This window comes from Dermacentor albipictus, unplaced genomic scaffold (assembly GCF_038994185.2).
Source record: "Dermacentor albipictus isolate Rhodes 1998 colony unplaced genomic scaffold, USDA_Dalb.pri_finalv2 scaffold_77, whole genome shotgun sequence".
In the NCBI taxonomy this organism is placed as follows: Eukaryota; Metazoa; Arthropoda; class Arachnida; order Ixodida; family Ixodidae; genus Dermacentor; species Dermacentor albipictus.
In genome coordinates this window covers 995-73083 of record NW_027225631.1, presented here as the reverse complement: position 1 = coordinate 73083, position 72089 = coordinate 995, and positions in this window count along the sequence as shown.

Below are 72089 nucleotides of genomic sequence, written 5' to 3'. Positions count from 1 at the left end.
ATAGGTGTCAGACAGTGGAACCAAAATCAGCAATAGGATACGCACGGGGGTTTCAGGTACACAAGAGCTGATTTGCCGAAAACGCAGGGTAATGCTATTTATTTCATTCACAGCGAAAGGCTCTTAGCAGAACCTTTTACCAAGCAAACACGCGACAAATAACTATCCCGCGAAAGATCTCGTCTGATCATATACAGGTGCTAGACATTGGAACCAAAATTAGCAATAGGATACGCACCGGGGTTTCAGGAACACAACTGATTTGCCGAAAACGCAGGGTAATGCTATTTATTTCATTCACAACGAAAGGCTCATAGCAGAACCTTTTACTAAGCAAACACGCGACAAATAACTATCCCGTGAAGGATCTCGTCTCATCATATACAGGTGCTAGACAGTGGAACAAAAATTACCAATAGGATGTGCACCGGGTTTCAGGAACACAACAGCTGATTTGCCGAAAACGCAGGGTAATTCTATTTATTTCATTCCCAATGAAAGACTCATAACAGAACCTTTTACTAAGCAAACCCGCGACAAATAACTATCCCGCGAAAGATCTCGTGTCATCCTATATAGGTGTCAGACAGTGGAACCAAAATCAGCAATAGGATACGCACCGGGGTTTCAGGTACACAAGAGCTGATTTGCCGAAAACGCAGGGTAATTCTATTTATTTCATTCCCAACGAAAGACTCATAACAGAACCTTTTACTAAGCAAACCCGCGACAAATAACTATCCCGCGAAAGATCTCGTGTCATCCTATATAGGTGTCAGACAGTGGAACCAAAATCAGCAATAGGATACGCACCGGGGTTTCAGGTACACAAGAGCTGATTTGCCGAAAACGCAGGGTAATGCTATTTATTTCATTCACAGCGAAAGGCTCTTAGCAGAACCTTTTACCAAGCAAACACGCGACAAATAACTATCCCGCGAAAGATCTCGTCTCATCATATACAGGTGCTAGACATTGGAACCAAAATTAGCAATAGGATACGCACCGGGGTTTCAGGAACACAACTGATTTGCCGAAAACGCAGGGTAATGCTATTTATTTCATTCACAACGAAAGGCTCATAGCAGAACCTTTTACTAAGCAAACACGCGACAAATAACTATCCCGTGAAGGATCTCGTCTCATCATATACAGGTGCTAGACAGTGGAACAAAAATTACCAATAGGATGTGCACCGGGTTTCAGGAACACAACAGCTGATTTGCCGAAAACGCAGGGTAATTCTATTTATTTCATTCCCAACGTAAGACTCATAACAGAACCTTTTACTAAGAAAACACGCGACAAATAACCATCCCGCGAAAGATCTCGTCTCATTCTGTATAGGTGCTACACAGTTAAACCAAAATTAGCAATAGGATACGCACGGGGGCTTTAGGAACACAAGAGCTGATTTAACGAAAACGCCAGGAATTGCTATTTATTTAATTCACAACGAAACTCTTATAGCAGAACCTTTTATTAGGAAAACACGCGACAAATAACTATTCCGCGAAAGATCTCGTCTGATCCTATATAAGTGCGAGACAATGGAACAAAAGTGAGCGATAAAATACGCACCGGGGTTTCAGGTACACAAGAGCTGATTTGCCGAAAACGCAGGGCAATGCTATTTATTTCATTCACCACGAAAGACTCATAGCAGAACCTTTTACGAAAACACGTGACAAATAACTATCCCGCGAAAGATCTCGTCTCATCCTATGTAGGTGCTAGACAGTGGAACCAAAATTAGCATTAGGATACGCACCGGGGTTTCAGGAACACAAAAGCTGACTTGCCGAAAACGCCAGGAATTGCTATTTATTTCATTCACAACGAAACTCTTATAGCAGAACCTTTTACTAAGCAAACACGCGACAAATAACTACACCGCGAAAGATATCGTGTCATCCTACATAGGTGCGATACAGCGGAACCAAAATTAGCAATAGGATATGCACCGGGTTTCAGGAACACAACAGCTGATTTGCCGAAAACGCAGGGTAATTCTATTTATTTCATTCCCAACGAAAGACTCATAACAGAACCTTTTACTAAGCAAACCCGCGACAAATAACTATCCCGCGAAAGATCTCGTGTCATCCTATATAGGTGCCAGACAGTGGAACCAAAATCAGCAATAGGATACGCACCGGGGTTTCAGGTACACAAGAGCTGATTTGCCGAAAACGTAGGGTAATGCTATTTATTTCATTCACAGCGAAAGGCTCTTAGCAGAACCTTTTACCAAGCAAACACGCGACAAATAACTATCCCGCGAAAGATCTCGTCTCATCATATACAGGTGCTAGACAGTGGAACCAAAATTAGCAATAGGATACGCACCGGGGTTTCAAGAACACAACAACTGATTTGCCGAAAACGCAGGGTAATGCTATTTATTTCATTCACAACGAAAGGCTCATAGCAGAACCTTTTACTAAGCAAACACGCGACAAATAACTATCCCGTGAAGGATCTCGTCTCATCCTATGTAGGTGCTAGACAGTGGAGCCAAAGTTAGCAATAAGATATGCACCGGGGTTTCAGGAACACAACAGCTGATTTGCCGAAAACGCAGGGTAATGCTATTTATTTCAATCACAACGGAAGACTCATAGCAGAACCTTTTATTAAGCAAACATGCGACGAATAACTATCCAGCGAAAGATCTCATCTTATCCTGTATAGGTGCTAGACAGTGGAACAAAAATTAGCAATAGGATACGCACCAGTGTTTCACGAACACAACAGCTGATTTGCCGAAAAAGCAGGGTAATTCTATTTATTTCATTCCCAACGAAAGACTCATAACAGAACCGTTTACTAAGCAAACCCGCGACAAATAACTATCCCGCGAAAGATCTCGTGTCATCCTATATAGGTGTCAGACAGTGGAACCAAAATCAGCAATAGGATACGCACCGGGGTTTCAGGTACACAAGAGCTGATTTGCCAAAAACGCAGGGTAATGCTATTTATTTCATTCACAGCGAAAGGCTCTTAGCAGAACCTTTTACCAAGCAAACACGCGACAAATAACTATCCCGTGAAGGATCTCGTCTCATCATATACAGGTGCTAGACAGTGGTACAAAAATTACCAATAGGATGTGCACCGGGTTTCAGGAACACAACAGCTGATTTGCCGAAAACGCAGGGTAATTCTATTTATTTCATTCCCAACGAAAGACTCATAACAGAACCTTTTACTAAGCAAACCCGCGACAAATAACCATCCCGCGAAAGATCTCGTGTCATCCTATATAGGTGTCAGACAGTGGAACCAAAATCAGCAATAGGATACGCACCGGGGTTTCAGGTACACAAGAGCTGATTTGCCGAAAACGCAGGGTAATGCTATTTATTTCATTCACAGCGAAAGGCTCTTAGCAGAACCTTTTACCAAGCAAACACGCGACAAATAACTATCCCGCGAAAGATCTCGTCTCATCATATACAGGTGCTAGACATTGGAACCAAAATTAGCAATAGGATACGCACCGGGGTTTCAGGAACACAACTGATTTGCCGAAAACGCAGGGTAATGCTATTTATTTCATTCACAACGAAAGGCTCATAGCAGAACCTTTTACTAAGCAAACACGCGACAAATAACTATCCCGTGAAGGATCTCGTCTCATCATATACAGGTGCTAGACAGTGGAACAAAAATTACCAATAGGATGTGCACCGGGTTTCAGGAACACAACAGCTGATTTGCCGAAAACGCATGGTAATTCTATTTATTTCATTCCCAACGAAAGACTCATAACAGAACCTTTTACTAAGCAAACCCGCGACAAATAACTATCCCGCGAAAGATCTCGTGTCATCCTATATAGGTGTCAGACAGTGGAACCAAAATCAGCAATAGGATACGCACCGGGGTTTCAGGTACACAAGAGCTGATTTGCCGAAAACGCAGGGTAATTCTATTTATTTCATTCCCAACGAAAGACTCATAACAGAACCTTTTACTAAGCAAACCCGCGACAAATAACTATTCCGCGAAAGATCTCGTCTCATCCTATATAAGTGCGAGACAGTGAAACAAAAGTTAGCGATAGAATACGCACCGGGGTTTTAGGTACACAAGAGCTGATTTGCCGAAAACGTAGCGTAATGCTATTTATTTCAATCACAACGAAAGACTCATAGCAGAACGTTTACCTAAGCAAACACGCGACAAATAACTATTCCGCGAAAGATCTCGTCTCATCCTATATAAGTGCGAGACAGTGAAACAAAAGTTAGCAATAGGATATGCACCGGGTTTCAGGAACACAACAGCTGATTTGCCGAAAACGCAGGGTAATTCTAATTATTTCATTCCCAACGAAAGACTTAACAGAACCTTTTACGAAGCAAACACGCGACAAATAGCTATCCCGCGAAAGATCTCGTCTCATCCTGTATAGGTGCTAGACAGTAGAACAAAAATTAGCAATAGGATACGCACCGGGGTTTCGGGTGCACAACAACTCATTTGACGAAAACGCAGGGTAATGCTATTTATTTCATTCACACGAAATACTTATAGCAGAACCTTTTACTAATCAAACACGTGAAAAATACCTATCCCGCGAAAGATCTCATCTTATCCTGTATAGGTGCTAGACAGTGGAACAAAAATTAGCAATAGGATACGCACCGGGGTTTCAGGGACACAAGAGCTGCTTTGACGAAAGTGCAGGGTAATGCTATTTGTTTCATTCACAATGAAAGACTCATAGCAGAACCTTTTATTAAGCAAACATGCGACAAATAACTATCCCGCGAAAGATCTCATCTTATCCTGTATAGGTGCTAGACAGTAGAACAAAAATTAGCAATAGGATACGCACCGGGGTTTCAGGGACACAAGAGCTGCTTTGACGAAAGTGCAGGGTAATGCTATTTGTTTCATTCACAATGAAAGACTCATAGCAGAACCTTTTATTAAGCAAACATGCGACAAATAACAATCCCGCGAAAGATCTCATCTTATCCTGTATAGGTGCTAGACAGTGGAACAAAAATTAGCAATAGGATACGCACCGGGGTTTCAGGGACACAAGAGCTGCTTTGACGAAAACGCAGGGTAATGCTATATATTTCATTCACAACGAAAGACTCATAGCAGAACCTTTTATTAAGCAAACATGCGACGAATAACTATCCCGCGAAAGATCTCATCTTATCCTGTATAGGTGCTAGACAGTGGAACAAAAATTAGCAATAGGATACGCACCGGGGTTTCAGGGACACAAGAGCTGCTTTGACGAAAGTGCAGGGTAATGCTATTTGTTTCATTCACAATGAAAGACTCATAGCAGAACCTTTTATTAAGCAAACATGCGACAAATAACTATCCCGCGAAAGATCTCATCTTATCCTGTATAGGTGCTAGACAGTAGAACAAAAATTAGCAATAGGATACGCACCGGGGTTTCAGGGACACAAGAGCTGCTTTGACGAAAGTGCAGGGTAATGCTATTTGTTTCATTCACAATGAAAGACTCATAGCAGAACCTTTTATTAAGCAAACATGCGACAAATAACTATCCCGCGAAAGATCTCATCTTATCCTGTATAGGTGCTAGACAGTGGAACAAAAATTAGCAATAGGATACGCACCGGGGTTTCAGGGACACAAGAGCTGCTTTGACGAAAGTGCAGGGTAATGCTATTTGTTTCATTCACAATGAAAGACTCATAGCAGAACCTTTTATTAAGCAAACATGCGACAAATAACTATCCCGCGAAAGATCTCATCTTATCCTGTATAGGTGCTAGACAGTAGAACAAAAATTAGCAATAGGATACGCACCGGGGTTTCAGGGACACAAGAGCTGCTTTGACGAAAGTGCAGGGTAATGCTATTTGTTTCATTCACAATGAAAGACTCATAGCAGAACCTTTTATTAAGCAAACATGCGACAAATAACTATCCCGCGAAAGATCTCATCTTATCCTGTATAGGTGCTAGACAGTGGAACAAAAATTAGCAATAGGATACGCACCGGGGTTTCAGGGACACAAGAGCTGCTTTGACGAAAGCGCAGGGTAATGCTATTTGTTTCATTCACAATGAAAGACTCATAGCAGAACCTTTTATTAAGCAAACATGCGACAAATAACTATCCCGCGAAAGATCTCATCTTATCCTGTATAGGTGCTAGACAGTGGAACAAAAATTAGCAATAGGATACGCACCGGGGTTTCAGGGACACAAGAGCTGCTTTGACGAAAGCGCAGGGTAATGCTATTTGTTTCATTCACAACGAAAGACTCATAGCAGAACCTTTTATTAAGCAAACATGCGACAAATAACTATCCCGCGAAAGATCTCATCTTATCCTGTATAGGTGCTAGACAGTGGAACCAAAATTAGCATTAGGATACGCACCGGGGTTTCAGGAACACAAAAGCTGACTTGCCGAAAACGCCAGGAATTGCTATTTATTTCATTCACAACGAAACTCTTATAGCAGAACCTTTTACTAAGCAAACACGCGACAAATAACTACACCGCGAAAGATATCGTGTCATCCTACATAGGTGCGATACAGCGGAACCAAAATTAGCAATAGGATATGCACCGAGTTTCAGGAACACAACAGCTGATTTCCCGAAAACGCAGGGTAATTCTATTTATTTCATTCCCAACGAAAGACTCATAACAGAACCTTTTACTAAGCAAACCCGCGACAAATAACTATCCCGCGAAAGATCTCGTGTCATCCTATATAGGTGCCAGACAGTGGAACCAAAATCAGAAATAGGATACGCACCGGGGTTTCAGGTACACAAGAGCTGATTTGCCGAAAACGTAGGGTAATGCTATTTATTTCATTCACAGCGAAAGGCTCTTAGCAGAACCTTTTACCAAGCAAACACGCGACAAATAACTATCCCGCGAAAGATCTCGTCTCATCATATACAGGTGCTAGACAGTGGAACCAAAATTAGCAATAGGATACGCACCGGGGTTTCAGGAACACAACAACTGATTTGCCGAAAACGCAGGGTAATGCTATTTATTTCATTCACAACGAAAGGCTCATAGCAGAACCTTTTACTAAGCAAACACGCGACAAATAACTATCCCGTGAAGGATCTCGTCTCATCCTATGTAGGTGCTAGACAGTGGAGCCAAAGTTAGCAATAAGATATGCACCGGGGTTTCAGGAACACAACAGCTGATTTGCCGAAAACGCAGGGTAATGCTATTTATTTCAATCACAACGGAAGACTCATAGCAGAACCTTTTATTAAGCAAACATGCGACGAATAACTATCCAGCGAAAGATCTCATCTTATCCTGTATAGGTGCTAGACAGTGGAACAAAAATTAGCAATAGGATACGCACCAGTGTTTCACGAACACAACAGCTGATTTGCCGAAAAAGCAGGGTAATTCTATTTATTTCATTCCCAACGAAAGACTCATAACAGAACCGTTTACTAAGCAAACCCGCGACAAATAACTATCCCGCGAAAGATCTCGTGTCATCCTATATAGGTGTCAGACAGTGGAACCAAAATCAGCAATAGGATACGCACCGGGGTTTCAGGTACACAAGAGCTGATTTGCCAAAAACGCAGGGTAATGCTATTTATTTCATTCACAGCGAAAGGCTCTTAGCAGAACCTTTTACCAAGCAAACACGCGACAAATAACTATCCCGTGAAAGATCTCGTCTCATCATATACAGGTGCTAGACAGTGGTACAAAAATTACCAATAGGATGTGCACCGGGTTTCAGGAACACAACAGCTGATTTGCCGAAAACGCAGGGTAATTCTATTTATTTCATTCCCAACGAAAGAATCATAACAGAACCTTTTACTAAGCAAACCCGCGACAAATAACTATCCCGCGAAAGATCTCGTGTCATCCTATATAGGTGTCAGAGAGTGGAACCAAAATCAGCAATAGGATACGCACCGGGGTTTCAGGTACACAAGAGCTGATTTGCCGAAAACGCAGGGTAATGCTATTTATTTCATTCACAGCGAAAGGCTCTTAGCAGAACCTTTTACCAAGCAAACACGCGACAAATAACTATCCCGCGAAAGATCTCGTCTCATCATATACAGGTGCTAGACATTGGAACCAAAATTAGCAATAGGATACGCACCGGGGTTTCAGGAACACAACTGATTTGCCGAAAACGCAGGGTAATGCTATTTATTTCATTCACAACGAAAGGCTCATAGCAGAACCTTTTACTAAGCAAACACGCGACAAATAACTATCCCGTGAAGGATCTCGTCTCATCATATACAGGTGCTAGACAGTGGAACAAAAATTACCAATAGGATGTGCACCGGGTTTCAGGAACACAACAGCTGATTTGCCGAAAACGCATGGTAATTCTATTTATTTCATTCCCAACGAAAGACTCATAACAGAACCTTTTACTAAGCAAACCCGCGACAAATAACTATCCCGCGAAAGATCTCGTGTCATCCTATATAGGTGTCAGACAGTGGAACCAAAATCAGGAATAGGATACGCACCGGGGTTTCAGGTACACAAGAGCTGATTTGCCGAAAACGCAGGGTAATTCTATTTATTTCATTCCCAACGAAAGACTCATAACAGAACCTTTTACTAAGCAAACCCGCGACAAATAACTATTCCGCGAAAGATCTCGTCTCATCCTATATAAGTGCGAGACAGTGAAACAAAAGTTAGCGATAGAATACGCACCGGGGTTTTAGGTACACAAGAGCTGATTTGCCGAAAACGTAGCGTAATGCTATTTATTTCAATCACAACGAAAGACTCATAGCAGAACGTTTACCTAAGCAAACACGCGACAAATAACTATTCCGCGAAAGATCTCGTCTCATCCTATATAAGTGCGAGACAGTGAAACAAAAGTTAGCAATAGGATATGCACCGGGTTTCAGGAACACAACAGCTGATTTGCCGAAAACGCAGGGTAATTCTAATTATTTCATTCCCAACGAAAGACTTAACAGAACCTTTTACGAAGCAAACACGCGACAAATAGCTATCCCGCGAAAGATCTCGTCTCATCCTGTATAGGTGCTAGACAGTAGAACAAAAATTAGCAATAGGATACGCACCGGGGTTTCCGGTTCACAACAACTCATTTGACGAAAACGCAGGGTAATGCTATTTATTTCATTCACACGAAATACTTATAGCAGAACCTTTTACTAATCAAACACGTGAAAAATACCTATCCCGCGAAAGATCTCATCTTATCCTGTATAGGTGCTAGACAGTGGAACAAAAATTAGCAATAGGATACGCACCGGGGTTTCAGGGACACAAGAGCTGCTTTGACGAAAGTGCAGGGTAATGCTATTTGTTTCATTCACAATGAAAGACTCATAGCAGAACCTTTTATTAAGCAAACATGCGACAAATAACTATCCCACGAAAGATCTCATCTTATCCTGTATAGGTGCTAGACAGTAGAACAAAAATTAGCAATAGGATACGCACCGGGGTTTCAGGGACACAAGAGCTGCTTTGACGAAAGTGCAGGGTAATGCTATTTGTTTCATTCACAATGAAAGACTCATAGCAGAACCTTTTATTAAGCAAACATGCGACAAATAGCAATCCCGCGAAAGATCTCATCTTATCCTGTATAGGTGCTAGACAGTGGAACAAAAATTAGCAATAGGATACGCACCGGGGTTTCAGGGACACAAGAGCTGCTTTGACGAAAACGCAGGGTAATGCTATATATTTCATTCACAACGAAAGACTCATAGCAGAACCTTTTATTAAGCAAACATGCGACGAATAACTATCCCGCGAAAGATCTCATCTTATCCTGTATAGGTGCTAGACAGTGGAACAAAAATTAGCAATAGGATACGCACCGGGGTTTCAGGGACACAAGAGCTGCTTTGACGAAAGTGCAGGGTAATGCTATTTGTTTCATTCACAATGAAAGACTCATAGCAGAACCTTTTATTAAGCAAACATGCGACAAATAACTATCCCGCGAAAGATCTCATCTTATCCTGTATAGGTGCTAGACAGTAGAACAAAAATTAGCAATAGGATACGCACCGGGGTTTCAGGGACACAAGAGCTGCTTTGACGAAAGTGCAGGGTAATGCTATTTGTTTCATTCACAATGAAAGACTCATAGCAGAACCTTTTATTAAGCAAACATGCGACAAATAACTATCCCGCGAAAGATCTCATCTTATCCTGTATAGGTGCTAGACAGTGGAACAAAAATTAGCAATAGGATACGCACCGGGGTTTCAGGGACACAAGAGCTGCTTTGACGAAAGTGCAGGGTAATGCTATTTGTTTCATTCACAATGAAAGACTCATAGCAGAACCTTTTATTAAGCAAACATGCGACAAATAACTATCCCGCGAAAGATCTCATCTTATCCTGTATAGGTGCTAGACAGTAGAACAAAAATTAGCAATAGGATACGCACCGGGGTTTCAGGGACACAAGAGCTGCTTTGACGAAAGTGCAGGGTAATGCTATTTGTTTCATTCACAATGAAAGACTCATAGCAGAACCTTTTATTAAGCAAACATGCGACAAATAACTATCCCGCGAAAGATCTCATCTTATCCTGTATAGGTGCTAGACAGTGGAACAAAAATTAGCAATAGGATACGCACCGGGGTTTCAGGGACACAAGAGCTGCTTTGACGAAAGCGCAGGGTAATGCTATTTGTTTCATTCACAATGAAAGACTCATAGCAGAACCTTTTATTAAGCAAACATGCGACAAATAACTATCCCGCGAAAGATCTCATCTTATCCTGTATAGGTGCTAGACAGTGGAACAAAAATTAGCAATAGGATACGCACCGGGGTTTCAGGGACACAAGAGCTGCTTTGACGAAAGCGCAGGGTAATGCTATTTGTTTCATTCACAACGAAAGACTCATAGCAGAACCTTTTATTAAGCAAACATGCGACAAATAACTATCCCGCGAAAGATCTCATCTTATCCTGTATAGGTGCTAAACAGTAGAACAAAAATTAGCAATAGGATGCGCACCGGGGTTTCATGTACAGAAGAGCTGGTTTGACGAAAGTGCAGGGTAATGTTATTTGTTTCATTCACAATGAAAGACTCATAGCAGAACCTTTTATTAAGCAAACATGCGACAAATAACTATCCCGCGAAAGATCTCATCTTATCCTGTATAGGTGCTAGACAGTGGAACAAAAATTAGCAATAGGATACGCACCGGGGTTTCAGGGACACAAGAGCTGCTTTGACGAAAGTGCAGGGTAATGCTATTTGTTTAATTCACAATGAAAGACTCATAGCAGAACCTTTTATTAAGCAAACATGCGACAAATAACTATCCCGCGAAAGATCTCATCTTATCCTGTATAGGTGCTAGACAGTGGAACAAAAATTAGCAATAGGATACGCACCGGGGTTTCAGGGACACAAGAGCTGCTTTGACGAAAGCGCAGGGTAATGCTATTTGTTTCATTCACAACGAAAGACTCATAGCAGAACCTTTTATTAAGCAAACATGCGACAAATAACTATCCCGCGAAAGATCTCATCTTATCCTGTATAGGTGCTAGACAGTAGAACAAAAATTAGCAATAGGATACGCACCGGGGTTTCAGGGACACAAGAGCTACTTTGACGAAAGTGCAGGGTAATGCTATTTGTTTCATTCACAATGAAAGACTCATAGCAGAACCTTTTATTAAGCAAACATGCGACAAATAACAATCCCGCGAAAGATCTCATCTTATCCTGTATAGGTGCTAGACAGTGGAACAAATATTAGCAATAGGATACGCACCGGGGTTTCAGGGACACAAGAGCTGCTTTGACGAAAACGCAGGGTAATGCTATATATTTCATTCACAACGAAAGACTCATAGCAGAACCTTTTATTAAGCAAACATGCGACGAATAACTATCCCGCGAAAGATCTCATCTTATCCTGTATAGGTGCTAGACAGTGGAACAAAAATTAGCAATAGGATACGCACCGGGGTTTCAGGGACACAAGAGCTGCTTTGACGAAAGTGCAGGGTAATGCTATTTGTTTCATTCACAATGAAAGACTCATAGCAGAACCTTTTATTAAGCAAACATGCGACAAATAACTATCCCGCGAAAGATCTCATCTTATCCTGTATAGGTGCTACACAGTAGAACAAAAATTAGCAATAGGATACGCACCGGGGTTTCAGGGACACAAGAGCTGCTTTGACGAAAGTGCAGGGTAATGCTATTTGTTTCATTCACAATGAAAGACTCATAGCAGAACCTTTTATTAAGCAAACATGCGACAAATAACTATCCCGCGAAAGATCTCATCTTATCCTGTATAGGTGCTAGACAGTGGAACAAAAATTAGCAATAGGATACGCACCGGGGTTTCAGGGACACAAGAGCTGCTTTGACGAAAGTGCAGGGTAATGCTATTTGTTTCATTCACAATGAAAGACTCATAGCAGAACCTTTTATTAAGCAAACATGCGACAAATAACTATCCCGCGAAAGATCTCATCTTATCCTGTATAGGTGCTAGACAGTAGAACAAAAATTAGCAATAGGATACGCACCGGGGTTTCAGGGACACAAGAGCTGCTTTGACGAAAGTGCAGGGTAATGCTATTTGTTTCATTCACAATGAAAGACTCATAGCAGAACCTTTTATTAAGCAAACATGCGACAAATAACTATCCCGCGAAAGATCTCATCTTATCCTGTATAGGTGCTAGACAGTGGAACAAAAATTAGCAATAGGATACGCACCGGGGTTTCAGGGACACAAGAGCTGCTTTGACGAAAGCGCAGGGTAATGCTATTTGTTTCATTCACAATGAAAGACTCATAGCAGAACCTTTTATTAAGCAAACATGCGACAAATAACTATCCCGCGAAAGATCTCATCTTATCCTGTATAGGTGCTAGACAGTGGAACAAAAATTAGCAATAGGATACGCACCGGGGTTTCAGGGACACAAGAGCTGCTTTGACGAAAGCGCAGGGTAATGCTATTTGTTTCATTCACAACGAAAGACTCATAGCAGAACCTTTTATTAAGCAAACATGCGACAAATAACTATCCCGCGAAAGATCTCATCTTATCCTGTATAGGTGCTAGACAGTAGAACAAAAATTAGCAATAGGATGCGCACCGGGGTTTCATGTACAGAAGAGCTGGTTTGACGAAAGTGCAGGGTAATGCTATTTGTTTCATTCACAATGAAAGACTCATAGCAGAACCTTTTATTAAGCAAACATGCGACAAATAACTATCCCGCGAAAGATCTCATCTTATCCTGTATAGGTGCTAGACAGTGGAACAAAAATTAGCAATAGGATACGCACCGGGGTTTCAGGGACACAAGAGCTGCTTTGACGAAAGTGCAGGGTAATGCTATTTGTTTCATTCACAATGAAAGACTCATAGCAGAACCTTTTATTAAGCAAACATGCGACAAATAACTATCCCGCGAAAGATCTCATCTTATCCTGTATAGGTGCTAGACAGTGGAACAAAAATTAGCAATAGGATACGCACCGGGGTTTCAGGGACACAAGAGCTGCTTTGACGAAAGCGCAGGGTAATGCTATTTGTTTCATTCACAACGAAAGACTCATAGCAGAACCTTTTATTAAGCAAACATGCGACAAATAACTATCCCGCGAAAGATCTCATCTTATCCTGTATAGGTGCTAGACAGTAGAACAAAAATTAGCAATAGGATACGCACCGGGGTTTCAGGGACACAAGAGCTGCTTTGACGAAAGTGCAGGGTAATGCTATTATTTCATTCACAATGAAAGACTCATAGCAGAACCTTTTATTAAGCAAACATGCGACAAATAACTATCCCGCGAAACATCTCATCTTATCCTGTATAGGTGCTAGACAGTAGAACAAAAATTAGCAATAGGATACGCACCGGGGTTTCAGGGACACAAGAGCTGCTTTGACGAAAGTGCAGGGTAATGCTATTTGTTTCATTCACAATGAAAGACTCATAGCAGAACCTTTTATTAAGCAAACATGCGACAAATAACTATCCCGCGAAAGATCTCATCTTATCCTGTATAGGTGCTAGACAGTGGAACAAAAATTAGCAATAGGATACGCACCGGGGTTTCAGGGACACAAGAGCTGCTTTGACGAAAGCGCAGGGTAATGCTATTTGTTTCATTCACAATGAAAGACTCATAGCAGAACCTTTTATTAAGCAAACATGCGACAAATAACTATCCCGCGAAAGATCTCATCTTATCCTGTATAGGTGCTAGACAGTGGAACAAAAATTAGCAATAGGATACGCACCGGGGTTTCAGGGACACAAGAGCTGCTTTGACGAAAGCGCAGGGTAATGCTATTTGTTTCATTCACAACGAAAGACTCATAGCAGAACCTTTTATTAAGCAAACATGCGACAAATAACTATCCCGCGAAAGATCTCATCTTATCCTGTATAGGTGCTAGACAGTAGAACAAAAATTAGCAATAGGATGCGCACCGGGGTTTCATGTACAGAAGAGCTGGTTTGACGAAAACGCAGGGTAATGCTATTTGTTTCATTCACAACGAAAGACTCATAGCAGAACCTTTTATTAAGCAAACACGCGACAAATAACTATCCCGCGAAAGATCTCGTCTCATTCTGTATAGGTGCGAGAGAGTGGAACAAATATTAGCAATAGGATACGTACCAGGGTTTCAGGTGCACAAAAGCTGATTTGACGAAAACGCGGGGTAATGGTATTTATTTCATTGACAACGAAAGAGTCATAGCAGAACCTTTTACTGAGCAAACACGCGACAAATAACTATCCCGCGAAAGATCTCGTCTAAATCTGTATAGTTGCTGGGCAGCGGAACAAAAATTAGCAAAAGGACACGCACCGGGGTTTCAGGTACACAAGAGCTGATTTGACGAAAACACAGGGTAATGCTATTTATTTCATTCAGAACGAAAGACTCATCGCACAACCTTTAACTAAGCAAACACGCGAGAAATAACTATCCCGCGAAAGATCTCGTCTCATTCTGTACAGCTGCGAGACAGTGGTACAAATGTTAGAAATAGGATACGCACAGGGGTTTCAGGTACACAAGAGCTGGTTTGACGAAACGATAGACCATGCTAGGGCCAGCACACTTAGGATGGTTTTTGAGGCGAGAGCGCCGACTAACTACGGTTGTAAGCGAAAGTGATACTTTGAAAATTATGTCGCCACGGGTCTGGCTCCGCAGACTTTCTCCGCGTTACAAGGCAACGCATTTGAAGCGAAGAACGACGCCCGTGGCAGCGGAAACCTAGGCGTTATACTTTCTACGTGCATCCGAGCCTTTTACGGCATGCGCCACTAAGCCACTAATCGTTACCACGCCCCACGCAAACACGAATGGTCCGGCAACAATGTGGTCTTATTCCTACCCAAAAGACACCACGCACAAGGCCCGGTGAGCGGGAGGGGCGGTTTCAGAGCAGGATGCCTTGCCGAGGCTTGCAGAATCACGTGACTCTCCCTCGTAGTTTTTTTTTTATTTTCCTCCCTTCATGCCCGCGGTCCCATAAATCCATAGGGCCTCACGGGCTGCTTAGGCGGCGCTGCGAAAACGCCGGTGAACACAGCCCTCTATGCCGTGCTTATATGTTTCAGGTAGTACAAAAGGCGATGCCCTGCTTTTGAATGCATGGAATCGCGGTATATCTGCTCGTCCAAGCTCCGCTGCGTTGGGGATTTTGGAGAATTTCGTGCATGTGAGGCATTGTAGTACGCCTTGCGTCACCAGGGACGCAAAACGCTCTGCCGAATGCGTGCACTGCGCACGAGAAGTCGCAGAGGCCGTTTTCGTGCGTGGCAGCTTTCAATGCATGTTCTGCTCAAGTAGCATGATGCCAAGCTGCAACGGCAGACTGCTGCTGTATGTGTCCGTTCGCTTAAGCACGTGCACTATCTGAGAGCCATCGCGCAATTACAATGAAGAAGTTAACTAATGAAACTAATATAAGAATCTGCTGGCGTTAGCACCGTGACTCAGCTTGAGCAGCTATGGTATGTGTTGACGCTGAGGCTGCCGGCCACATGCATGCTTAGGCTGCAAAAGCGCATTCAAAGACATGGCAATCAGTAAATACTGTGATTGAGTATGTTTATCCTTAGCGCTGACTGACACGCAGCGGCTGTTTCTTTCTGAGGAAGAACGATGCAGCCACAGGAACAGTTTCGTTAGTTGTCATTCATTTGTTTACAGTAACATATAATTGGACAAAGGCTGTTTAAAGACAGCTTTTTATGTACAGTTCCCTATCTTACCACCACAACTGACTGTGTCACGCATTCGATCAATTATCTTTCGCTTGTTCACTCAGCAACGCGTTCAGAAACAGCTTCCGCGGCTCTATATGAACTTTTGCTTAGTTAGGTTGGCCGCTTCACTATAACAAATTGCTTTAGGTCCTGTAAATTCCTCTGCGTGACAGTTTTCTAAGAAAAAAAGAAATTATCCGTATGTACCTATAGAGAAGGCTGCGTTTTTCATAGTTAAGCTAACATTAAATTAAAATTTGTCATGGCTAAGCACTTTCGACGACATCATCCACAGGCTACTCACAGCGAACGCAGGTGCTCTTTCCGATAGCTGAACACCAAAATAAAACAGGAAATGAACCCCGAACACACACACAAATCAAGCGAGACCGGCTGTATACAGCCCGCTGACAGAGTAACCTAATGCGGAGGGCTGAGAACTTGTATGCTACCCAGCCAATTTTGTCTCTCGCGACCTAGTTGTTGCACAGAGTGTAGAGAATGCCAGCGTGTCAAGCCCACGATTCTAATGAGAATTCACCATGCATCAGTAACGGCGGTGACGACGCTTGGGGACAGCGCGCTTCTCAGCGCAGTGTGGCGTATACTCGGCGTGTCCGCCCGCCTTCAGCAAGGTTTGTTGGACAAAAATCGCCCGCACTTCGTGACCTGTGCTGCATTCGGTAGCGTACAACCGCCCACGTGCGTGTCGAACACTTTTCGACTGCGAGATATACGCACAAAACCCAAAACAGTGCACAAAACGAGCAAGACTCGTGTTACTCTACAGGACGGCGTATTTTTCATGCTACCGAGCCAACTTCGTTGACTGCGGCCAGGTCGCGCCACGGTGCGTTCAAAACTAAAGCTTCGCAAAGTAGCGCTACGCTTTGAAGAATGCCGCCCCCGCTTCGCGCGCTCTGGTGGAGGCTGACTCCGCGTCGCGCCGGCTTCATTTGTTTACAGTGGCGCTTTAGCGCCATTTTCGCTTGAGAAGCGTCTACGGAGTTGAAAGGAGCACTTGTTGGCGCCGTTGCTCTTCTGTGTTGTTTTGGTTTACGAATGCCTTGAACTTTTGCGGCAAGTGCGACGTCTCTTCACGGCATTTTCTATCACCATGGCCCGCTGCGCGTTCGTATGCCAAAATAGTTTCAGCAAAGACGAGAAGCTCTTCTCGAAGCCGTTCGGTAAGCGCTACGGTTTAATAAGAAAGACGTGGATTCATCGAATTGGAAGGGAGAACTGCAGACCAACATTCGCCACACGACTATACGAGGCAGTTGCGAGTCTCTCACAGTACAGTCCTACGCGACGTGTACTTTGTTTATATAAGCAGTACGGTCCAGTTGCGTAGCCAGAAATTTCGTTCGGGGGAGGGGTGCTCACGTTGCAGCTCGGCCTCCTACTTAAGAGGAAGCTTTAGCTCGGGTGGTCGTATCTAAATACATGTAGAAGGAGAATTCGTTTTTCTCGGCAACCACTCCACCAAATTTGACGAAGTTTGTTGCATTTCAAAGAAAAACTTAAATTTAGTGACTGCTTGTTTTGAATTTTTCATTTAGGTTGTTGATTCTTTATTAAGATTTGGCATAAATCGCAAATTTTCAGAAAACGAAACTATCGAGTTCAAAGCTCTGGAACTCAACAACAAAAATGATATCGAAATTATGTGAATTGCATATAATAGTACATCTACAGCGGACAAAATTGTTACGTTATGCGTGAATATAAAACAATTTATTACTACGGAGATACGGTTTTGCGTGGCCCTTGTACACAACGTAAGCAATTCACGTAAGATACCAATTGACGTACAAAATTTCTCAGCTTTGACTGTTACAGTAGATGCCGTTTAAAGAACCGCAATATCTGTTCTTGATGCAGAGCTTTTCGTTTGCAAACGTCGTGCTTCTATATCTTTCGAACTTACGAATTTTTTCAAGATATTTCAAACGAAATTCAGACCCCAAATCGAAATTCCGTTTCCAACAGACACTATAACTTAGCTTTCTCTCTCAAATACAACAAATTTCATTAAAAGCGATCCAGGGGTTATCTCAGAAAAGTGCTTCTGCGTTTTACATGTATTTGAATAGGCCGCGTCAGAGTTGGGCCCTAGCTAAAGCTTCCACTTGAACAATTTGTCGAGGGTTCAAATAGATGAATTCATGGATAAAATATATACTGCAGTGCCATTGCCAAAGATGCTGCAAACGATTTCTTGAACGCTACGCACTGTCAATACAAGCAAAATATGCATTTTTTTCATAAAAGAATATACTCGTATGGGACAAAACTTGTGCCCGAAATTGCTCCCAAAATGACTGATATCAATGCTTCCATATTTTTGTCTATTTAATAAGCAAAGAAAATATCACACGAACTTTAGAATTATATCAGTTCGAAACCAGCAAAACAGTGGATGCGTTTGATATGAAAAATGTAAAGGCTATGAAATGAACAAGGTGAGGACAAATATGTTAATGAAACTTTGTGATTCAAGAACCTTGTTTACATTCTTTTACATATGCAACGGTCAGTCAAAAATCTCAGTGACGCTGTAATTTTTTCCAACGTATTACGCAAGAGTAGCTGTCACCGGTCGTGTATCGCGAGCAATTGCATCGAAATTATAGTCGCAACGGAGAGCACGTATAAAAAGCAGGAGTTCTACAAAATATACGAGGGCCAGTCCAATGGAAGTGAGCCAATGCGAGCGTATGACAAACGAGGTACTTTATTTAAAAGCAGTCTAGACATTTGTGCTATAGACTAACGAGTCGCATGATTCCCGTCTCACAAACTCATTGGGTTGAAAGCATGTGTAGCCCCAGCAAACAAGGACGAAAGGGAGACGACACCACAATGCGCTCCCTTCCGTCTTTGTTTGCTGGCGCTAATTATGCTTTCAGTTTACCAACACGCCCAACAAATGGCAATCCTTGGGTTGCTTCTTTAAAAAGTCTGTAACTGACTCTTTCACGTCATCGTCCATCACGAATCTGGTTCCCTTGAGCTGTTTTTTTTTTCAGTTGCCCCAAAATGTGGAAGTGGCAAGGCGACAGGTCTGAGCTGTATGGTGGATATTGCAGCGTTTGCCACTTGAACTTTTCCAGTTTTGTGTTAACCGTGCACATCAGCGACGTGCGGACGGGCATTACCGTGCAACCAGATGACTCCAATAATCGATTTTCCACGTCGTTTGTTCTTTATTGTGACACGCAGCCGATCAGACGTTTCACAATATCGGAAACAATTGACAGTCTCTCAATATTTGGCAAATTCTATCAGTAATGGCCCCTGACGATCTAAAAAAAAGTAAACAACACCTTTCCGATCGAAACGACGGTCTTTGTTTTCTTTGGGGATGGTTAATTCGAATGTTTCCACTGTAAGCTTTGCCGTCGTGTTTCAGGCTCGTAATAGTGGCACCATGGCTCGGCCCCGGTCGCAATTGCAGACAAGAAGTCGTCGCCCTCATCGTGATACCGGATTAGATGACTCAAGACAGCGCCGAACTTCTCCGTCTTCTGGCGGTGGTTCGAAATCTTGGGCATCGATTGCGCACATAAAAGCCGATGACAGAGATGTTCATCAATTATGGTGTGAACAAAAGCGTGGCTCAGGAACTCAGGAAGAGGACCTTAGTGTTGAAGCAATAAACGACAATCTTGTGGGCATTATTAAGGAGTGTGCAATGGAAGTTGGTGGTAACTCCGTTAGGCAGGATACCAGCAAACTATCGAAGGAGACGAAAGATCTGATCAAGACACGCCAATGTATGAAAGCTTCTAACCATGCAGCTAGAATAGAACAGGCAGCCCTTTCGAAGTTAATCAACACGCGTAAGACAGCTGACATAAGGAAGTATAATATGCATAGAATTGAACATGCTCTCAGGAACGGAGGAAGCCTAAAAGCAGTGAAGAAGAAACTAGGAATAGGCAAGAATCAGATGTATGCGTTAAGAGACAAAGCCGGCAATATCATTACTAATATGGATGAGATAGTTCAAGTGGCTGAGTAGTTCTATAGAGATTTATACAGTACTAGTGGCACCCACAACGATAATGGATGAGAAAATAGTCTAGAGGAATTCGAAATCCCAAAGGTAACGCCGGAAGAAGTAAAGAACGCCTTGGGAGATATGCAAAGGGAGAAAGCAGCTGGGGAGGATCAGGTAACAGCAGGTTTGTTGAAGGATGGTGGACAGATTATTCTAGAGAAACTGGCTACCCTGTATACGCAATACCTCATGACCTCGAGCGTACCGGAATCTTGGAAGAACGGTAACATAATCCTAATCCATAAGAAAGGGGACGCCAGACTTGAAAAATTATAGACCGATCAGCTTACTGTCCGTTGCCTACAAACTATTTACTAAAGTAATCGCAAATAGAATCAGGAACACCTTAGACTTTTGTCAAGCAAAGGACCAGGCAGGATTCCGTAAAGGCTACTCAACAATAGATCATATTCACACTATCAATCAGGTGATAGAGAAATGTGCGGAATATAACCAACCCTTATATATAGCTTTCATTGATTACGAGAAAGCGTTTGATCCTGTCGAAACCTCAGCAGTCATGGAGGCATTACGGAATCAGGGTGTACATGAGCCGTATGTAAAAATACTGAAGGATATCTATAGCGGCTCCACAGCCACCGTAGTCCGGCCTCCATAAAGCAAGCAACAAAATCCCAATAAAGAAAGGCGTCAGGCAGGGAGATACGATCTCTCCAATGCTATTCACAGCGTGTTTACAGGAGGTATTCAGAGACCTGGACTGGGGAGAATTGGGGATAAAAGTTAATGGAGAATACCTTAGTAACTTGCGATTCGCTGATGACATTGCCTTGCTTAGTAACTCAGGGTACCAATTGCAATACATGCTCACTGACCTGGAGAGGCAAAGCAGAAGAGTGGGTCTAAAAATTAATCTGCAGAAAACTAAAGTAATGTTTAACAGTCTCGAAAGAGAACAGCAATTTACGATAGGCAGTGAGGCACTGGAAGTCGTAAGGGAATACATCTACTTAGGGCAGGTAGTGACCACGGATCCGGATCATGAGACTGAAATAACCAGAAGAATAAGAATGGTCTGGGGTGCGTTTGGCAGGCATTCTCAAATCATGAACAACAGGTTGCCACTATCCCTCAAAAGGAAAGTGTATGACAGCTGTGTGTTACCAGTACTCACATATGGGGCAGAAACCTGGAGGCTTACGAAAAGGGTTCTACAACGGAACCATAATTGCGTAAGGTGAGAAGGCTCACTTTCATTTGATCACCCTCGTACATTATTAAAAACACACAATGGAATATACAAATGCGAACTCACAGCTTGATAAAGGGCAAAAAGGTGTCACTGGAAGCGAAGCTCACAGCACGTATGCAGAAAACCTAGCAGCCAGATATGTAAATATACGTATAAATCTTCACTAAATCTACGTATCTAAGAAAAAGTCACCGCATATAATGCATCAAACAAAGCAAATAAACATGTTAAGCACTCACAGATTCACAGAATCATATATCTGTGATAGATCACCTAATAAGAGTATCCGGTAACTGAAGCGTCCCGTAACAAAAGTAACAAAATCGAACTTTCATCATACGACAAGTCGCTGCGCTGCAACAATGTATGTTTTTAACGCGAGAGCGTTAAGGAGCTCGTGTCACAGAAAAGCCGGTGTCGTCGGCGTCGGCGGCGTTGGCCGTGAGCGATAAATCTCAGCAGGCATTTCATGAATAAAAAACAACTTGCAAGATGGGCTGGGTGGGAATCGAACTAGGGTCTCTGGAGTGTGAGACGGAGACGCTACCACTCAGCCACGAGTCAATGCTTCAAAGCGGTACAAAAGCGCCTCTAGTGAATGCGGTGTTGCCTTAGAAACGAGCTGTTTCTAAGGCTCAGGCGTGCGTCGCTTGCTCAGGCTCACATTTCGTTGCCGCGCCGAACGCGGCGTTGCTCGACGCTCACCGCGTCCGATGCGGGGCGCGTTGTCGCTGCGCCGTAGCCCATTGTCTTACACCCCTTGGCGGGTCGACGGGAACGCTGTCGCGTTCCACTCTTGAAGGCGAAGATTAAGCGTCCTCCAATTTTTGTTCATCTTGAGGGGCAGGGCGACCGAAATGAACAAATGCAAATGAAAGTATGTTGGCCACAATCGAATGCCTACTTTGTGCACCTAATGTAGCTACCTTAGGAGTATCGAAGAAAACGTGAGACTCTTAGTCCACCGAGAGCCCATGCGCAAACTTCTCGGTATCCTACACCGGCAAGAAAAGACTTTCCGGAGAGGTTGCGCTCAAGCCAAAGTGGCGCAATCCGTCGAGTCCCCACAGTGATGACGGCGAGCCACCATTGTTTCTTTATCTTGTCTGTTAGCCAGAAAGCGTCCAAAACTCTGCAAGGCGAAAATCCACTCGGCCAGAGAAAACCGAACGCGCACCGAAGTGCGCCGCGCGGTGGTCGGGGCAACACCAGAAAAATGCATGCGCTCTGGCTGGCTCTGGCAGCCCGCGGGGAGGGCAGCGAGAACAAAAAAAAATGAAAAGGCTCAATGTGACCTCGGAAATAAAAGTCAAAGTAAAAAAAATAAATAAGAACGTCGTTACCTTGGCTGGCTTTGGTGGCTTGACATGGATGCTTAGGCATAGGTGAAAAAAAATGTTGATTTTTTTATGTGATGTGACGGCACAAATGAACAACCACAACGTTTCGTCTCATCGTACTTCATTGCGTGCTTTATCAACTTGTGTGATAGTGTGCTGATTTGACTTGCCTCGTTGTATGTTCCGATGTAAGAGTTTAGAAAAGTCAATGTACCTTTGGCATTGAATGTTTCAAACAACATTAAACCCACGAAGTTCCACAATTGAAAATCTAAAGCCCAACTTTAGAAATGTCAATGCACCTTTCACATCAAAAGTTTATGAGAACTTTATACCCACAAAGTTTCGGAATTGACATCCATGCGCTCCGTAGGTTCCGCGGCATGCGCGAGAAGCCGCGGCGAGGCCATTCGCCATCAAAACGTCCTCGAAACTTAGTGCTCGGAAGGGGCTGCTTGCGTTATGTGATTCCCGGTGCATGGGCGTTGCCGCGAAATCCAGCCCCAGTTCACAATGTTCGCGGAGAAATGGCTTTTCGAGCGTGAAAAACATGTTCTAGACGAAATACAGATTGATTTCCGGTGCCGGGGGTTGCTTTGGTCGGCGGTGCATGGGACGCATGAAAAAATTTCGGGGGGGGGGGGGTGCTGAAGCCCCATAAGCCCCCCGCCCTTTGGCTACACCCCTGGTACAGTCGTATTTGGGGCGCTTAATTGTATTGTCATGCGACAGACGAGTCAGTAAGACGAACAACTATTTACAGGTTCCGATTACAACAGCGGTAGCAGCGCTGACCGGTTACATTCACAGCGCGAGCCCAGTTCGTTCTTCCTCCTCTCTTCGCGAGTGATGCTACCCGTGCGCGTCGTTCAAACAATCAAATACCACACACGTGTAGAATTGTTCCCCGGCGACAGAAGTGACGTCTCGAAGCGTCTAAACGTCACAACTCGGGGGGGGGGGGTGGAGGGGTGATACTGCTTCAGTCGTGTAACGTGCACGACATCACTGGACTGGGAAGTAGATGGAACGTCAGGGAAGTAGGTGACGGGGGTCATGGCACGAAACACTCGGTATGGGCCTGTGTAACGAGAAAGCAGTTTTTCTGACAGGCCGACCGGACGCGACGGAGACCATAGAAGCACCAAAGAACCAGGCGGGAAGTGCACAACTCGGTGTCGCCGGTCGCACAAACGCCTTTGACACTCTTGGGATTTCAGACAGCGGTCACGGGTTTTTTTTTTTTTCCTTGCGTGGGCACAGGGGGCGATGGCGTCAAGTGCATATTCACTGGTCGGTGCCGCGTGAACAGGGAGGGTTGTGTCGAGGGGCAGTGCTAGTTCTCGGCCGAACAGAAGGAAAAATGGGGACCGTCTTTGTTGTGGCACGAGGAATTATAAGCAAATGTGACAAACGGTGGAGCGCGGTCCTAGTCAGTGTGATCAGACGAGACATATTTCACGAGCATATCTGTGAGAGTGCTATTGAGACGCTCCGCCAGGCCATTTGTTTGCGGATGGTATGACGTTGATAGCTTGTGCCACGTGACACACGACTGCAGGGTGTCCGCGATAACTTTTTATAGGAATGTCCACCCATGATCTGTGAGAAGTTGTCGTGGAGCTCCGAGTAATTATAACACGTCGCGTAGAAGAAAAATCCGCGACATCCCTGGCGCAGCTTTTAGGAAGCGCTCGGGTGATGGCGTAGAGCGTGGCGTAATTCTTGGCCACAGTGATCCACTTGTTCCCAGAGCTAGAAAGACGGAAAAGGCCAAGTAAGTCCAAACCAACCCGAAAGAATGGTTCTGCGGGAATTTCAAGTGGCTGAAGGTATCCGGCCGGGAGCGTCGATGTTGTCCTGCGTCGCTGGCATTTCTCACATGCAGCTATGTATCTGTGAACGGAGCCAGCAAGCCCTGGCCAAAACACGCGTCGGCGGATCCGGTCATAGGTGCGTGACACACCCAGCTGACCGGCAGTGGGGAGGTCGTGAAGTTCGCGGACAACAACCGAGCGAAGGCGTTTAGGGATCACAAGGAGTAATGCGAGGCCGTCGGGGTGAACGTTGAAGTGTGAATCTTGAAGTGTGAATGAGCGAAGGGAACTGTCGGTGAGTGAGGATTCCAGGAAGTCAATGATGATACGCAAGGACGGGTTACGGCGTTGCTCGTCGGCGACATGGAGCAGCGTAAAAACAGAGAGAACACAGGCGTCGGTTTCAGTACCAGACGTAGAGGTCGCGTCTTCGACTGGATAGCGAGAGAGGCAATCTGCGTCCTGGTGTTGGCATCCCAACTTGTAAGTCACTGTGTAGGGATATTCTTGTAGTCGAAGAGCCCAACGACCGAGCCGGCCAGTAGGATTCTTCGGCTACTATAAAGCCAACAGAGCGCATGATGGTCTGTGATTACTGAGAAGGGCTTGCTATATAAATATGGGCGGAATTTTGAAACACTGTGTGCGTGTTGTGTGTGCGTCGCTGTGTGTGCGTGCACGTGTTAGCGTGTCTGCCTGCATGTATCTGTACTTGCTTGTGTTTATCAATGTGCGCGTGCGCGCTTTTGTGTCTGCGCTTTGAGAGTGCGTATATTTGTGTGTGCGTGCAAGTGCATTGCATAAGGCCGGTAGAGTTTTACTCGCAATAAAAATATTCCAATTTGGTGCAGCGAGTGTTCCCGCCTAAAAGCCGAGTTTGGTTTCAAGCCACCCTGGACAACTGCTGTATGAGGCACTGTTTCTCGGGAGGACCTGTGGGAAGGCGTCAGGTATACGCTTCGTCCTTTTTCCCTCCCATGCCCTGATTAATCCATATCCTTTATTGTTATTGTAAAAGGAACGTCACATCCAGAGCAAAAATAAATGATTAAGAAATCTGGTAGTGTGTTTCGCCGTTACACTAATTCTGATCTTAAATACGTGGAGTTCCCATTAGCCCACATTTCTGTTGATGCAAACAACCGCCGAAATTGGTAATGGCAGGTTATTCGAGACGTTCTACGTATATAGCCATTGTCTTCAGGAGCTTTAATGAATTTTGAAAATTCGAAGTGTTGTTGTGCTTTAGAGGTATCATATACAAGCTTTAGGTCTCTCCTGGTAGTTTGCATGCCCTTCAAGAGCTGCCGCCTATAGCCCTATTAAAATTCGTAACTACAGTTTGGAGCACTGGAGAAGCTCGAAGGCTTGTCCTGGCTCTCGAGAAAGTGTTTCAGCTGGAAGTGTAAGTTGAGGAGTTTGGGGTTGGTCACACAAAGGCTTTTTTATGCCTTAGCAGTAGGAGTGTCAAAGGATAAAAAGTGCAGTGTGTCAAGCGTGGGAAGCTGCTCATGTGGTAGAGGCTTACGTGTGTGTGTGTTGTGTGTGCGCGCGTAAATGCATGCGTGTGTGTGAATTCGCTCCTCACAAAGGAGTATGTGTATAAATAAGCTACTTCTTTGCTGGTGCTGTTTTCCAAAAATTGGCAAAAAACAGAATAGTCAATATAACTTGAAATAATAAGCTATGAAAAGCATGCTGGCACATTAGCGACAGCAGCATATGAGCACAAAAACATGCAGCTGTGTGACAATCTTAATGCATCACTGCAACATCTAGATGGACGTTTGCTTCTCATTCAGTAAGCAGCGCAAAGTGCATATTTGGCTTTTTTCATGCAAACCAAAACGAGGCTTATTGCCAGTGATCTTGTCTTTTGTTCTAATAGCATTTGCTTATCGTGAACGTAGAGCGTCGTTTCTTGCAGGTCATGCAGACGATAGCAGCAGTTTTACAATGCCCAGCCTTGGTGCCCTCCATCAAGAGCAAGCCACTTGCATTCGCCTTCAGACAGATGGTTGATGTCTTGGAAGCAGTTTGGAAGACAATTTTGTAAGTAGATATAGCTGTCTAGTGTAACAAGTCAAGTTATAATTTAAAGCTCTGAGGCTCCTTGGTTGCCTAAGCTTGATATCATGTGCGGTTGTGTGCAGTTTTAAATATTGCCAATGGTACTGTGCATACTGCTGGTATGACTGCTGATCCAAAGTATACATTTGCATTTTCTTGATGGCCTTTCATAATGAGGATTTTCTTTGTGCAAGAATATTCACAGAATGGAGCATTGCAGTATCATATTATTTTATGTGCATTCAGTGCTAATTTCGTATGACCTTCCTGCTACCAATTTATTTGCAGGAAAGGTATATTTGTTTACTTTCTGCAATGAGCTTGTTATTTGCTCATTGCATTACACTCTTCTACTTTTAATTTATGCCCATATAATTCTCGAAACCACAAAAGTTGAGCTGTTTTTATTTTGAATACAATATCACGATCAAAATGCGCCGGATTCCAATCTAGACTGCAAGGGATTTGAAGAAATCACAAGAAACCAGGACCTCTCGTGGGCGTTAAAAAAACATTTCCGCGTGCAATGCACCTATTGTACTGAGCTAGCTGCTCATGAAAATTGCAAGTATATTTCATTTCACACAGTTTTGCAGGATATAGCAGGCCTATCATTGTCTCTAAGTACAACCTTTCCTCCTTTGCATGTTGAAAATTTGTCGAATGCCTAATTTGGGACAAGTCTTAAAAATGAATATTTCATAATTTTGAAACTATGTATTGGTTGGGGCTTGACAGTTTTCAGACAACTTGACCATGTTGAGCCTAGCCATTACAAGACGAGGAAAAAAACATGCACAGGAGCACTCATTTAATCAAATGCAATGCTTGTGGTCATTTTCCATGTGGGAAAATGTACTTTTAAGCGAGAGAGGGCGGGTAGCCAATAGCCAATTTACAAGCATTGCGACTCACATGGCCAGTGGCAACAAAAGATGAGAAATGGTTGTGGCTCTGAGGTTCATTGAATATGTGAACACCTATATCCATTCCCCCCTCCCCTGTGAGGGGTAAACGTGCAATACGTTTCGGGCGGAAAGATGATTGCTTTAGGAGACAAGAAATTTCAGGCTCTAGTTGAGAGGCTACAGAAAGAAAGACCATGTAAATAGTCGCAGATTAACATAAACTACGCGGAAGGGGCATCACAGTTTATAGCATGAAGTAGAAATTGGGAGCATAAGGAAGGATCATAAGTTTAAATAAGGGCGGAATACTACTTGTGAATGCATTGCCAAGCTAACCCATAGAAGATAGGGGGCGTTCTCTAAGGGAAACAGTTGACAACACGTGCTAAATTTTTTAGGAAAGTTTGCCAAATGCCAATTCTTACTAAATTAGTAAATAAGAAATACATAATAAATTTTAGGATACAGAAAGGGTCTAATAAACTGCATTGGGGAGTTGGCGATCATTGGGCTAGATGCATGTATTGCAGGGCAAATGAGAATGCCAATGGAGGTTTCCTCATTTTCATTTTGTGTGTACTCTGTAAAACAGTACGCTTTGTCTCCTAGTGTAATAATGTGCAAAAACAGGTATTTCTTATGTCTTGTGCATCTGTTTTAATGTGTCGTATCGCGTAAGGTTGTCAGCTGCAGTACTTACAAAGTGTAATGCACAGATATATTGCAGATTTCATAATGTCAATCTTATATTAAGGTCACATACACACTCCTGGACAAATGTCTGTTGATGAGAGATGTCATAGGTAGTATCTAAATTATTCTCTTATTTTCTATGGTGAAAAGGCTACTGTACATTAATTTGCTTTTGCTGCTGTATGTGCCATGTTGTATTCACATGACATAGTGGTTTAGTGTTCACAGTAACACGCAATTCCTAAGTTTGCAAAATAGAAATTTCTCCTGCCTTTCACTTGTCTTGCCCAGTTGCCTGAGCTGTGCATTGTGCCGTCACATTAATTAAGTTTGTTACATTAAGGAGCTCGTTGCCTTATCAAATTTTCCGCAGTGTACATGCGTAATTGCACAGACTGAACTCTCATGATTATCTTATTTTGCTAATGCAGGATGCAAGATTCCAGCGATGCCATGCGCTGCAATTATTGGTCAAGATGCTCAGAGAATGGAGTCCCTGCATCTCATGGTTAACCGTGAACAGTATTCTGTTTTTAATGCTAAAAGCCATTTGCTGCATCAATTGCATTTTTGCAGCTCAAATGTGTACTATATTTTTTCTAATTTTGAATCAAGTAATATGCACTGTTCAGTATGATAAAAAAATGACGTACAGCACGAAGGAGAAGGACTGCGAGAGACGACATATACTGCGCCGACTTCCAGCAGTATTTTATTGCGTTGCCACATCGTGTGTATATATGCAAAAGGGGCCATGCGCAGAAAATGAAAGGCAGTCACAAGTGGTGTTCTAACAGCAAGTCATTGTACAAAGAACATGGTCACTTGAAAAAAAAAGAAACATTACGATTTCTATCTGTTGAGATACAAGACTTGACTAGGGGTCAGCGCAATAGAGGGGCACTAACGCCCACACTATTAGCCTTTCTGTTGAAATCAGCTTCAATAATTTACTGGGTGGGCTGTCTCTCGCTAAATCTTCCGTATCTTCAAAGAGGGTCATGCAGCTGCAGTCCTGGCAATGGATGCCCAAGTGGGCTTGAACAGCGTTATGGACGTTGTTATAGTGCTCTCTTGAAAGATCATTTAGGCACCTGCCTGTCTGTCCAAGATATTTACTGCCTGAAAATGGGGGAATTTGGCAAACCGCATTCATTGCCCATATCACAATATGTTTTCTGTGATGCAAAAGGATAGACAGTTGGGCGAGTTGGTACGGTAACATGATTTTGGCTTCTAACGCGAAGTGAAACACGGACACAGAAAGGAGCAGACAGGAGGAGCGCTCGTCCTGTCTGCTCCTTTCTGTGTCGGTGTTTCACTTCGCGCTAGAAGCCAAAATCATGTTTTCTGTGCCCGACAGAGCAACAACTCCGACGCGATTTAGACGCTTTTACACGCTTACAGAGCCTTGCCAGCTTTTCCGGGGCTGAGCAAAGGACTGATTCCTGCACGTTGCCCGATCTCTTTTAATCTATGGGAGACATAATGCACGTACGATAGTACTGCAAACCTGTCTTTCAACCGTCTGGTTCCCTAACTAAGTGGGCTCATGACATTTTTTGCGCTTCAGAAGCTGTTCCGCTATGGCTAAAGTTAAGGCCAAAGGGTAGCCAATCCAAGAAAAGTTATTAAACTATGCAGCAAGATTATGGTGCATCTCGTTTGAGCAAGATTTATTGAGGCTGTTAACGAGGCAAAACTTTACAATACCTCGTTTAACAAACTTTGAATGTGTAGAGTTAAAGGGCAAGAGTGACTTCTTACTTCTCAGTTTGAAGCACCAGCACACATGTTTGTTTGCAAGGCCCAGCCTGAGATCTAGAAAGTGCAAGGAATCATCAATGGGGACCTCATGTGTTAGTTCTAGACGCTGCATGAATTCCTAAATATCTCCAAGACTCCCGAATCAACAGGCTCAAAAGTGTGATCAGTGTAATCAATAAATACCAGGTAGTCGTCCACAAACCTGCACAGTTTGACAACAGGAGATGCGTCTAGGTGACCTTGAATATTTCAATCATGATGAGCTAGATAAATATCACTTAGTGGCGGCGCCAGGCATGATCCTATACAAACACCATTCATTTGTATATTGTATAGGATCATGCCTGGCACCGCCACTAAGTGATATTTATCTAGCTCATCATGATTTCAATATTCAAGGTCACCTAGACGCATCTCCTGTTGTCAAACTGTGCAGGTTTGTGGACGACTACCTGGTATTTATTGATTGCACTGATCACGCTTTTGAGCCTGCTGATTCGGGAGTCTTGGAGACCTTTAAAAGAAAGATGCAGCCTCTATAACAAACACATGAGGTCACCATTGATGATTTCTTGCGCTTTCTATATCTCAGGCTGTGCCTTGCAAACAAACATGAGTGCTAGTGCTTCGAACCGCGAAGTAAGAAGTCACTCTTGCCCTTTAACTCTACCCATTCAAAGTTTGTTAAACGAGGTATTATAAAGTTTTGCCTCGTTACAGCCTCAATAAATCTTGCTCACACGAGCTGCAACATAGTATTGCTGCACAGGTTGATCGCCTTTCTTGGGCTGGCTACCCTCCGGCCTTAATTTCAGCAATAGCGGAACAGCTTCTGAGGTGCACAAAACGTGGCGAGCCCACTCAGTCAATTAACCAGCCGGTTGAAAGACAAAGGTTTGCAGTTCTACCGTATGTACATGACGTCTCCCATAGACTAAAAAAGATTTAGGGCCAAACAATAAAATCTTCCTTACTTAAATAAGGAAGCCTTCATTGCGGTGAGGCTACCTTATGTCACTCTGAAAGCTTCCTTACTGAGGGGCCCACGGTGAAGGCTTCCTTAGTGCTTCCTCAGCATAAGGTTGCTCCAAAGCTACCTTCATGCGTCCTTACGCCGCTCCTGGCCCTCACTGCTCACTCACCTCACTGCTTAACCACGTGACGTTTGCTTTCGCATGCGCGCTGTCCCTCACCTGCGCAGAAGCGCGAGCACGGTACGTCTTGCCAGGCATGTTCGTTTCAGTCACGCGTGCGGCATGAAAGCATTGCTGGGCATTGCACGACGCCGGCGTGCCAGCGTTGATGAAGCACATCAAGTTTTGCACTGTAATGAGCTACATTTTTAAACTTTAGTAAATAGAACTGGAAGAAAGCGTCCACGCTTCTCTATATTAGCTCTTCAATTTAAAGATTGTGCGACGATACAAATTTTTTTTATAGAATAATGGTGTTGGCGTTAGGATTTTAAGAGATAATGTCGAACCCAGGAATGCGGCAACCACTACTTACGCGAGGATGGGTGAAGGGATCTTTCAGAGTACGCTTGCTTCCTCCATCGGTCCTTCGCTGTAAGGAGGCCTCACGTAAGGTTAGGAAGCGCGCGAAGGAAAAGAATGTTTCATTGTTTGGGCCTTAGCAACATGCAGGAATCACAGTCGTTTTCTCAGCGACGGAAAAGCAGACAAGGCTCTGTAAGTGTGTAAACGCTCCTAAATCGGGTCAGAGTTGTTGCTCTGTCAGGCACAGAAAACGTTTTGCGACTTGCGCAACGAATGTGGTTTACCAAATCCCCCTGTTTTGCGGTAGTAAATTTGTTGGAAAGACAGGCAGGTGCTTAACCGACCGTTTAAAGAGCACTATAACAATGTCCATAACACTGTTCAAGGCAACTTGGGAATCCATTGCCGGGACTGGGGCTGCGTGCCCTTCTTTAAAGGTACGCAAGTTTTAGCGAGACACAGCTCATACGGGAAATCATAGAAACTGATTTCACCAGAAAGCTTAATAGCGTGGGCGTAAGTGCCCCCTCTATTGCGCTGAACCCTAGTCAAGTCTTGTATTTCAAGAGATAGAAATCGTAATGTTTTTTTTTTTGGTGTGATTATGTTCTTAGTACAATGACTTGCTTTTAGACACCCCTTGTGAGTACTCCGTTTCAGTTTCTGCGCATGCCCGCTCATGTGTATATATATATATATATATATATACATATATATATATATATATATATATATATATATATATATATATATATATATATATATACTCATATAATGAGAAGCCAACAAACACTGACACCAAGTACAACATAGGGGAAATTGCATGTGCTTAATAAATGAAATAAAGTAATGATAAATAATGGAAATTAAAGTGGATGAAAAAAAAACTTGCCGCAGGTGGGAACCGAACCCACAACCTTCGCATGTCGCGTGCGATGCTCTACCAATTGAGCTACCGCGGCGGCGTTTCCCCATCCACTTTCTTGGGTATTTATGTGTACTAGTAGAACCCTGGGAGTGTTAGCCAGCGCCCCCACTCACAGACCTTGGCGGCGGACGTGGAACGTTTTTTTTTTTTGCCGCAGGCGTCACGAGAACGTGATCTTTTTCGGGTGAAGGCAACTGGTCAATAAACCCACATATGCTACCTGAAGGCATCAATGTTGCCGGATTCGAGACCCTCGTTAAGTAATAAACGAGAAGAAAGGGGGTTAACCGAGGGACCCGATAATTATTAGTCATATAATGAGAAGCCAACAAACACTGACACCAAGTACAACATAGGGGAAATTGCATGTGCTTAATAAATGAAATAAAGTAATGATAAATAATGGAAATTAAAGTGGATGAAAAAACAACTTGCCGCAGGTGGGAACCGAACCCACAACCTTCGCATGTCGCGTGCGATGCTCTACCAATTGAGCTACCGCGGCGGCGTTTCCCCATCCACTTTCTTGGGTATTTATGTGTACTAGTAGAACCCTGGGAGTGTTAGCCAGCGCCCCCACTCACAGACCTTGGCGGCGGACGTGGAACGTTTTTTTTTTGCCGCAGGCGTCACGAGAACGTGATCTTTTTCGGGTGAAGGCAACTGGTCAATAAACCCACATATGCTACCTGAAGGCATCAATGTTGCCGGATTCGAGACCCTCGTTAAGTAATAAACGAGAAGAAAGGGGGTATATATATATATATATATATATATATATATATATATATATATATATATATATATATATATATATATATATATATATATATATATATATATATATATATATATATATATATATATATATATATATATATATATTGTATTGCACAAACAGGCCTGGAGTGCGGCCTGATCCCGGTGGCCAGAACCGGTCACGCACTCTCTCACCAGAGCAGGATTGGCCACCCTGGTGCAGTACTTGGCCACAACCTCCTATATGGATACAACAAACAAACCCCGGCCCTCAGTCTCCAGCAGCCGCGAAGCAACTGACCACGGCTGCGATCAGATCTGTGACGCTGCAGAGGGTGCTAAGAATACCTAGCTCCGGACAGGCCGCCATTGGAATCTGAGCCTGGCAACGTTTAACGTTAGAACGTTATCTAGTGAGGCGAGTCTAGCAGTGTTATTGGAGGAATTAGAGGGTAGTAAATGGGATATAATAGGGCTCAGTGAGGTTAGGAGGACAAAAAAAGCATATACAGTGCTAAAAACGGGCATGTACTGTGCTACCGGGGCTTAGCGGAGAGACGAGAACTAGGAGTCGGATTCCTAATTAATAAGGAAATAGCTGGTAACATACAGGAATTCTATAGCATTTACGAGAGGGTGGCAGGTCTTGTTGTGAAACTTAATAAGAGGTACAAATTGAAGGTGGTACAAGTCTATGCCCCTACATGCAGTCATGATGACCAGGAAGTCTAAAGCTTTTATGAAGACGTGGAATCGGCGATGGGTAAAGTCAAAACAAAATACACTATACTGAGGGGCGACTTCAATGGCAGGGTAGGCAAGAAGCAGGCTGGAGACAAGTCAGTGGGGGAATATGGCATAGGCTCTAGGAATAGCAGAGGAGAGCTATTAGTAGAGTTTGGAGAACAGAATAATATGCGGATAATGAATACCTTTTTCCGCAAGCCGGTTAGACGAAATTGGATGTGGAGGAGCCCGAAGGGTGAGACTAGAAATGAAATCGACTTCATATTCTGCGCGAACCCTGGCATCATACAAGATGTAGACGCAGGCACGTACCCAGGGGGGGGGGGGGGCCGGACCCCCCCCCCCCGATATCATGTGGCATACCCCCCTCCCCCTCCCCACCCACGCCACCACTCCTCACACATTCTTAAAGCGCCGCCAGATTAATGTTGAGACTTGGCACCTGTTCATCGGTCAGCCTTATGCTGCCTTTTTCACTCCTTTTAGATGGCGGTAGTTATCGGCATTTTTTGTAATGTGAAGGACAATTTTCTCATAGATTCCGCACCCGCGCGATTAACTCGAGATGCGCTCAGTTGTCACCATCTATTCAACCGTCACGCGCACAGCTGTTGCTTTTGATAGTTCAACCTTCTTTGTTTAGGCTGATCCTGGGACCAGGAGAGGGATGCGGCTGTTACTCAGCTGGTCTGTACTCTCGTGGACGAGTTGCGGCCGGAGACAACGCCAATTGCGTTTAACTTTTCCCTCTGCTTCATTATTTCCTTGAGTTACGGCTCGCCGCGACGCTGGCAGATGCCCGGAACCATATACACGTGATATGGGTTAGATAAGGTGGGAAATAAAATGATATGAAAGAGCGTACATCATGAAACCCTGCAATCACCCTTAAACCCATAAGCAAGATGACTGTCGCCAGTTACCTCGTCTGTTTTTCCTTAATTGTATAGCACTTTTCGTGCAAAATTGGAAACCGGAAACAAAAATCGCAAGGAGTTGGGAAATTAAGCGATCTACTAAGGGAGAGAGCCAACGCAACAACCAAACTGCAAGCAAAAGCGGTTAATAAAAATTTTAACCATTGTTTATGAGAATATTTATGGATCAGCATCTCTATTTAAAAAGGAAGTAGAGAAAACGCCGCCGGAAGTGGAGAATAGTTACTTGCTTTGAATGACGCTTCTACAGTTATCGGTCGAACCGCCTCACGTAGCCACTTCTCTGCTGTGCTTATGTGGGTGTTTTTCTAACCTTTTTCGGTGAGCGCAGTACGTCTAGAATCGCAGAGTCCTGCGCTCTACGCAGTTGTGTGGGAATGGCGGCCGCACAGCGTTACGCAATTCGCGGAACTGTCAAAACTGATCAACAAGGCCAAAATAACTGATATTCGAAACTATAACATGTGAAAGATTGAAGAAGCCGTAAAAAAATGAACGCAGCCTGAAATCAGTAAAAGCGAAACCTGGTATAGGACAAACTATGATGTATGCACTAAAAGATAAGAGGGATAATATCATAAGCAATCTCGAAGATACAGTAAAAGCAGCGGAAATATTCGAAGGTGACCTGTATACAGTACCCAGAGGAGTCACGATACCTTACTTAAAAACAGTAATGAACAGGATACAGAAACTCTCCTATAACGAGAGATGAGGTCACAAGGGCGCTGCAAGACATGAAACGATGAAGAGCGGGAGGAGAAGGTGGAATAACAGTCCGTTTAATCAAAGATGGAGGAGACATGATGCTTAGAAAACTGGCGGCTCTTTTACGATGTGTATATCGACTGCAAGGGTCCCAGAAAACTGGAAGAATGCAGACATTATACTAATCCACAAAAAAGGAGACGTTAAAGAATTGAAAAATTATAGGACCATTAGCTTGCTCCCAGTACTATATAAGATATTTACCAAAATAATCTCCAATAGATTAAGGGCAACGCTGGATTTTGTCAACCAAGAGAACAGGCTGGCTTCAGGAAGAGATAGCTTACAATGGATCACATCCATGTCATCAATCAGGTTATCGCGAAATCTGCAGAGAACAATAAGCCTCTCTATGTGGCTTACATAGATTACGAAAATGCATTTGATTCAGTAGAGGTACCAGCAGTCTAGAGGCACTACATAATCAAGGACTACAGAACGCTTACGTAAAAAGCTTGAAAAATATTGCTACCTGCGTGTGGTATTTGTTTGTTTGAACGAAGTGCGTGGGCTACATCACTCCAGAAACGAGGAGGAAGAACGAACTGGGCTCACGCTGTGAATCTAACCGGTCAGCGCTGCAACCGTTGTTGTAAATATAATCTATAAATAGTTTTTCGTCTTACTGGCTCGTCCTTCGCGTAAGAATATATACAGAGGTTCTACAGCTACCTCAATTCTACACAAGAAAAGCAGGGAGATACCTATGGGGAAATTGGTCAGACAGAGAGACACTATTTCTCCAAAGCTATTCACTGCGTGCTTAGAAGAAGTCAAGCTATTAAACTGGGGAGGCTTAGGAGTAAAGATCGACGGCAAATATCTCAGCAACCTTCGGTTTGCCGATGACATTGTTCTATTCAACAACAATGCAGACGAGTTACAACAAATGATTGGAGACCTTAACAGAGAGAGTGTAAGAGTGGGGTTGAATATTAATATGCAGAAGATGACGATAATGATAAATAGCCGGGCAAAGAAACAAGAGATCAGGATCGCCAGTCGGCCACTAGAGACTGTGAAGGAGTACGTTTACCTAGGTCAATAAATCACAGGGAACCCTGATCATCAGAAGGAAATTCACAGAAGAATAAAAATAGGTTGGATCGCATACGGCAGACATTGCCAGCTCCTCACTGGAAGCTTACCATTATTATTGAAAAGTAAGGTGTGCAATCAGTGCATTTTGCCAGTGCTGACATATGGGGCAGAGACTTGAGAATGAGTTAAGGACCGCGCAAAGAGCGATCGAACGAATATTGCTAGGCATAACGTTAAGACAGAGAAAGAGAGCGGTTTGGATCAGAGAGCGAACGGGTATAGACGATATTCTAATTGACACCAAGAGGACAAAATATAGCTGGGCAGGTCATGTAATGCGCCGGTTAGATAACCTTTGGACCATTAGGGTTACAGAGTGGGTATCAAGAGAAGGAAAACGCAATCGAGGACGACGAAACACTAAGTGGAGCGATGAAATTAGGAAATTCGCGGGCGCTAGTTGGAATCGGTTGGCGCAGGACAAGGGTAATTGGAGATCGGAGCGAGAGGCCTTCGACCTGCAGTGGACATAAAACAGGTTGATGATGATGATGATGATGATGATGATGATGATGATGATGATGATGATGATGATGATGATGGAGGTGGTGGGTGCCCCCCCCCCAAAAAAAATCTTGGTACGTGCCTGTGTGGACGTGCTCCGCAAGGTACGCTGCAGTGACCATGGGATGGTAAGAACTCGAATTAGCCTAGACTTGAGGAGGGAACGGAAGAAACTGGTACACAAGAAGCCAATCAATGAGTTAGCGGTAAGAAAGAAATTAGAGGAATTCCGGATCAAGCTACAGAACAGGTATTCGGCTTTAACTCAGGAAGAAGACCTTAGTGTTGAAGAACTGAACGACAATCTCATGGGTATCATTAAGGAGTGCGCACTAGAAGTCGGTGGTAACGCCGTTAGACAGGAAACCAGTAAGCTATCGCAGGAGACGAAAGATCTGATCAAGAAACGCCAATGTATGAAAGCCTCTAACCCTACAGCTAGAATAGAACTAGCAGAACTTTCTAAGTTAATCAACAAGCGTAAGACAGCGGACATCAGGAACTATAATATGGATATAATTGAACAGGCTCTCAGGAACGGAGGAAGCCTAAAAACAGTGAAGAAGAAACTAGGAATAAGCAAGAATCACATGTGTGCGTTAAGAGACAAAGCCGGCAATATCGTTACTAATATGGATGAGATAGTTCATGTGGCTGAGGAGTTCTATAGAGATTTATACAGTACCAGTGGCACGCACGACAATAGTGGAAGAGAGAATAGTCTAGAGGAATTCGAAATCCCACAGGTAACGCCAGAAGAAGTAAAGAAAGCCTTAGGAGCTATGCAAAGGGGAAAGGCAGCTGGGGAGGATCAGGTAACAGCAGATTTGTTCAAGGATGGTGGTCAGATTGTACTAGAGAAACTGGCCACCCTGTATACGCAATGCCTCATAACCTCGAGCGTACCGGAATCTTGGAAGAACGCTAACATAATCCTAATTCATAAGAAAGGGGACGCCAATGACTTGAAAAATTATAGACCGATCAGCTTACTGTCCGTTGCCTACAAAGTATTTACTAAGGTAATCGCAAATAGAATCAGGAACACCTTAGACTTCTGTCAACCAAAGGACCAGGCAGGATTCCGTAAAGGCTACTCAACAATAGACCATATTCACACTATCAATCAAGTGATAGAGAAATGTGCAGAATATAACCAACCCTTATATATAGCTTTCATTGATTACGAGAAAGCATTTGATCCAGTCGAAACCTCAGCAGTCATGGAGGCATTACGGAATCATAGTGTAGACGAGCCGTATGTAAAAATACTGAAAGATATCTATAGCGGCTCCACAGCCACCGTAGTCCTCAATAAAGAAAGCAACAAAATCCCAATAAAGAAAGGCGTCAGACAGGGAGATACGATCTCTCCAATGCTATTCACAGCATGTTTACAGGAGGTATTCAGAGGCCTGGAGTGGGAAGAATTGGGGATAAAAGTTGATGGAGAATACCTTAGCAACTTGCGATTCGCTGATGATATTGCCTTGCTTCGTAACTCAGGAGACCAATTGCAATGCATGCTCACTGACCTGGAGAGGCAAAGCAGAAGGGTGGGTCTGAAAATTAATCTGCAGAAAACTAAAGTAATGTTTAACAGTCTCGGAAGAGAACAGCACTTTACGATAGGTAGCGAAGCACTGGAAGTGGTAAGGCAATACATCTACTTAGGGCAGGTAGTGAGCACGGATCCGGATCATGAGACTGAAATAACCAGAAGAATAAGAATGCGCTGGAGTGCGTTTGGCAGGCATTCTCAAATCATGAACAGCAGGTTGCCACTATCCCTCAAAAGGAAAGTGTATGACAGCTGTGTGTTACCAGTACTCACATATGGGGCAGAAACCTGGAGGCTTACGAAAAGGGTTCTGCTGAAATTGAGGACGACGCAACGAGCTATGGAAAGAAGAATGATGGGTGTAACGTTAAGGGATAAGAAAAGAGCAGATTGGGTGAGGCAACAAACGCGAGTTAATGACATCTTAGTTGAAATCAAGAAAAAGAAATGGGCATGGGCCGGACATGTAATGAGGAGGGAAGATAACCGATGGTCACTAAGGGTTACGGACTGGATTCCAAGGGAAGGGAAGCGTAGCAGGGGGCGGCAGAAAGTTAGGTGGGCGGATGACATTAAGACGTTTGCAGGGACAACATGGCCACAATTAGTGCATGACCGGGGTAGTTGGAGAAGTATGGGAGAGGCCTTTGCCCTGCAGTGGGCGTAACTAGGCTGATGATGATGATATGTATATACACCCACAATGTGGCAACACAATAAAATATTGTTAGAAGTCAGCGCAGTGTGTGTCCTCTCTCGCAGTCCTTGTCCTTCGCAGGGAAGAAGTTTGGGCGTGTTGGTGAGATACATACAGACTGGGAAACATAGCGCAAAAAATTACACGCTCGTCCTGTGTTCCTGCTTGTCCGTGTGTCATATTTTGCGCTATGTTTCCCAGTTTGTCCTTCGCGCTGTACGTCATTTTTTTATCATGAATTGCCAATTATCCCAAGAAACCACCCTTGTTCAGTATATTTATAATGTTTGATACGACCATTTCTTGCTGACAAATGTTAACAGTGTGATATTTAACTTCAACTTTTGCATGACTGCCTGTGCTGTGTTCTTTAAGTAACCAGAGTATGGATGATTTAATAAACCATATTGCTAATTTGCATACTCACATGCTACAGCAAACCCTAATCTTGTATTACAGCATCTAAGTGCAAATAATTTTGAAATTTACTATGTATCTTAAAACACGGTCTACCTCTTGTGCTCAGCGAAATCGTTTAATTAACAGTGGTTTGTTTTTATCAGGCTTCCTACTGCACTTAGCACCCAAACAGTAGTAACAGTGGAGTATTCAGTCTTTTGAATTATAGTAAGAAAAGAACCCATTTTCAAACTACATATTCTATAACAGACCAGTGCCTTCGGGTTACAAAAATTTATAGAAAATGGAATTGTAGTTAGAAAATCTGCTTCACAGCACCTTTAACCCAGAGAACTCTCGTTTCACAAAAGAGGAAAAACTATGTAGGCACTAAAACATTCTACATATTTTTCGTGCTCCTGTAATCTTGTTGGAAAAAGAAAATTATCAATAATGCTCCTGGCCCAAACCTTACTTAAAGCACGTCTATGCTTGGAAACTATTGTTTCAGTCTGAAAAATGTTGGCCACTTATGCTTTACATCGGCTTTCGAAACTTTTCATAATGCTTTGCAATTACATTAGTGTACAAAATAACAGGTGTCTTTCTTGTGAGTTTGCTCTGCATTTCAATTACTTCCACTAGTTCACGTTTGCAATATTGCTTTTTTTTTCAAGCCATCAAAACTTGAATTTTTGTTCATTGGAGACTAATACTGGAAATTTATTCCTTTATGTGGCCCAAAGCACTGCGAGGTCAACTCAGGCTCTTTCAGTGCCGCTATACATAGTTTCTTCTCTAATAACAGATTTGATCAAGACATATGTTTAGATACCTTTGTGGGAAATGTACATGTTCTTGTACTTACCGATGTGTTTGGTGATTGTGCATGTTTGTATTTCATGAGATTTATGTATATCTTGTACTCTGTATTGCAGCATGCAATAAATATATCTACATTTTTCTTGAAAATGCAGCATATATCTTATCAGTCTGTTTGCATGTTATGTGGATCTGGAAATCGTGATAACTGTTGGTGTTGATATACATGCTCAAAAGTGTCAAATTTGCTAGGTTGTATTTGTGCAGCGAAGACAGGTTTTGCATATACACGATGAATTACAATATGTAATGTGATCCACACGTATAGGTGTTGTGTATGCCCATCGAAGCTTCAAGGCCGGCTGTTGGACAGTCCGTTTGGCAGCCGAACTTGAACCTTCTGGCACACGCGAGAGTTACGCGTGGATCGCTGTACATAATAGTAATTGAAGGCGTGTACTGCCGAACCTCCCTTCCATAGACGCTAGAAATAAAAGGGTGTACACCCTTCCAACACCCAAATAGATGGGCGTTAATTTCTACTAGCACCCTTACACCCTAAATTTATTTTGCTGGACACCCTTCCTCTAGGGTGCTATAATTGCACCCCAACTGTAGAGTGCATGTATACAACAGCACCCTTAGGGTGTTCGTCTGGCGACAAACTGATTTACACCATTAAGGGTGTTAAGATGTTTAGTGTGTGGTTCTACTGCCATGACGCTCAGGCGCACTGCTTTGTGCTGTACAGGCGCTGGTTCTCGCTGCAGTTCGCTGGTTCGCACTGGAAACTGCGCTGGAGGTGTTTGTGCCGCGCTGGTTCAAGTACGGAAGGACGAGCGCTGCTGAATATTAAATTCTTTATACAATTTCATCGCTTGATACTAGTATCTTGCCCTAAATAATGCTATATCCTGTGCAAACACGGGGAAGGTGGGAGATGGAAATTCAAGACGATGAGCAAAACGAGAACAAGGTGAAAGGAGAAGCCAACGTTTCGACAAGTGGATTTGTCTTCTTCAATGCGACATATACTTTCCTCGCCGGAGTATATATAGGTGGAGTTCTTCTAAAGGGGAGAGAGTGTAAGAAGGATGGGTGTGGAACCGAGCGAAAGTGTGTTAGCGTTTCGAATTGAGAATGATGGAGCACTGTGCACAAGGCCAGTGACCCGGCTGTCTGTCAATCACGTGTCGCCGCCCGCGTGTTAGCCGGCGTGTCAACGGCGTCTGACACGCCAGCTGGAAGAAAAAAGGAAAGGAAAAGGGCAAAAAAAAAGGTAAGAAACCAAACTAAGTGTTGTTGTCTATAGCTTGAAATTTAGCATAGCGAATTGATTCTAAAGCTTTCTTTGAAACGTTTATACCTACTGGTTACAGTGTCTTGAACTTATGGATAAGGTATGATTCTCTGTATTATCTTTCACGTTCAGAAAGGGAATTTGACTGTAAGATGTAGAGCTCAAGTTCATCAAAGTTATGGCCTGGTTGGTTAAAATGCTCGGCGACGGCTTTGGGATGCTTTTTAGCTGTGTGCGCACGATGTCCGTTTAACCTGACGTTCATTGATTGTCCTGTTTCACCGATATATTATTTCTTACGGAAGAAACATTCAAGCGTATAAATCACATCCGAACTTGTACAAGTGAAGCTAGATTTCACTTCGCCTGTATAACTATTTGCGGTGCTTTTAATTTTAATGTCACTTTGAAGGTGCCTGCCGGTTTCAAGACATTGCAACCAATAGGCATAAATGTTTCAAAGGGAGCTTTAGAATCTATTCGCTATGCTAAATTTAAAGCTATAGAAACAACACTTAGTTTGGTTTCTTAGCTTTTTTTCTTTTTCCTTCGCTTTTTTTTCAGCCGGCGTGTCAGACGTCGTTGACACGCCGGCTAACACGCGGGCGCTGACACGTGATTGACAGACGGCCGGGTCACTGGCCTTGTGAACAGCGCTCCTTCGTTCTAAATTCCACACGCTAACACACCTTTGCTCGTTGCCGCACCCATCCCCTTACACCCTCTCCCCTTTAGAAGAACCCCATCTGTTTATACTGTGGGGAGGAAAGCATATGTCGCTTCGAAGAAGACAAGTCCACTTGTCCAAACATTGGCTCCTGCTTTCACCTTGTTCTTGTTTTGCTCATCGCTATATCTTGTGGTCATAAAACTATTTCGTGTCGCAGCTTGGAATAAAGGTGCGTCAGCTTCCCTGTTTATGCATACACATTTCACACAGCAGGTCATTCTCGTTTTTTGCAATTTCCCTTTCAACTGAGCGGATAGCTAAATTCTTGAACGAAACCACGCAAACGCAGCGGACGCCGCGTTTTTGAGTAGTTTGCACGTAGCATATGACTGGGAGTTGTCGCCGCTGTCGCAGTGTTGTGGAGTGGACATGAAATTCAGAAGTCTTCCATCGCGCTCGAACGGACCCCGAGTTCGAAGCCTACCGCTGAGTGATATTATCGCACCGATAAAAACGCTGAGGCAATTCGTGCGCTTCCACTTTTCCTATTGTACTCAAAAAAGTTTATGAGACTCAAATACAGACATTTTAGCTTTCGCCTGTTACCCGCGCCAAGATCGGTCCCAACTGAAGCTTAGGCCTAGCGTATTCGCCGAGTCCGTCTGCACGCTATCTGCGCATCTGGGCTCACGAATCAACAAGTCTAACAAGGATAAATCCATCTATATTTCACCATTCGCATTGGTGTTCGTAAATAAACAATTTTTTCGTGTCTTCAGTGCCAGCACAAGAAGCGATGAGCGCCGATGTGACGCGTCATAAGCACAAGTATATGTGCTGTCGCCGAAGGCTGCCGGCACTAGCCTGCGCTTCTCTGACAAATATATACGGCTAGAGAGACGTGTCAACCGAAACGCATTACTGAACTAAGAAAACGTTGCATGTTCCTTGCGTGAAGAACAAGAAACGGCTATCGAAATCGGCAGTAATAGCCCATACAGCGTCCCGGGTCGGAGGATCATTTAGCACTTCTTTCGAAGTTAGAAAATCAATCACAAGTGAAAATCGATGTTGTGGCACTTCCCAGCATACTACTGAATACGGACAGCAACTTTTTCGTTCTGGTACAGGCGTGAGGTTTAGCTGCTGGGCGATAGCGCATCTGCCAAGTCTGTGCGAAACGTATCTTTGTGAAACTAAAACTGCTTCTAGATTACAGTGTTCTAGAAGGGGGCAGTGCGCTCACTGTCGTATCCCTGCGCCGCTCCGCCGCGGCGCACTCAGTGTCGACTTCCCGCATGCCCGCCAGAGGCGCTGATGCATGTTTCACCTGAAAAACTTCTCTTGCCTCGTGTTGCGGTTGCGCTCGGTACAGCTCGGTTGGTTCGGCGTTGTCGGCGCTCGACTGCAAATACCGCCGGCGTTGTATGCGTGGCAATATCTCTCTGTGCCTGTGCTGTGCTTGGTGCTTGGCTCAATGTGCAGTATGTGACTGGGCTGACTGGACTGGATTGTGACAGCGACTGGGCTGCGTGTCACAATCTCAAGCACTCTTGAGCTTCTTTCGTACCTTACAAATTTAGGTTATTCGTATTTTATGACATCCCGGCTTAGTCGGGACCCGATTGAGAATTTGTTTGGGATTGTCAGACAAGCCTCGGGCTGTAATGATCATCCGACGCCCACCCAATTTCTCATTACGATGAATTGCATGTCTTTTTACAGTTTAGTGAAAACCGTGAGATATGGTAATGCGGATCCATGTGCGGTAGCTGCCTAGCTAAACACACAGCAGAGCAGCGCAAGTTGCTCTCCCAGCAACAACTTGTGGGACCAGGTAGATGCTCTCATTGTTTCGGGGAATTTACCAGGCGCCGAAGTAATGTTGTCTTTGGTCGATCACGACCAGCACATAGAGAGGAGCGACTCTCGGATATGTCGCACGAAAGTGCGTAATGAAAACCAACTGCCAGGATTGCATGAATGCGCTAACCGTGTCGTCCGAAGATGAGAATCCTGGGCTTACTGCGTTGACACTGCACAGGGATAGAGGCGGGCTTCTCTACCCACGTGGAACACTTTTTTTCGTTTGTAAAAATGCTTGAAGACATGTTTACTGAATGCTTCAGCAAAAAACAACTACATGCTGATAGCATCTTGGATGTGCTTAGTCTGGTGAAAGCAAAGTGCTCGCACAAAATTGGTTGCAGTGAGCGTTCAGCCGAACTCACCAAGAATGTAATAAGCTTTTATATTACAACGCGGCTCCATTTTTTTACAAAGGGCATTAACTTGGAAAAACACGAGAGAAGGGAAACAGTCATGCACAGGAAGATCGCGAAAACTTCCTGAGGCGAGTCTGCAGGTGCATGTTTATATCGATTTGTAAACATCTGCACTTATAAACGTTCAGCCTTCTTGAGCCTGATTTTTCTGGTCCACATTCCTTCCTCGTTTCTTTGTAAATAAACATTGCATAAATGTACCTGGATTTTATATTTCCTTTCTATATGCTGTGTCGTGTTAACAGTGCGAACGATGTCATGCATATAAATCATGAGCTTAACATTCGAAAAAGCCATTATCTAATGTTAAGTGTCGTGGAAAAAATTTTGCTTTGTAGCACGCATTCCCGCTGCAGGCCAGCGATTACGAAAAAAAAAAGGCAATGCTAAAATTCTGTCCAATATGACTGCTGCATTAGCGAAGCCACATTGCACATTTTAATAGCAGGAAATAAAAGAGGATCGTCCGCTGCTTCGCGCCCTGTATATGCGTTAATAGCCAGGCGCGTTCATCCGCGCTTCCGGTACAAGACATCGCCTACGCTCCCTAGATTAGCCACAGCGACCGTAATTCTTTTCTCTGTACACTGATAAGACGCACCAGAACAAGTATCGCGCATTGCACATCGTGAGTGTTGCATTTCTTTCGGGAACTGCAGCAATGCGCGGTACCCGTTCTACTCCGACATGGCAGCGAGTTTCAGGTGACGCTGCGAACCGTGCCACCTGTCGGCGGCGACACGAAGTGCATCAAGCGCCGCCACCATGTGAGCGCACTACCTCCTTCTAAAACACTGTAGTGCTGCGTAATCGACACCCGAAGACGGAGGCTGAACCACAAGTTCTTCGATGGAGCCGTCGTCTTGCTGGACTGCCACCGAATCTACCGGAGTTGAATATGTCCCACGACGCAGACGAACAGCGGCCCATTCCAACTGCTGCCCCAAGTTCTGTTCTGCAACTGAGAGATGCGCGTCCCTTCGCCGGAAGATCGGACGAAGACGTCGAGGAATGGCTCATCCATTATCACCGGGTGAGTGGCGCCAACAGGTGGAACAGCGCTTCTCAGCTTTCGAACGTCGTGTTCTTTCTAACCGATACTTCGTTGGTGTGGTTCGACAACCACGAGAGATTTGTTTCGGAAATCAAAGAGCCATTCGGTGACTCCGCGACGAAAAAGAAAAGGGCAGAACAGACGCTACTGCAACGTGCGCAAGTACCAGGCGAAACCTGCACGACCTACATTGAGGCAGTAATAAAGCTGTGTAGGATGGTGGACTCCGGAATGTCCGAGGAAGACAAAGTCGGGCACATCCTAAAAGGAATTGCCGAGGATGTTTACAATTTCCTCATTGCAAAAGACAGCCTGGCTTCCGTCGCTTACATCATTCGGCACTGTCGTACTTTCGAGCAACTAAAGAAGACGAGGCGCATAACGCCGAAGTTTGGCAGGCTAGCCAATGTAACGACAGTTGCAAGTGTGGACAGCAACCAGCCCCTTGATCTTGAATCAACGATCCCACAAATAGTTCGGGAAGAACTCAGCCTGCACGCGCAAGTGACATATCCAGGCACTCATAGCTTCCGCCTACCACCAGATTTTGAGCCGAACGTGGCATCCTTCTCCCCGTATCCTGCGGCAAGGGGCACTGAGGATTATGAACTCGCGCCCCGACAGCAGTCACGTCTCTACGACAGAGGCCCTACTTATGGCGCTCGGCCACAACAAGAGCAGCCGCGTTTTTACCCCCGAGGCCCTGCGACTTCTGTCAGGCCACGACAAGAACAGCACCGACCCTACTACCACGACGCGACTTATGAAAGATATAACGGATTTCAGCAAGCAGCAGAGACACGTTATCCACATGACCACGAACTTTCTCGCCGCCCGCAGCCGTCTACCATTCGTTTCGAGGAAGACGCTGTGAACCGCGACCCTCCCGTGTGCTACAATTGTGGTTCCACAGGCCATATAGTTCGGTATTGTCGCCAAGCCCGTCAATCACGTAGGACACCATCGATGTTCTCGCCAGCCAGAACCCGTACTTCATATGACCTGCGGACGACCGATTTGCTTCCAAGGGATCACTTCTCACGCGAGACCAGACGCAGCGATTCGCCAGCAATTGAGCGGAGTTTGACGCCTCCAAATAGCCGTCCCCGTCGCTCTGCGTCCCCTCGGCGCCGTTCTTCCTGACCGCCCCCGGGAAACTAGCATCCGCGACCAGTGGATGTGTGGTCGCCGGACGGTCTTTGCAAGAAATACCTCTGCCTGTTGTGATGTTAAAAACACAGTGAATGTCTCGATTGACGGAATACCGACCATGGCGTTAGTTGATACTGGGGCGACTGTGTCTGTGATGAGCCTCGCTTTCAAAAACCGGCTAGGCCACAAAGTTATGTTTTCTTGGAACGACGGTATTACCTTTCGTGGAGTAGGCGGCGAGTGGTTTCATCCCCTTGGTGTTTGTGCTGTGAGTGTTTTGTTGGCTGGGAAAGTGTGTGTCGGAATTCCTTGTTCTTTCTCGTTGTTCGCACGACGTTATTCTTGGTATCGATTTTCTTGAACAGTGCGGCGCTTCCGTGAACTGTGGTTGTGGCGAAATCTCATTGAACAAGTTATTTATATCAGCACATTCCGAACAAAGCTTGGGTGGTGAAGACGAGGACACAGACACAGTCAGTGTTCTTGATGAAGTGATTGTACCATCGTGGTGCCTGACGCCCGTTCGTGTTTCTACAACTACTGTTGATGCTGAGTGTGTTGACCTTGTAGTTAGGCCTCTCCACATAAACGGTGCTAAAAAAATATACTTGTGCCCTGCTCTGTCGTGTGAATGACGAAAGGAGTCGCCACATTGTGGGCGCTGAACTCTTCCGCCACGCCGGTTGTCCTTCCTCGCGGTATGAAAATCGCTCTTTTCGATGAAGCCGCATGTAGTTCAATAGCGGCACTAACTACGGACGTCTCTACAGCTTACTTTCCTTGCGATAATCGCCATTCTGAAGAGCTAATGCTTGGCATGATCAGCAAGGCTCTCGGTACATCGGAACGGCAAGCACTGATACAAGTCCTTGCCAGGCATGAGGCCGCATTCGATTTCACGCATGGAGATGCACCCCTTCATTTACCGTCATACCGCGTCCTGCGCTCGTCACAGAATAGATACTGGCTCAGCGCACCCCATCCGCCAGAAGCCCTACCGAGTGCCATCGTCCGAGCGCAAAGTTATTGCCGAGCAAGTCAAGGAGATGATGAACAAAAGTGTCGTTCAAGAGTAATCTAGTCCATGGGCAGCCCCAGTAATCCTGGTCCGAAAAAAAGATGGCTCCTGGAGATTCTGCGTGGATTACAGACATCTAAACGCAGTGACGAAGAAGGATGTCTATCCACTACCGCGAATCGATGACGTCATTGATGGCTTACACGCTGCTTCTTACTTCTCAACACTTGATTTGCGATCGGGGTACTGGCAAATACCTATGGACCCTGCCGACAAGGAAAAGATCGCTTTCGTGACTCCAGATGGCCTATTCGAATTTAAGGTTATGCCTTTTGGCCTTTGCAATGCTCCTGCCACCTTTGAAAGATTCATGGACACACTACTACGTGGTCTAAAGTGGGAGATATGCTTGTGTTACCTCGATGATGTTGTAATCTTTGGCCGCACGTTTGAAAGACATAACGAACGCCTCAGCCTCGTTCTCGACTGCATTGAGAAAGCTGGACTGGTCCTAAACTCAAAAAAGTGTCGGTTCGACGAACGTCAAACACTGGTCCTGGGACACTCAGTTGACAAGGATGGCGTCAGACTCGATCCTCGTAAGATTGAAGCAGTGAGCTCCTTCAAGCCACCGCAGTCAGCACGAGAACTCCGCTCATTCATTGGCCTATGTTTGTATTTTCGTCGTTTTCTTCCCCGGTTTGCCGACATCGTTTACCCGTTGACAAGTATTTTGCGACAAAATGCATCCTTCAATTGGACGCCAGAGTGTGACGCATCATTCTCTCAACTGAAGTTTATACTAACGTCAGCACTCCTCTTGCGTCACTTCGAGCCATCTTGCCCGACTGAAGTTCACACTGATGCGAGTGGAATCGGGATAGGAGCGGTGCTTGTACAACGTCACAGTGGTGCAGAACAGGTTGTCGCATATGCCAGCCGTTGTCTGAGCAAATCTGAACGCAATTACACGGTTACGGAACAGGAATGCCTGGCAGCCGTTTTCGCCGTACAAAAGTTTCGATGTTATCTTTACGGTAGACCATTCAAGATTATCACCGACCATCATTCTTTATGCTGGCTGGTCGGTTTGCGTGTGATCCCTCTGGTCGCCTCGCACGTTAGGCGCTGCGCCTCCAGGAATACGACTTTGTGGTATCGTACAAGAGTGACCGTCGTCACGCTGACGCAGACTGCCTCTCTCGGATTCCTCTTGCGACTACCGACTGCGATGCTGAGAATTTTGACGACTGTCTCGCTGCTGTTACTCCTACGTTCCCTGACGCGGCAGACTTTCAGCGAGAACAACGGGATGATGTTACCCTTGATCCGCTTTTTGTCGCCGCCCGTACTTCTAAAGGCAGCGGTCGCTTTACTGTCCGTGATAAATTGCTGTACAAAACTAATTACTCCGGGCATGGAGCGCGTTTTCTGCTTCTTGTCCCCGAGAGTCTCCGCTCCGAGGTTCTACGCGCCATGCATGACGATGTGACATCCGGCCATTTTGGCTTCGTACGAACGCTGCACCGCACGCAGGAGCGCTTTTACTGGCCCAAGATGTACGAAACAACCAAGCGCTATGTCGCTAGTTGTGAAACGTGCCAACGTCACAAGCGACCGACCACCGCAGCCCCGGGTCCCCTTCGACCATTGACACGGCCCAGTACGCCGTTCGAGGAAGTAGGCATTGACCTTCTGGGTCCATTCCCGCCATCTAACAACAGGAACCGCTGGATAATTGTCTGCGTAGACCATCTTACACGGTATGCAGAAACTGCAGCCATACCGTCTTCCACTGCTGCTTGCGTGGCGGCCTTCCTTCTCCGTTCCGTGGTCCTTCGTCATGGCCCACCACGTGTCATCATCAGCGACCGTGGTCGCCGTGGTCGCCAGTTCACGGCTGATGCCATTGAAGAGTTACTTCGTTTGTGCACTTCACAGTTCCGTCATTCCACGCCATATCATCCACAGACCAATGGCCTCGTTGAAAGGACAAACAGAACGCTGACTAACATGCTTGCTATGTACGTCTCCTCCAATCATAAGAACTGGAACGACGTGCTGCCCTTCATCACTTATGCATACAACACTGCGAAGCACGAAACCATGAATTATAGCCCATTTTACCTCCTGTATGAAAGGTTACTGCGAAGCCCTCTGGACACTTTCCTACCCTTCGTTCTGCACAGTGATGATTCTGTATCGAAGACTTTGTGTCTCGCTGAAGAAGCGCGTCGAATAGCTCGTCTTCGAACTCTGACCTCGCAAAGTCATTCGAAAGAGCGATACGACGACCGTCACGTACAAGTATCGCTGCAAAAAGGTGACTTATTCCTCCTTTGGACACCGCAACGCAAGCGTGGATTGTGCCAAAAGTTCTTGTCACAATATTCAGGCCCATTTGTAGTTGTGGACCGCTTGAGCGAACTCACTTACGTCATAGCTCGCCTCCTGTGCAATGGTCGGCGATCAAGCAGAACTCAGCTGACTCATATTGCTCGCCTGAAGCCTTTCTAGCCTGCTTGTACCTCCTGACTCGCCCCACGGGCTTCGTCTGCTTGCGGGGAAATGTAACAGATACGAAAGGCACGGACAAGAAGAGAAGAAAGAGAGGACGAAGAAAACGAGGAGTTAGAGAGGCTGGGCTGCACTACGATCACGCTACCATCATCGTCCAATTCTCCTGTAAATAAAACCATTTCTTCGCAACTCCTCGTAACAATATTGTTCACAGAACACAAGGCAGCCACCACCATGACATTTTATTTTTGACAACTGCGACACCAAATGGCGGACTGATATACTTCCTAAAGGGGTTTAATTTTATTTTTTTATCGCAGAACCGCAAGCACAGGTTGCGTCGCGCGTATACCGCAGCCATGTACTGTGGCCGCATTCCTTTTCCTCTAACAATGTGGCCCCCGGCGGCTTCACGCGCTCCCGTAGGTGGCGGATTGGACTGTCACTCCAGAAGTTTAAATACACAACCTCTTTGCATAGAAACGATGGCATGATTGTTAACATATTGTTGGCTTGGATATGTTTGGCACGAGGCCCAAGACCCTGTCTTCTAACACGTTCTTATGTTTGCGTTCGCGTCTCTGTCTTGAAGGGACTCACACCGTGACATGCTACAATGGTGCTTGCGTTGGGCTATCTAAGGCGAAAAACGCGGTTCTAAAATGCACATGTCTGTTCACTAACTTGTGCAGTAAACCCATGTTTATAGTATTCGCGCAGTATAGTAGTAGTATAGTAAGAGTCACGAGTATGGCATCCGTAACCGCAAGCGCCACGTTATGGTCGTAACTTGTCGGGACAGCGTAGATGTAATCCACAGACCCTGCCACTAAGGAATACGTGGCTAGGCATGGCTGATGAATAAGTAATTGCGAAGATTGGTTTTCAGTAGAGGTTTGTTACCAAGAACGATGGGAGCTTATACTGCCGCAAAGGACGGATGCTGGGCGGTGACTCCAATCATTTACTCGGCACATCACACATCTACACTGGAATTCAACTGGTTTCGCCAACTCTTGCTTATATTCTCTCGCCTCTAAGCTGTGACTTCGCCTGCCACCCACGCCCCAGCTTTTCCTCTTTGTCCCCCGCTTCTTTCCCAGTCTGCTGAGACTTGCTTCCACTGAGGCTTGCTCCTCCTTTTTCTCAATAAATAAAGGCATTCATCCATGCATGCCTAAGTTACTGCAGAAAATAGCGTGTCTTTATCTCCATAACCACCCCGTCTCTCACCCGGACTATCCCATCGCAAAACAAAGTTGCTGTGTTCCAAATGGCTGGGCGTCACATATACAATTTTCTGGGAAAGGCCAGTAGCACGGCGGGCAATTTTCGGTGGGTGACGAGACATTATATAGAACACCTTCTCTGCCATATCCACACTCAGTGCTCTGCTTCGTGAGCTACTATTAGCCGCTACGACGATGTACGAAATGAAAGAAACCTAGCTGGGCTGGTCGCGCGCAGCTCTTTTTGGATTCGTGATGCGTCGGTTTAAAATAATAATATTTCTTATCTAAGCCTAAATGACAGCGATATAGGCGAGGTGAGTTACGGTAGCTAGTTGGCTTGGACTAACGACGCTCTTCACGCAGCACTTTCGTCTTATGCGTGTTTGCGAACGGGAATAAAAGACAGGAGGGTAACACGCCTTCCTGAAATGAAACATTCCGATTGACCCTTTGTTTGGCGGTTGGACATATGTCGAGGGTGCCCAATACGAACAATCTGCAAGTCTGTATTACCTTGCAAAGGGGAACTCAGATGAAACGCTGTCAAACAGATAGGCTTTTAATTATCGTAAGTAGATCTTTATTAGAATTCCTTACCATGAAGTGAAAGCCGACTAATAAGCATTTAAATTTTCTGTGTTAATAAAACATCCTGTTAGTAAAAGGTTGCTGTGCTTTACAGCCCCCTAAATTAAAACGTAAGTTATGGAAAATAAATTGGTGTGGTTAATGTGTAAACGCATACGCAAGAAAAGGCCTAGTCCATTTCCCAGTATTCTCTCAATGAAGATGGAGCACCTCTATACTCTCACGTTGTAGTAATGTCAAGAACGAAACGCTTCCAAAAGAGTCAGTCACGAATGTTACTCATTATAAGATGAGCTTGCGCTGGAGAAGAAAATAACACTCAAAGATACCGATGGCTGCGCGCAAAGTGCTTCCTCTGATTCCGATCTACGGATCAAGGCGTCGGTTTGTCAGATTGGAATGCTCGTATGTACATCGCAGCGAAATCTCGGGTCGGCAAATGTGATGGAGAATGTACGCCAGTATTCGCTTCACGCGCGCAATCTGATAAGATAGCGCTCTTTCGCTATTGAATCCGTGCCAACATACTGGATATTAGAAGCACATGCAGGCGCATCTTGAGCTAACTGATAACTTTGGAACTGTGGTTAGATGCTAAAAAATCCCCCCCCCCCTTAAAAGAAGGAATACAGTTGCTTTCAATATTAGCTGAAACATAGTGCTGGTGGTATAAAAAGGGCCCACAACACTGCACAGCGGCGCCGATTGACATACAGGAAATTCAAGAGCGAACCACTTTACAATTACTGGTATTTATCAAACCAGCATATCGTGGTTTAATGTAGCCCTGTATTCCAGGGGCCAGTTCCAACACGGGTACTGTGTCAGAGCTCATATTTCATGTCAGCATTATTTGTCACAAAATCAAAGCATTTTTTCTTTAGATCTTAACATTAGACAGCCAAAATACATGCAGCGAAACCCTCACCTTAATATTTCAGTACTTTTCGTTCTAACGTACATATCCGTGCTGATCCATATGTTACAAAGTGCTAAAAATGTACCCAATGCTTTCCTCCAGGAAGCTGTTTTTATTCCTTATGATGCCAGGAAACCGAGTCTGATGCCACCAACGCTCAGAAACCTAATCGGGAGCGCGCACAATGTTCTCGCACACCTTGTGGGATGTACCGTAGCGCTGAGGTGCTTCTTGTATAATGTATGAGAATCGGTTGTAAAGACAGACGTGCAAGGTTGGGTGTTGTGCTTAAGCTCATGAAGTTGATTTGTGCCAAGATAACCTGTCCAAACTTTCACACTTACTTTATAAGAAGTCTACGGCACCATCAATATGCCGGCTGCTTTTAACTGCACAAAACAAAACCATTCGAACGATGCAAACAATATTAACATCATTTTATCATTCAAGTGTTCAGATTGGTAACCTCTAGATGCGGAGTAAGTTGAGAAGTTGTTTGCGTAATTAACAAAGCTACGTAATTAAATTTTCAGTAATGGTTTTTACGTGGTTAAAGAAAATGAGCAGTTTGGAGCCCGTCCTCGAGATTAAGCAGCCAAGCGAACAAATTTCGACTAAATATGCTTCTGTAAGAGCAATGCGAACAAAAATTTTCCGAGTAAACACTCTTGGAAGGCGTAACTGACGCAGAAAAAGTACATCTGTAAAGTCAAAGAAAGAACAGCACTTCACGACGGGACACACACAGGGGGAACCACACACAAACTGCGCTAACATTAAGCGCTGTTCTTTATGTGATAATGAAGCAACTAGCCCGTCAGTCATTCCTTCCGAACCTGTAAAGTCAACCTGACCACATCTAGCCTTTTGTGATGCTGTCATCAATAGTATGGCCCCGTGAACATGTTCCCCATGGTCCCATAGTCGCGTTCCATTTTTATTCACGCTGCTTTCTCGAAGGCAAGCATTTTAATGGTTTAGTGTCAATACGGCAGTGAACGTGTGCCGCCGAAAGCTTGCTTGGTCGCAGAAGCGATGCATGACGGAATGATGGTGCAGATTTAGCGTGTCGTCGGCATCAAGACAGTGCACTGCCGCCGAGGGAAGGAAGATAACGAAAGTGAACAGCTTGGTAGCCGCTCAGGGAGCCGTGCCGATGGTGGCGGTGCCATCATGACAAAATCTGAGGCGGCGATATTGACGGCTGAGGCGATTTTTTTTTCTTTTATTACTTTTTTTTACAACGAAGTCGTTAAGAGTATGCTTTAACTCGGGCCAATTCCGACGTGGCCTATTCACATAAATGTAAAACGCCGAAACGATTTTCTGAGATAGCCCCTGGGCCGATCTTAATAAATTTTGCTGGATTCGGGAGAGAAAGGTAAATTGTAGTGACTATTAGAAGCGGAATTTCTATTTAGGGCTTGAATTCTGGTAAAAGATTTTCAAAAATTTGAAAGTGCGAAAAATACAGAAGCACGAAGTTTACAAATTAATAACTCCGCATCAAGAACTGATATCGCGGTTATGTAAACAGAATCCTTTAGACAATTCAAAGCGGACAAATCCAATATGCCGATTTATATCTTACGTGAAGTCGTTACGTTGTGAACAAGGGTTGTGGAAAAGCTGCATTTCCACATTACTAAATTTTTTTAGATTCATGCGTAATATATCAATTTTGTCCGCTTTAGATGTGCTGTTAGATGCAATGTACAGAATTGTGATATCAGTTTTGATTGCCGAAAGACAGAGTTGTAAAGTTGGTTTCGTTCTCTGAAAATTTGTGATTTTTGCCAATTTTGAATAAACAAATGATGACCTAAATAAAAGATTTTAAACCAACAGTCACTAGATTTTAAGTATTTCTTTTAAGTGAAACAAACCTTGTAAAATTTGATGCTGTGGTTGTGGAGAAAAACGAGTTCTCCTTTTACATGTATTTATATAGGACCACCAGAGCTAAAGGTTCCTCTTAAGGGCTACTTTCCCCACTATCGCGTCCGCGTATAGAGCAAAATCCCGAAGATAGCATAATACCGGCCTGACCCGCAGCAGAGGTGCAGCAAACGTTCAGCTCTCCCCATACGTGGGCTGATCCCGAATGTAACGCCATGCCAGGCCGACCAGCGGCGCAGGTGAAGCAGGCATTAAGCACTCCCCATACGTGGGCCGATTCCGAAGACAGTGCAACGCGATGCCGACATACGGCGGAGGTGCAGTTCGCCATTCAGGGGCCCACATACACAGCTTTGCTGGTCATCTTTCTTCACAGAGTGGGAGGGCACTGAGATTTTTTACTTATCAAACATCAGGTCATCGACGGTGAAACTAGGGACACCAAAGCCGTCCTCGGGCTCCACCTAGAAAGCGCCTTCGACAAAGTTACGCACTCTGCCATCCTCGCGCAGGTATCGCATCTAAACCTAGGCGAGAGGTCGTACGAATATTTCAAAGGCATCCTCACCGGCAGATGGTGGAGCTCAGACTCGGCGACCTGAAGACGGACGAGGAGACATTAGGGAGCCAGGGCACTTCCCAAGGCTCCGTCATCTCACCCATGCTATTTATTCTTGCTATGATTCAAGTTGCCAAAAGACTATGCCAGCTTGAAAGACTGAAGCACACGATATACGCGGACGACATTACGCTGTGGGTGGACGGGGGCAGTGATGCCCGCACAAAATCCACGCCACAGACGGCAGTCGACACGATCGAAGAAAGCTTGGAAGGTACGGGACTGCGTTGCTCCCCAAGTAAGTTGGAGCTCCTGCTTTACCAACCGATCAAAACGCACAGAATCAAGAAGCAAAGGAAACACGAAAAGATCAAGATCCGCACCAGGGATGGTAACACAATACCGACGGTCAGCAAGATCCGAGTCCTGGGCATGACGATCGAAGCGCTCGGCAGGAACGGAGACACCATCACCCGCAGCATGGGTGAGGCGTCCAATGCCAGCAGACTGCTCAAGCGCGTTACCACCAAGAAGCGAGTCATGAAGGAGGAAAACTTCATCAGGCTTATACACTCCTTCGTACTCTGCCAGTGTACGTGGCAGCCTTCTACAAGTGGGTGAAAAGCGAAAAGAACAAGCTAGACATCCTAATCCGGAGGGCATACAAGACACCCCTCGGTCTACTTGAAACTACCAACATGAAACGTCTCCTCCAGCTGGGCATACACAACACGCTCGACGAGGTCATCGAAGCGCAAAGAGCCGCTCAGTTGGAAAGATTGTCATCAACAAAGGCCGGCAGAAAGATCCTGTGCAGTCTAGGCATCGGTTGTCATGAACAGCAGGGACCAAAATGCCCCGTCCCCGACCACGTACGATGAAACGTGCGGGTTGACCCCTTGCCGAAGAACATGCACCCGGAATTCAACGAAGGCAGAAGACGCGCTATAGCCAAGGCACTGACGGACCTGCACGCGGAAGACACCGGTGCCAGATACGTGGATGCAGCCGAATATGCCGGCCGCAACTGCTTCGCGATCGCGGTGGTCGACTCCGTGCGGGCGAGTGCCAGCACATCGAGCAAGCAAGTGGAGGAAGCAGAAGAAATAGCCATCGCCCTGGCCATCGTAACCCGAGAATGCCACATGATCCTCAGCGACTCCAGACAGGCGGTGAGGAACTACGCCAAAGGAAGAATTGCCCCAATGGTGGCACGCGTCCTGCTCCGACAGGCATACCGCGACAAGAGGACTCGAATCAAGTGGTTCCCGGGGCACGCAGGACAAGCGTCGGAGAAGTATGCCAATCGCAACGAAACGGCACACGCCCGAGCGCGAGGATTAACCGACCGCGCCCAAGGCAATGGCTCCCGGCTGTGTTTCAGCGCCAAAGACCGGATGACCACCTATAACGAACTGACCAAGGCTTTCGGCTGGCCCGTAGACTTCTCCCGCCCACCTGCAAAGGGCTCAGCAGGTCGCAGGCCGTTCAGGTAACTACAAACGAGAACACTTCGAAGCCCGGCGCTATTGCATAGGATGTACCCAGAATCGCACCCCCATGACAAGTGCAGAGCGTGCTGCAGGGAGAAGGCCACATTCGAGCACATGCTATGGGATTGCTCCAAACATCCAAGCCAAGCTAACTCAGGACATATACCGCCGCAGCTTGAGGAAGCAACGTGGAGCGAAGACCAAGAAAAACAACTCCAGGCCTTCCAGCAGGTCATCGAGGCGATGGCTAGGCAGGAGCCTGGTGAGCCGGCAACGGCGAGCGGGGATCCTCGCAGAGCACCCGCTGTAAGAGTTGGCAGTCGTAGCTGTAGGGAGGACCTTGTGGCGACAGGACTAGGCGAGCAGGATTTATTTGCATATTAACATTTTAAGCAAGATACATTGGCAGTTTAGCGCGACTCCCATATGGAGCCCGCAAGACTATCATACAGCAAACAGCTTATGAGCACACAGCTCACTAGTACATTCCTAGCATTTCTACATTTCTAGCACGCCCATCATACACTCTGGGGAAGTCCGATCATCAACGCAAGAGGCAGAGTTCTGGTATCTTTCGCCTCCAGTAATGAACTTTGGCTGCTGAATGATGGAAGTCCTACGTTCTTACGTGGCTCCACGTACAGCAGCTGTCTTGACTTGGCTTTCGTCTCACGAAGCCTAGTCAGACGTGCAGGGTGGTTTGCGGACATAGAGACGCACGGAAGCGACCATATCCCCACGTACATCAAGATCAGAGGATTGGCCGCTTCCAAAATACGGGATACGATCCAAAGAGTGGACTGGCCTAAATTTCAGTCTATTATGGAAGAGCACTGCGACGCCAATCCATCTTTCGACTTGGAAGAGGCAATCAAGAGCGTGGTGCAAGACACTATGCGCACTCTAACATGCTCCTCGAAACTTAATGATTTTGATGTGGAACTAGAACGACTTCGAGCAATCCGACGACGTGCTGAACGAAGATACCGACGTACGAAAACAATGGACGATCTACGGACCGCCAGGCGCACGCAAAAGAAGATACAGCGCCGGTTAGACAAGCTCGAATCGCAACGTTGGGCTGCCTTCTGTGAGTCGCTAGATCCACGCAAGCCTTCATCGCAACTATTGAGAACGGTGCGCGGACTGCGGACACTTCCCGTACAGCGATTCCCATTCAAGGCACTTGCCCTCTCTCAAAAGAGATCGGAGATTGACGTGGCAGAGGATTTCTGCGCCAGATTATCCGGCCAACTCACAGCTACCAACAATCCATCGCCTTCGAGCAGCTGTCCGCCACCACGTGATCACCGGTTGGATCTACCATTCTCGATCCACGAACTTAAGGCAGCATTAGCTTTGTGTAGCCGCACATCAGCGCCAGGACCTGACGGAATTTCCTACCGAGCTCTGTGTCACCTGGGGGAGCGAGCGAGAGGGGTTCTTCTTGAGGTGTACAATGAATCTTGGAGGAATGGCACGCTACCAACAACCTGGAAGACAAGTCGCCTTGTTCCACTGCTGAAGCCTGGCAAGTCACCGTTGGAGCTCTCATCATATCGCCCGATCGCTTTGGCGAGCTGTGTAAGCAAAGTAATGGAGATGATGGTCCTAGGACGCCTGGAGTGGTACCTGGAGTACCACAACACCTACCCAGATGCCATGGCGGGCTTCCGACGCGGTCGATCATCGATTGATAACGTCGTCGACCTGGTGACCTACATTCAACATGAGAAACGCCGTAAGCGTCTCTGCGCATCCTTATTCCTCGACGTTAAAGGGGCGTATGACAACGTTACGCATGAAGCCATCCTCTCTGCTCTCGCAGAGGTAGGAGTGGGTGGTCGGATGTTTCAATGGATACGGAGCTATCTATTTATGCGATCCTTCTTTGTAAGCACCGAGGAAGGCCATACTTCTCTACATTATAGCTACCGCGGCGTCCCCCAGGGCGGTGTACTTAGCCCCGTGTTATTTAATCTAACACTAATTGCTCTCCTTGAGCACGTGCCAGCCACAGTCAGGCTATCAATGTACGCGGATGACATCTGCATATGGATATCTGCAGTAACACGCCTACAGCTGCGAGCGAGAATCCAGAAAGCCGCGACACAAACTGCTATCTACCTCCGTAATCGAGGCCTGGAAATTTCTTCCGAGAAATGTGCACTAGTGCCATTTACGCGCAAACCCATGGCAAACTACAGTGTAACGATAAATGGCGAAATAATACGACGGGTCCGATCGTACAAGTTTCTAGGTGTCATAATCAACAGGGACTCGTCATGGAGCCCACACATATCTTACGTGAAAAAACGGTTGACAGGCTTCTGCCACCTGTTCAAGTTTTTCGCTGGCAAGACCTGGGGAATGTCGCCTAGTGCCATGTTACAACTGTACAGGGTGCTTTTTCTGGGATTTCTGCGATAGAGCTTGCCAGCAATAAACAACACAGGCAAAATGAATCTACGCACAATACAAAGTCTTCAGGGTCAAGTGCTCCGGATCTGTCTAGGCCTGCCTCAGAGTGCTTCAACAGTGGCTACGATAGCAACCCCTAGAGACCACCTTGTCAAGACCCACATTGAAATTGAAGTACTGAGGACCCATATAAGGCATCTAGCCAGGACTCCTCGTCACCATTTAGCCTCACTACCAGCGGACAGGCCACACACATCTTCCAGCCAAACGATAACTGCATATGATGAATCATTGCCAGCTTGTTTCACTCCGGCTGCGAGACCTTCGATCCCTCCATGGTGCCTCGCTCAGCCAAAAATCAACCTCGCAATACCTGGTATCTCGAAAAAAGCTGATCTGTCATCACCAGCCCATAGACAGCTCACGCTACTATATTTGTAGGAGAACTACCGTGACTCTACGCATATTTACACTGATGGATCTGTCCTTCCAAGCAGCTCCGCGGCGGCAATCGTCATACCAGCGAAAGCTACAACAATCAAATTTAAGACGACCCACGCGACAACATCGACGGCAGCAGAGCTCGCAGCGCTCTTTACTGCTCTTCATCACATTGGTGATGAACCGCCACACAAATGGACAATATTCTGCGATTCGAAGGCGGCACTGCAGTCTCTACTGTCACCTTTACGACGCGGACCGCACGAACAACTAATTTTCCATATTACAGAGACATTACGCCATATAAGTGATGCAGGCCACGAAATAACCTTTCAGTGGCTTCCAAGTCATTGCGGGATTATCGGCAATGAACGGGCGGATCACGCTGCCCGCTCAGCCCATACTGAGGAGCGCCACGTCCCCATTCCTCTTTCTAGAACTGACGCGGCACGGAAGCTCCGCCTACTTGCTCGGCAGTGCACCGCGTCGCAATGGAATGAGCCACATTTAAGAAATCCGCGACTGTACTCACTTGATCCAACAGTAAGTCTTCGAGCGCCATCACAGCTTCGCCGTAGAGACGCCACGCTTTTATATCGACTTTGGTTGGGCGTTGCCTTTACTAAAGCCTATGCCTTCCGCATAGGGATGACCGACACCCCAACCTGTGACCACTGCGGCCATGAAGAATCAATTGGCCATATTTTGTGCACCTGCCCGCAGTGCAGTCCACAGAGGGCATGCCTTAGCCACGAACTTGACCAACTGGACGACCAACCACTGTCCGAAAAAAGAATTCTGCAACATCGAAAGGACCTACCGTCACAGAAGAAGGCCATGCAAGCGCTTTTGCGCTTCTTGCGATCTACCGGCCTGTGTGAACGACTTTAACTGGAACGCCTTTTGTGTGTGTGTCTCCATGTGTGCGCGTTCGTTTTTTTTTTTGCCTTTTCCTCTCTGTCATCTTTCTAACCCCTATCCCCCATCCCCAGTGTAGGGTAGCAAACCGGAGACTCATATCTGGTTAACCTCCCTGCCTTTCCTCTTCATTCTCTCTCTCTCTCTCTAGTATGACAACGAGCACTCAGCTCCCGACGACGAGCACGCTCTAGCAGGCGGTAAACGCTGCTTATAAGCTCTCCGCTCGACGTCGCCGTTCGATGTCCCCGTGGACCAGCCCTTCTGGCGGAGGGCTCACAAACACGTGCCGCACACACGCACAGGGGAAAAGAGGACGGAGCCGACCTCAGAGGGCTTCGTAGAATTCTGCTTTGTCTCGGGTGGCGCAACCGAGTACCACATTCCTGAGTTGACCGCACGCCACGTGGCTGCCGGTCATCCGCAGTTCTCTGAAGTGCGCCCCGTCTGGTGGGACTGGAACATGTGCTGCGGGCTGAAAGCTGGCACGTTGCCACCCCGTACGGCCATTCATAACACCACCACGATGACGACGTAGGTCCCGTCCGAAGCGTGCCTTCGCGCTGTAGTGCAGGCTCAATAAACGTTTTCCCAATCTAATCCAATTACTTATCCGCGTTTGTCCTGCATGCGTGTGCGATAGAAACAAGAAGCAGGTATGCATAGAAAATCTGAGGTGGCGGCGGCAGGTCGTAGCGCAGAAGTTAGCATGCCCAGCCCCTCCACGTACTTACATCTGCATTGACATGGGTTCGTGGAAGCGATAGCGACCACAGCTCTACTTTTTCTGCGCGCGATAGCCATTGTGGCAGCGCGCGCAGAACTGGCAGAACTTTCGAAGTTAATCAACAAGCGTAAGACAGCTGACATAAGGAATTATAATATGGATAGAATTGAACATGCTCTCAGGAACGGAAGAAGCCTAAAAACAGTAAAGAAACTAGGAATTGGCAAGAATCAGATGTATGCGTTAAGAGACAAAGCCGGCAATATCATTACTAATATGGATGAGATAGTTCAAGTGGCTGAGGAGTTCTATAGAGATTTATACAGTACCAGTGGCACCCACGACGACAATGGAAGAGAAAATAGTCTAGACGAATTCGAAATCCCAAAGGTAACGCCGGAAGAAGTAAAGAAAGCCTTGGGAGATATGCAAAGGGGGAAGGCAGCTGGGGAGGACCAGGTAACAGCAGATTTGTTAAAGGATGGTGGACAGATTGTTCTAGAGAAACTGGCCACCCTGTATACGCAATGCCTCATGACCTCGAGCGTACAGGAATCTTGGAAGAACGCTAACATAATCCTAATCCATAAGAAAGGGGACGCTAAAGACTTGAAAAATTATAGACCGATCAGCTTACTGTCCGTTGCGTACAAACTATTTACTAAGGTAATTGAATATAGAGTCAGGAGCACCTTAGACTTCTGTCAAGAAAGGACCACGCAGGATTCCGTAAAGGCTACTCAACAATAGACCATATTCACACTATCAATCAGGAGATAGAGAAATGTGCGAAATATAACCAACCCTTATATATAGCTTTCATTGATTACGAGAAAGCGTTTGATTCTGTCGAAACCTCAGCAGTCATGGAGGCATTACAGAATCAGGGTGTAGACGAGCCGTATGTAAAAATACTGAAAGGTATCTATAGCAACTCCACAGCCACCATAGTCCTCCATAAAGCAAGCAACAAAATCCCAATAAAGAAAGGCGTCAGGCAGGGAGATACGATATCTCCAATGCTATTCAAAGCGTGTTTACAGGAGGTATTCAGAGACCTGGATTGGGAAGAATTGGGGATAAACTTTAATGGAGAATACCTTAGTAACTTGCGATTCGCTGATGATATTGCCTTGCATAGTAATTCAGGGGACGAATTGCAATGCATGCTCACTGACCTGGAGAGGCAAAAGAAGAGTGGGTATAAAAATTAATTTACAGAAAACTAAAGTAATGCTTAACAGTCTCGGAAGGGAACAGGAATTTACAATAGGCCGCGAGGCACTGGAAGTCGTAAGGGAATACATCTACTTAGGGCAGGTAGTGACGGCGGATCCGGATCATGAGACGGAAATAATCAGAAGAATAAGAATGGGCTGGGGTGCATTTGGCAGGCATTCTCAGATCATGAACAGCAGGCTGCCATTATCCCTCAAGAGGAAAGTATATAATAGCTGTGTCTTACCAGTACTCACCTACGGGGCAGAAACCTGGAGGCTTACGAAAATGGTTCTACTCAAATTGAGGACGACGCAACGAGTTATGGAAAGAAGAATGATAGGTACAACGTTAAGGGATAAGAAAAGAGCAGATTGGGTGAGGGAACAAACGCGAGTTAATGACATCTTAGTTGAAATCAAGAAAAAGAAATGGGCATGGGCAGGACATGTATTGAGGAGGGAAGATAACCGATGGTCATTAAGGGTTACGGACTGGATCCCAAGGGAAGGGAAGCGTAGCAGGGGGCGGCAGAAAGTTAGGTGGGCGGATGAGATTAAGAAGTTTGCAGGCACGGCATGGCCACAATTAGTACATGACAGGGGTTGTTGGAGAAGTATGGGAGAGACCTTTGCCCTGCAGTGGGCGTAACCAGGCTGATGATGATTATGATGAGCCATTGTGAAACTAAGTATGTAGTTAGCATGCCCAGCCACTTAATGCAAATTGCAGCAGTTACGAGTGGTGAAACCCCGCTGGGGCTGATTGTGAAGAAAGCTTCCTTTCTCTGCCCACTCTCGCGATGGTGAAGCTAAAATGAGGAGGAGGCCTGACGGACGCAACGTTGATGGCCACCATAACAGAATGGATGGACCACCTGCGGAAAGGACGAAGCACACCAAGTTTTTAGCACTTGGCCTAGAGTCAAGCGCTACAATGGCTAGTATGGCCTCACGGAGATGACAGACCGAATTGCTCCTCACTGCTAACACTGGACTGATACTAAGAAAATACTCCGTTCGCAGACACCACGCTACACTGAAATTAGCAAAACAAAATCAGTTTATAAACTGATAGTGTCAATTATCTGGTGTCCTTATTGTGCGTGTGAATGGCATAAAGGTCCTCGCAATGAAATGGTAGTATCTTTGTTTTTGCTGCAGTTGCACACAAACAAACTTCGTTGAAGTGATCGGACAGCGATCTACCAGCAGGGAAGACCAACCCGCAAATTAAAAATAATTGCTGGTTTCAGATCTTCCAATGTACTTTGCGCTCAGCTACTATCTGTAATATTTTTTTTTCTTTTTGTGCTCTTATGAAGAGGAAAACTCCACATTACTACAATATCAACAACAGTACACAAAATAGACTGGCTTTGAAGCTGTGACCACGCACCGCACTTTTCTACATTCAGCACATGTAGTATTGGGGCAACACGTTTGAGCAAAATGATTAGGTTTTCGGTGAAAGCGCTGTGACAGGCGGGAAGAAATTGTTGTCATGCCCGGTCTAAATAATACCATCTGAAATCTTATTTACCTAACATATTTTTTGAGAAATCACTATAACCCTTTATACGTTTGCTTCGTATGAGTTATGTACTAGCTTGCCTCGACAATCTCAAAAATGTATTGTCTTTGTGGGAGAAGGTTTTCGTGAAAAACAGCCCAACATAACAGTAAAACATCCAGCATGGTTTCTATCCAGATGATTGACGAAATTCTGCACTGAGAACGTGTCGACTAGCGTGCGATTGAAAGTTGAATTATGATCGTTGTAAGCTCGTGTTGCGTCTAGCACGAGCTAGTAGTGTTAGCGATGTCATTGGTGTGAAAATGGTCAGCTCGGTCTGCGATTTGTTTTTGTGGATCTCCACATTGAACGTCGCAGTCGTCACGATGAGAGCACTCCCGTGACATCATTAGCTCAGTGGGCTGGGAAGGCTCGAGTGGTAGCTCACCTTGAGGGATATAGGTAACAATTATTGATGTACGTTCTTTGCGATGATGAAAAATATGCAGAAACACCACTGGTGTTGTCTAACTATTCGTACACAGGCCCCCAAATTTGAATTGGCCCACCCCAAACAATAAGTAGGCCCACCCCGAAATTTCAAGTTGGCACACCCTCAAATTTAAATTGGCCCACCCTCAAGTTTAAAGTCGGCCACGCCCTATTTTCTTTTTGCCCAGCCTTAAACCTCAAGTTGGCTCGACCCCGAATTTCATTTGGGCCACCCCTAACTTTCAAGTTGGTCCACAGACGAATTTCCATAAATCGCCGACGAACCCCAAAATTTAGGTTGGCCCATCCCCATATCGCCCCCAAATTCAGACTGGCCGACCCCGAGATTGCTCCCACATTTAGGTAGGATCACCCCCAAATATAGATTGGCCCGCCTCCACAACACCACCAAATTTAGATTGGCCCACTCCAATACCACCCGAAAATCTAGGTTGGCCCATCCCCATATCAGCCCCAAACTAACGCTGGCGCAACCCTCGATCACCTCAAATTTAGGATGGCCCACTGCAAATCGCCCACCAACTAAGGTTACTCCACCCATATTTTACCCTCCAATTCAGCTTGGCCCAGCCGCGCATCACCCCCATGGTTAGGTTAGCCCGTCCCCATGTCAGCCCCAAATTTAGGTTGGCCCACCCCCATATCATCCCCAAATCCAGGTTCACCCACCCCCATATCAGCCCCAAACTTAACCTAGCCCAGCCCTTTATCACCTCAAATTTAGGATGGCCCACCGCAAATCACTCCCACATTTAGGTTAGCCCACCCCCGTATCACCCCCGATTCAGCTTCGCCCAGCCCCATATCAGCCCCATGGTTAGGGTGGCCCACCCCCCATATTCCTCCCAAATTTAGGTTCTCCCACCCCCGTATCCTCCCCAAATCCAGGATGGCCCACCCCCCATATTCCCCCAAACTTAGGCTTACCCACCCCTATATCACCTCAAATTTAGGTTGAGCCACCCACATATCAGCCTCACATTCAGCTTGGCTCACTACCATTTCACCCCAAATTTAGGTTGGGCCACTCCCATATCACTACCACATTCAACTTGACCAATCCCTGTATCACGGCCAAATTTGTGCTGACGCCACTTCCAATTTCAAGTTGGCCACCCCACCCATTTTTATAAAGACCTGTGTATTCATATGGGAAATGCGTCAAGTTTTTTGGCGTTACAGACACGATTTCGCACGATTTTGCTACCAGATCACTGGAGCACTCACCAAAGAATGCTTCGCATTAAAAGCAACTGCACCGAACGAGCGCCGCCATATGTTGATCCTAAATACTGACGGCTAGCCAAGCTAGCTTCTCTGTAGAGCGACCGGGGCAGACACAGCACGGGACAATTATTCAAATTGTCTTTTTTTTTTTTTTTTACGGCCACACCTACGGATTCATACCACTTGGCTGTAGGGGACACATTACCAGTAGCTATTAATCCACACGCTGCACATCTTCTCCTATTTGGTGCATTTCTTAATTGGATGAATCTTTAGAAATAATTAACGTTCGGGCAGCGACTCAGCTTAGCAGACACTTTGTTCCGCACGAATGTTGCGTAGGAATGTCACTGGCCATCGGGTGGCATTGTGGCTTAGGTGGACCTGATTCGCTCGGAGTATGTGCCATTAAGGACAGGGGAAAGTCGAAGAAAACGCACCTTCCAGAAGGACGCAATAAGAATGGCCGTTTTGTTCTCCCAGGTGCCACGCTACAGAGCACGAATGTTTTTTTTTTTTTTTGCGTAGCACAAAGCTTCGCGCAAGCTTCTAGTTATGATGTCCAATGAATAAAACCTTCATAAATGCGATGACTTAACAAATGAACACGACATTGCTGTGTTTTAGGAGGGAAAAATAGAAAACATAATATTTCAAGAGAACGACTGGAAAACCAGAACCGAAAGCAAATCATGAGTTTTGTGTTTCTTCTATCTGGTGGGAGACTATAAAACTAAGTCCTATGCGGCTGTAAAAAAAAAACTGCGCCGCTGAAAAACCAGAACTGAAAGCAAATGTTGGGTTTTGTGTTTCTGCCATCTAGTGAGAGACTACAAAACTAGGTCCTATGCGGAAAAAAAAAGAAGTCCGAAGCGAGAATCGAACCGCGGCCACCGCGAAGCGTGACTAAAGGTGCGCGCAATTCTACCGCTCGGCCACGGCTTCCAAGAGTTCGCGCGGGCGTACGAACGTCTTTTTATAGACATCACGTAAATTTTCACGACAGTGTTACATAAAACGCTTTTGGGAACAGTGTTACGCCGTGTGTGGAGAGTCGAGCTAGGCATCAATCGAAAGCTGAGTCTCCGGACTACATACGCTGCACTGCGTATTACGATAGAAGCCGTAGTGTAATCACAGCCGCGGTTCTTGCCTCGAAAATGGAGTACAAATTTTCGTCGTTTCCATAGGCTTCCATTGCTAAATCTTTAACCGCTGTGGGAACAAAATTCTTACGTGCCATAGAGTGATCACTGCACTTGGCTCGTGTGGATTGTCTTCCAGAACACGTCTGTCACCTGCGTTTTTTGATAATCGACCTGCAGCTTTTGTTATTCGCGAAAAACCCGCTCGTTCCATTGAAAACGCGCTAGCTTCGTGCCGGGGCCGCTTCGGGGGCTAGTTGGTACGTGTCCAGAAAAGCTGGATATGATTGCGGCTATGGCATGCTCGAGGTCGCGGGTTTGATATTGACCGCGGCAGCCGCATTTCGACGGGAGAGAAAAAAAAAGAAGACGCTTGCGCACTTGGATTTAGGGACACGTTAAAGAACACCACGGTGTCAAAATTAATCCAGAGTCCGCCACTACGGTGTGCCTCATAATCCGATTGTGGTTTTGGCACGTACAGCTCCATAATTAAATTCAAGTTTAGAACTTCTGCCATGATGCGATGTCACATGTGAGGCAATGAAGTAGTGAGGCGCACAACACAGCCTCAAGCCTGTGTGTTCTGTGTACTACGCAGACAAACATCAGTGTTGTACGCAAAGTAACGTTTAACATTAACTCACCACTCTCGTGTTGGACTAAACGTTTAAAAAATTTAACATTCGCCGTCAACGTAACCGCTAATCATCGTCAGTCAAAGCAAACAGCGCAGAAAGCTTCGCTTACATCGATTCCCACAGTGTGCGGGAACCGCATTCCCTCCCCCCCACCCTTTTCTGGCCTTTGAGGCCAAACTGCCCTGGCATGGCATGGCAAGAACTTTATTTTGGTCCAGAGAAACTAGGTCCCGAGGGCAAAAGCCACCAGGCTAAGTCGGTGGCTCCGCCCACGCACCGGTAGGCCAAGGCTTTACCGATGTCGTGAGCTCTCCGGACGGCCAGGAGTTCACCTTGGAGGTCTTCGCTGGATATGCGCCGACTCCAGTCCTCCTCACTGTTGAGATCCGGAGCCCTTTGGCTGGGGCACAGCCATAACATATGATCAAATAGACATGGAGTGTGTCCACAACTTTTGTATTCCGCGGGAAAAGCCTGGTCAATTTTGATAAGCACAAAAGGCGACGCTAGATTCCCACAATTTGCGGGGACCGCATTTCCCCACCTGTTTCTGGCCTTCAAATGGACTTCGAGGCCAAACTGCCCTCGCCACCTGTTTATTGTGGCGGTTTCATAGTTTCCCTGGCCCAGCGCCCCCATATGATACGTTGCTGTACGTAAATCAGCGTTCTGTAGATCTTTCTTTCATGTCCCATTATTGCCGTGTTTTCATTATTAACAGAGTGTGCAAACTAGCCCAACAAGAAGTTCTTTTCAAGTTTATTAACACAATTAAAGTAAGAGACAAGGGAAATAAAAATAATTAAAAAAAATATGCGTGGCTCTGCTATCGCAAACACCAGAGACCAGCGGAGCTGGGGGAAGTTAAGGCTCCAGGAAAATTCATACCCTCTTCCTGTGAGGGGGGTTTCGGTTGGGACGGCGCGCTATTTGAGGCGCCCACCGCAACAGAAGCGATTTATTGAGACAACACTTGCGTCGGTGTCGTGTGCCACACGCGGCACCGACGCGATGCGGCGGAAACCGCCACGCCTTAGCTCTGATGCATGCTAGCTCCGACGCCGTGCACCTGGTAGCTTCTTGAAATCCGCCGAAAGCGAGCATGCATGCGGGCTTTTATCGGAGAGCAATGACGTCACACCAGCTGTGTCTCCGCCATGCCGCTCCTTCTGTCTCGCTAGGCTCCACCCACCCTCGCCGCGTCGCTATGCTGCGCGATGCTATTTTTATACTCTGCTTTTACTCTAAGCTCTCTCTCCCCAAGTCGGCGAAGCTGAGAACGTCAAGAGAAACCCAGCGAGGTTCTAGCAGCTCCACTGTAAAACTCAGTGCCCTTCCACTCTGTGAAGAAGGATGACAAGCGAAGCCATGTACTACGTGGGCCCCCTTAATGGCGAACTGCACCTCCGCCGCAGGTCGGCCCGGCATTGAACTATCTTCGGGATCGGCCCACGTATGGGGAGCGCTTAACGCCTGCTTCACCTCTGCGACGGGTCGGCCCGGTATTGCACTCCCTTCGGGATAGGTCCACGTATACGGAATTTGGTGTTAACACACGGACACGATCCTGGGGAAAGTAGGCCTTGACAGTTTCGCTGTAAAAAAAAAAGGGGGGGGGGGTTGCTTATTATGCGTTTCCAAGACAAGCAAATCACGATATTTTCGGAATGTGCTATGTGTGACGTGTTTCCTGTTGCGAGTTCTCGCCCAGTGTTCCCTCTTATTGAATTTCTTTCTCGATGCTTGAACCGCCCAACAGCTAACCGAGCAACCCACAGCGCTTACGTGACCACCAGGGTAGACCACAGGCGTCGTGCCTGCACGGCCTTTCATCTTGTTTGGTTTCCGCGCACTGTGAAGTTAGCGTTATGTATGATCAACCAGCCCTGCGCCATAACTTGCTGCGAGGTACGCGCAGATTTTAATATTGTCGGCACGAATAATTCAAGTGGGAGCAGACGCTATCCTTGTGTCCAACCAAGTCCCCCTTCCTGCGTAAGTGCCGGTCGCGTGGGCCTGCGAGAGCGTTCTTGCCACCGCGATAATTGAATGTCGTCGCCCGCACAAATACGTAGGCTGCGTATAGACGCCGATGCGTTCGGTTCCTGCCGTGCCATGCCATGCGCGAGATCTTTCGTGGTATGTGCCTCCGAAGGTGATCATCCAAGATTACGGCTCCAGAAACGCGGCACGCGTTGCCAATGGCGTGATCACGGAGCTATTCGGCAATCGCGCCCCCGTCGCGGCTGAATGCAATCCACAGTGACGCAGCAAAAGGCTGCGCGAAACTTGCGCTGCGCACATTTCCTCTGCGCAGGTTTGTGGCCCCTAGCTGCTGTGGCCTCGACAACTTCGACTTCAGTTGTGGCAGACCGTCTGGCTCGATTGACCGTTGGCTGTACGCGCTCCAGATTCCGCTCCTCCTGCCAGTTCGTTCGCGGGCAGACTCACGCCGCAAGGTAAGCGCGCAGCTCTGCTGCACAGTGTCGTCCATGCCGTGAAAAGGGGAGAACTTGGGTAGAAAAGCTACGCAAGCATTGGCGCGGAATATGTCATAACGGCGTTTAGTTACATTTGGTCACCGAACGAAATTCGGGGATGTTTGACGAGAAGCCTCAAGCAGCCGTCATATGTACACCATTGCAATTTAACAATAGCACGCGAGCGTCGACGGTAAGGCGTGTCCGCGGCCTCGTAGTGGCCAGGGACGGTGAGCTTGGCAGCATTACGCGCGGTCGTGCAAGGCGAACTCAAGTCGGAATGTGTACTGCAGCGCTGTTCGCTTCAGGAATACCCCTCACCGCTTCAAGGCCACTGACACGTTGTGTGGTCGGCGCTCGCACGATATTCTTAAAAAAAATTGCAAGGGTGTAGGGTCACAAGCAAAAGATTGCGGGATGCGCGAGCGCGTGGCAAAGCGGCCCTCCTCCCCTTCTAGCGGTGAACCCCTGGTGTCGAGACCGATGCCTGCACGCATGCACGGCCCTCCGAAACTGCAAGCGTGCATGTTTCCGCGCTTCCTCCTTGCGCGCCGGCGATATCCGAATGTAGCCGCGAGGTATCCCTCTTGCGATATGCGCCGTGGCGACTTCGAGAACTTCGTTTATACAACGGAAAACAAATGTCCATTTTCGTTTTAAAACTTTTTGTGCGCAAACAAACAGGGACGAAGAAAAGGTTGTTAGAAAGGCTGTTGTTCGAAAGCGCTCGTCCTTGTGCTCCTTTTCTTCGTCCCTGTTTGTTTGCCCACAAAGTTTTAAGATGAATCTGTTCGAACTAGGCCGACTCGCAGTTATGCTTCAGTCCATTTTCGTCTTGCCGGTATCCTATAGAGCGAGTCTTCTGCCACGCTCTTCTGCGGTAGAACGCACCGTTCGTGAAAAGAAAGTAACAACGAAGATTGGCCACGAAAAGGTGCAGCCCAGAAGAAAAAAACAAATGGCTTGTTGCGTTCGCCACGGGCCGGCCCTATGCGTCAGCGCTCGTGACTCGACAAAACGGCCGCAGTGGCGCCCGCAAGTTCACGCTTCTAAACACGCTTCACAGTTTCGCCCGTCGATGCCGCCACAGCGCATATCGCAATAGGGCTACCTCGCGGCTACATTTGGATATTGCCGGCGCGCAAGGATGAAGCGCGGAAACATGCAAGCTTGCAGTCTATACGCGCCGTGGTTGCTCATTGGCTATGGTGTTGGGCTGCTGAGCACGAGGTCGCGGGATCGAATCCCGGCCACGGCAGCCGCATTACGAA